Source organism: Lampris incognitus, chromosome 21 (genome assembly GCF_029633865.1).
Source record: "Lampris incognitus isolate fLamInc1 chromosome 21, fLamInc1.hap2, whole genome shotgun sequence".
NCBI classification, from domain to species: Eukaryota; Metazoa; Chordata; class Actinopteri; order Lampriformes; family Lampridae; genus Lampris; species Lampris incognitus.
In genome coordinates, this window is record NC_079231.1 from 7,091,758 (window position 1) to 7,152,705 (window position 60,948).

Genomic DNA, 60,948 nt, shown 5'->3' on the forward strand with positions numbered 1-60,948 from the left:
TGAAAATGTGGAAAAGCGAGAACAAGTTTAATCTATTGATCCTTTTTTTTTTTTTTTTTTGGAAAACAAAATCTCATCTCATCTCATCAGTGCTGGGCTTCACTCACACACTTTCACAGATTCCCAACTGGACGCTGCCCAGTGTAACCACAGTCGTCTTCTGAACCACTGGTGGTTGTCCAGTAAAGCAAGTTGTCTTCTTATTTTTTAACACTTTGTTTGTCATTTTATTTAATGTACTTGTGTACATGAAATGAAACAAAATACCGTTTCCCCCAGCCCACCGCAGTGCAACTCGCAGACAAAAACACCTATCCAGAAACTACAACAACTACAAGAACACATATATCCTGAACAAAAAATCACTGTCCAAGAAAACGAACGCCAGCCGGGATGACTGCCGGTCTGCATGGGCTAGCATTTAGCTTAGCCTGCCCCGCTTCTGTGTCCTGTCAGACCGCCCTCGGTGTTCCCTCTTCGGGTGCAGCTCTGGGCAGGTCCGTGGGCCCACTGGATGCAGCAGACCAGGCTATCCAATGTCAGTTCTCCCAGCCAGACACCTTCGACACACCTCCCTGCACTCCACACGACGACACCAAAAACACAATCGAGGCTAGGCGAAGTCGCCACCAGACCACCCTTGGTGTTATCAGAACTACCGGTCTGCACGGCCTAGCAGTTAGCTTAGCCTGCCCCGCTTCTGTGTCCTGTCAGACCGCCCTCAGTGTTCCCTCTTCGGGTGCAGCTCTGGGCAGGGCCATGGGCCCTGGGCCCACAGAACACAGCAGACCAAGCTCTCTCAGCCGTCAAACAAAGACACAAACTTAGACACAGACGTGGACAAAGACACTGCATGGACGGTGCTGGGTGAGGCCGCTGCAAACGTGAATTCACGCCACCATCTATTCTCATGATGCGAATGTATTGTGTATAAGGGTGTGGATACCTGCAGTCAGCTGAGACTGAAGAGGTCACTTGGATGAGCGATGCAACGTTTCTCTCAGTAAACGTGTCCAGATGAACTGATTCAACTTCCTGTGATTTCCTCACCTGGATTATTGAGCCTGCATCAAGACAAGTCTTCTTCTGTTGACCACTGGGGGCTTCCCAGTACAGCCGCAGCCCTTTGTCAAGGTCTCTGTCTGGCTAAAATGGCCGAAGCAGATCGACTGTTTTGCGCTCATGAGGAAACGGGAATGTTTGGCTCCTAATTGGGCCCAGTGTTTCAGACGTGGTGTTTTATTTACCCCCGTCGACTGATCAGCTCAAATACAACGTGACACTGCACAGACTAACTTTGGTGAAAGAATGTAAAAAACGCTTTACAGTTTTTATCGCTTCCTGATGTGGCTTTTGGTGGAGCAAAAAAAAGAAAAGCATGTGAAAATATGTTTTGTTTTCAGTTCCATTTTGAACGCAGATGGACATAGCATGGACTCCATAGCTCTTTTCGAACTCGCAACGGCGTGTGAAACCGTTTAAACTCCTCGATTTCAAAATATAATCTGGACGCCGATCCGACTGGAATTTGGTACGGAATGCCTTTTAAATTGCAGAAGTCATTTCGTAAACCAAAGACTTGAAATTCTTGCGTCCTTTCAAAAGTTACATCATCGCTATCTTATAATCATTAAGTCCGCAACCGTCTCTTTACGAAAGGCAGACGTTTCCTTCAGGAGCCAAACTTTTGGGTTGATCCTAACTCTTTCTGTCGTCGTGAGCAGAAAATTGCTTATCTCCTAAAGTATTTGGACATGCTTTACTCTGTCTGACAAAAACATTCATCTCCATCGGTCAAAATCTTGCACCACCTGGTGCAATTTTGCATTGTGAAATTCTTCTCGAAAACACGTGTGTGCCAGTGGGGACATGGGCCTGTTTGTCTCAATTTCTGAGAAGTAAAAAAAAAAAAAAGTCATTTTTACTGAAACGTGAGCTTTGTGCGAGACACGGACTCCATACGTTGCTCTGCACGCCACATGGTTCCAATTCGTCCAGCGCTCTCATCACTATCATTAGATGAGAAAATTAGATTAGATTACCCATCCAGCTGTGAAGCAGGAGGAGGGGTGGTACCTCGCTGCTGTCTGTGAGGCCTCCTTCTGAGGCCCTGCACACACACACACATGCAGCCGCTGGGGCTGAGGGGCAGCATGGCATGTATGTGACCAGATTGGCTGTGGCAGAGATGAGGGAGAAATCTGATTGGTTGAGGGTTCACCGCCAGGCCAGCACAGATTAGAGCGAAACGCATGCATGCCCTGGGTACAGTACAGTACAGTCACACACGTGTATGCGGCTTTGCACGGTATTCATCCATCCATTATCCAAACCGCTTATCCTGCTCTCGGGGTCGCAGGAATGCTGGAGCCTATCCCAGCAGTCACTGGGCGGCAGGCGGGGAGACACCCTGGACAGACCGCCAGGCCATCACAGGGCCGACACGCACACATTCATACCTAGGGACAATTTAGTACGGCCGATTCACCTGACCTGCATGTCTTTGGACTGGGAGGAAACCGGAGCACCCGGAGGAAACCCACGCAGACACGGGGAGAACATGCAAACTCCACACAGAGGACGATCTGGGACGACCCCCAAGGTTGGACTACCCTGAGGCTCGAACCCAGGACCTTCTTGCTGTGAGCTGACTGTACTAACCACTGCTCCACCACGCACCTTGTGTTTTTCATATTGTTTTGGACCCCCCCCCCTTTTTGACCCCCAATTGTACCCAGCCAATTATCCCACTCTTCCAAGCCGTCCCAGTCTTCCAAGCTGTCTTCTGAGCCATCACTGCTCCACCCCCTCAGCCAGTCCAGGGAGGCCTGCAGACTACCATGTGCCTCCTCTGATAGAAATGGAGTCTCCAGTCGCTTCTTTTCACCTGACAGTAAGGAGTTTTGCCAGGGGAACGCAGCACGTGGGAGGATCACACTATTCCCCCCAGTCCCCCCCCCCCAAACAGACGCCCCGACCGACCAGAGGAAGCGCTATAGCAGTGACCAGGACGCATAGCCACATCTGGCTTCCCACCCGCAGACACGGCCAATTGTGTCTGTAGGGACGCCTGGCCAAGCCGGAGGTAACGCGGGGATTCGAACCGGTGATCCCCGTGTTGGTAGCCAATGGAATAGACCGCTGCACTACCCGGACGCCCATGGTATTAATATTTACTTACAACGCCACACACAAAACACGTGTTCATGTGCATACAGTTGCTGATGGACACAAACATGCGCCTCACAGTCATGCGTGGATGCAGATTCCCTCATGCGGATGTGCTCACACACTCGAGGGATCGATCATTAGTCAGTGAAATCAATTAAACAGACGGGAAGATGAACTGGGCCTTTTCATAACAACCCCTGCGAGATGTTCTTCCAGGGATGGAAACGAGACTTCAAAGGGCGCGTTCCACCAAACAAAGCCAAACAGGAAATGTTGAGAAGTTGCTAAAAACATTGCGCATCAGTGTGGATTCCCCTTCTGTAAAGGTCATCAGTTCTACGGGTGGCGGCGCGGCTCCGTCAGCCGTTGTTTGTCGTGCTGTTGTGGATGTGAAATACCGGTCACGTCTGCTCTCTCACGAGCAGGATCTGCTAAAAGGTTTATTGTTTTGTAGTAGTTTAGAAGGTGTTTCTTGTAATTTGGCCGCTGGGTAAACGCTTCCCAGTTAGGAGCACTTTCTGCTGTGCGAAGCTGTTGTTCGGTTTATTAAGTTGTGCGACTATCTGCTGTCCACTAGTCGTTGCTATCTAACGTTCCAAATTGGTAGTGTTGTTGTGCAAATCCAGGACAGATACATGAAGGAGGTCTTTTACGTTGATGGCCATTGTATGTGGCAGTAAAGCAGGACAGCTGCATGGAGGGGCCTTCCAACATGACAGCAGTTGCGTTTCTTGTGTGGTTGGCAGCGGCTGCGGGATGTGCCGACGGTAATCACATGCAGGAGTATTGCAGAGATGTGGAGATTTTTTACATGTGTGATCTAAATGCTTAGCGACTGCGATCAGTGTGTAGACGACCACAGAGGACCCCAGTTATGTAACTGCACTCTTTCCAGTGCTTAAGAATCAGCTGCAGGTCTTCTGTGTTTCCATGCCGGCAGGAAAATGTGTCGTAACCTCCTGATATTTATTTATTTTTGTTTGCGTCGCTGGTAAATAGTCAGGTGTTTACTGGATGCTCTGGTAGCAGTTAAATACCCTGGTCAGGGGCACCTCAGTGGAACAAGAAGTGGTGGTGGGGGGCGTCCGGGTGGCATGGCGGTCTGTTCCGTTGCCTACCAACACGGGGATCACTGGTTCGAATCCCCGTGTTACCTCCAGCTTGGTCGGGCGTCCCTACAGACACAATTGGCCGTGTCTGCAGGGGGGGAAGCCGAATGTGGGTATGTTTCCTGGTTGCTCCGCTAACGCCTCCTCTGGTCGGCCAGGGTGCCTGTTCAGGGGGAAGGAGGGGGAACTGGGGGAAATAGCATGATCCTCCCGCGTGCTACGTCAGTCAAGCCAAGTCAGTCAAGCTGCATTTATATAGTACGTCCCCCTGGTGAAACGCCTCACTGTCAGGGGAAAAGAAGCGGCTGGCGACTCCACATGTATCAGGAATCAGGAACACTTTATTTGTCATTTCGTTTTCATGTATTTGCGTAGATGAAAAGAAATGAAATATTGTTCCCCCGGCCCACAGCAGTGCAACACAAAGACAAAAACACAGCCAAAAACTACAAGAGCACTCACATCCAAGCTAACACATATATCCAAACTAAACAAGAATAAAATGACTGTCCAAGGGCAGGAACGCCAGCCAGCATGACTGTTGGAACTGCCGGTCTGCATGGGCTAGCAATGGGCTAGCAGTTAGCTTAGCCCATAGTTAGCTTAGTATCGGAGGAGGCGTGTGGCAGTCTGCAGCCCTCCCCGATTTGGCAGAGGGGGTGAAACAGTGACCGGGACGGCTCGGGAGAGTGGTACAATCGGGAGAAAAGGGGATGGAAAATATATATAAAAAAACAAAAAGTGGTGGTGGCAGGCGGGGCGGGGCGGGGCATGGTGTCAGGTGGGGGCGTGGCCTGATGGTTCAGGCGTCGGTTCGGCGCTTGTTAACGAGCCCCGCATGTGTCTGATCGACCTCTGTCTCTGTAGATGTTTGGTCTGTTGGTGTCGGTGTTGGCAGAAGTCAGCTGGATGATGTAGCATCCTGTTAGCTTTGGCTGAAATGTGAAATGTTTTTATTTGCGCTGAACAAAGACTTGGGATTGTTTCCCAGTTATCTGCATTGAGCTGTAGACTGCAAACTGGTGTTGCGGGTCCAAGAAAAGGATGGACGACTGTGAAAATGAAACCTGCGTATGAGCAGTGAGTATAAAATATAGATTTCAAGTACTTCTAACTAGTCCTTTAAATAAGGGTTTCCTACGCCATGTAGCTCAATGGGTAAAGCAAACCACTCACACTGTCAGGGTCAGGGGTCCTATTCCGAATGTTTTTTTATGATATTAAAATTCCATATTAAAAATGTAAGGCAGTTTGTAATGAGAATGAGCCGGTATGTTGGATGACGTTCCTGGAAACCGCGGCTTGACAAACGACCTGCTGACAATCCAGGATTTGGAGGGTGTGTTGAGAGGCGCTCTGTGTCCAAAACACAAATAAAAACCTGCTCCTCTCTGGCCTGGAAAAAAGCTTTTTCATCTTCTCTGGATCGTCCCTGCTGGTTGGTTCCAGACAGCAGGTGTGCAGAGCTCCGCAGAGGCCCTACATACGGCGAAACGCCGAGAGTGAAACCGCTACTGCGGGATTTGTGGAAAGCAAAGGATGCCGAATACATAAATCTGCGTCTGAGTAATGGAGCAGAGATGAGGAGTGATGTGGGGCACCTGAGACGGACTGGTGGGGTTCCGAAATCCCAACTGGTGAAAGTAAACCATCGCCCCGCAGCCAAAATACGAAACACATGGTTGGAAGCTGCTGTCACTCCCAGAGTGATTGGCCGGTCTGTTAATACAGGGACTAACACTAAACAACAACGACAACATCTGAGTTCTTTTTTTGGGGGGGGGGGGTTCCCCCTTTTTCTCCCCAATTGTATCTTGCCAATTACCCCACTCTTCCGAGCCGTCCTGGTTGGTGCTCCACCCCCCTCTTCTGATCCGGGGAGGGCTGCAGACTACCACGTGCCTCCCCCGATACATGTGGAGTCAGCAGCCGCTTCTTTTCACCTGGCAGTGAGGAGTTTCGCCAGGGGGACGTGGCACGTGGGAGGATCACGCTATTCCCCCCAGTTCCCGCACCCCAACTGACCAGAGGAGGCGCTAGTGCAGTGACCAGGATACATACCCACATGCGGCTTCCCACCCGCAGACATGGCCAGTGATGTCTGTAGGGACGCCAGACCAAGCCGGAGGTAACACGGGGATTCAAACTGGCGATCCCCGTGTTGGTATGCAGCAGAATAGACCGCCACGCTACCCGGACGCCCCAAAATCTGAGTTTCTAACGTTTTCTGATGCTGTAAACTGCTTGTTTCCATCACTACTGGTTGTACACATTGTAGTAAAACAGATCCATATTTTCAATCATGATCTGGTGAGAAAAACACAAAAAAAATAATGCTCATAAAACTCAAATTCATCAATTATGCACGTATATGTTGTTTGATTCCATGTGGTCAAATAAATCCCAGTTTGGGACTTTTACTGTTGACCCCCTGCCAGACTCTACAGATGAACTACAAGATGAAGTGGCTCTCTTTCACTCCCTGCACCGTGGACATATTTATTCTAAGTAGAATAAAATATTGCGCTGTGATAAAAGCTGAATCAGACCCCTGGGAGATGAGCGATTTGAAGCCCAGTTGAATTTGGCCTGAAGAAAGTTGCTGGCCTGGAAAGTTTGGCCGTAGAAAGTTAAAAAGAAACGCTTCCTTTTCCACCGATATCTCCCCTGTGCCTTTAAGCAAGGCACCTCATCTCCCCGTAGACCGTGGCTGTAATCCATTAGGTTGGTCCAAATCGCATGTCAGTCATCTTTTGTTTTTCAGTGCGCTTGCAAGAGGAACTGACTTGGCTTTTGAAAACAGCATCGTGTCAGTAGAGAAGGAATGCATATCATCCTGGAGAGGCTGGGCGAAGCGAACTGCACGAGTCTGAGGAAGCCGAAACCGCAAGTAAAGCTGTACCACTGTTTTAATATCTGACACATTGGTTTGTCTAAGCTTTTCACATTCAATCTAAGTTGTTTTTCGTGAAGGAGTTTTCATCTTCATTGTTTGCGAAACTAGCAGGAATAAACTGGAACTGTTTGCGGATGAGAGCACTTAGTTGGCTTCAGTGAGCGAGCCGCGGTAGAGGGTGCGTGAAATTAAAGGTCATCGTTTGTAAACTTTTATTTTGTTTTCATTGGACGGGGAATTTATTTACGCCGTGATGTGCAACACATTAAGTATTCATCACGGATTCTGAATTGCGAGGAAATGGGATTCGCAAAAACCACAAGACGAATTTGAAGAACATAAAAACACACACACGTGCACTAACGCATACCCGTACATTTACATAATTAAGCTTCCTTTATTAATTCCCTTGGGGAAATTTATCCTACATCAATTATCCAAACCGCTTATCCTGCTCTCAGGATCGTGGGGATGCTGGAGCCTATCCCAGCAGTCATTGGGCGGCAGGCGGGGAGACACTCTGGACAGGCCGCCAGGCCATCACAGCCCCCACACACACACCCCTAGGGACAATTTAGTGTGGCCGATTCACCTGGCCTACATGTTTTTGGACTGTGGGAGGAAACCGGAGCCCCAGGAGGAAACCCACGCAGACACGGGGAGAACATGCAAACTCCACACAGAGAACGACCCGGGACGACCCCCAAGTTTGGGCTACCCTGGGGCTCGAACCCAGGACCTTTTTGCTGTGAGCTGACTGTACTAACCACTGCACCACCGTGCAGCTGGGGAAATTCAGTTCCTGCAAATTCACCCATCCTAGCTGTGGTCTGCGTAGCTAGGAGCAGTGGGCTGCCGCCTTCATGCTGCGCCCGGGGACCAGCTCCAGTTCTTTCCATTGCCTTGCTCAGGGGCACAGATGGGAGTATAAACCCTAACATGCATGTTTGTTTTGATGGTGGGGGAAACTGGAGCACCCGGAGAAAACCGACTGCAGACACGGGGAGAACATGCAAACTCCACACAAAGTATGACCTGGGATGCCCCCCCCCCCCCAAGGTTGGTCAACCCCGAGGTTCGAACCCAGGACCTTTTTGCTGTGAGGCGGCAGCGCTAACCACTGGGCCACCGTGCCGTCCTCAGTGGCATTTCCCGCTCTGTGAACGTTGCTGGGGATGAGGTGCAGATGCAGAGGGTATACATCAGCACGAAGAAGCACAAAGTAGACACACAGACACATAAGGTCTGATATAACAACATACTGTTTGTGTTAACTCTTACTTTTCACCTGCATTTGCGTCTGTTATTTTATAAAGCACTTCTTGACAAACATTTCATATTAAAATACTCCACATAATTTGACTTCACAACTGGACACAAGCATGCTCACTTATACACACACGCACACAACCAGGTTTATTCTGAATGACCTGTTGCGTAATAGAAACGAGCTTCTGTACGGTGTTTAAGCCAAGGACAGAGGAGAAAATCTGACAACAGACGAACTGGAACGAGGTTGTGTTTGCGACGCATCGGTCTGATGTCATGTGACCACGCATTCAACTTACAACGCCGTATCTGCCGCGACATCTGGACCCAATCAACGGCAACCATATCGCGTCTTTAAAGGATCTCTCCAGAGAACTGCAAAACCTGCTCAAGATCCAAAAACCAGGTCTGTTCTGCCCATCAGGTCACGGCAGACTCCCTCAAAACACACACACACACACACACACACACACACATAATCGCAACAGACCCTTAAGTCCTATAAGTTGCGAGGTGGAGCCGCTGTGGATCGGTCTTGTCGGTCCAGCACATCCCACAGATGTTCAGTCGGATTGAGATCTGGAGAATTTGGAGGCCCGGGCAGCACCGTGATCACTTCATCGTGTTCCTCAAACCATTTCGGAACGGTGTGTGCAGTGTGGCGGGGTGCATCGTCCTGCTGAAAGAGGCCACTGCCATCAGGTAATACCATCACCATGAAGGGGCGTACCTAGTTTGCAACGATGTTTAGGTAGGTGGCATGTGTTAGATTGATGACCACATGAATGGCCGGACCCAGGGTTTCCCAGCAGAACATTGCTCAGAGCATCACACTCCACACATACACGCCAATCCAGATGTTCTAAAAGAAAATGGGACTCATCAGACCAGGCAACCTTCGACTACTCTGTGGTCCAGTTACGACGCTTGCGTGCTCATTGTAGGCGCTTTTGACAGGGGACGGGTCATCATGGGCACTTTGACCAGTCTGCAGGTACGCAGCAGGGCGTGATGAACTGTGCTGTGACACATTCCTCCTGTAACCATCATCAAAACTTGCTGTGACCTGTGCCGCAGTAGACCTTCTGTCAGTTTGGACCAGATGGGATATCCTTCATTGCCCTCGCGCGTTGATGAACCTTGGGCACCCAACACCCTGTCACCAGTTTGCGGTTTGTCCCTCCTCGAACCACTGCTGGTAGCAGTAGCCAACCGTGACTCTTAAACCTTGGCCCTCTGAACCCCCTTCCCTCATCAGGAAAAAAAAGCAAACTACCAGCCAGGTTTGCTGTAGCCTCTCCTATAGTACTGCAAAAGTTACCTGTGTCAATTCCAATTTTTGTTTCAGAAGAAAAAGCAAGACACTGGTTGACCCAAGGCCATGCAACGAGCAAACGGCACGGAGAGAGTGAGAATTATCACCCAAACAAAAAACAGCTAATTTCCAAAGCAAAATGCAAATCCTCCTTCAAAATAATGGCATCATCACACAAACTGTCTGTGCACTTAAGCGGAATATGGTGACAATCGGCCGGGGTGCAAAACTGTGTGCAAAACGCATGACAGCCATCCCCTTTTACCACACAAAACCAACAAAATGTCATGTAAGCCTACACATCAAGATAGCGCACACCCAGCCAAGCAACCATTAGCGACAGACACTTCAGAACCACCGACGGTGAACAGCGATCATGGCATTTTGGGAACCCACCACCATCCATCCATTCATTATCCAAACCACTTATCCTACACAGGGTTGCGGGGATGCGGGAGCCTATCCCAGCAGTCATTGGGCAGCAGGCGAGGAGACACCCTGAACAAGGCCGCCAGACCATCACAGGGCCCCCACCACCACAAACAAGAAATATTGTTAATAAATATTATTAGATTGGCACAGCAGCCTATTAAATATGTATGTTATGGTAAATGTGCATCATGACCACTGAGCTGGTAAATTTACAGAATGACCGGTAATTCTGCATAATGAGCGTTTTCCCAAATAAACCTTTGTGGCAGCTGCGGCCAGAATAAAATCAGTTGGAATGGCAGCCTATTAGATTTTAGATAACCAACCAAATTGAGCTCTGGTGTGGGTCTTCCTTTGCTGATTAACTTCAACTTTTCATTAGAAGTTAATCTTGAAAACGACATGGATAATAAATTCGCAACGATATCCTCGTTACTCACGGTAACATCACTCGTGGCTTCCATCGTGAACCAACAGGCTAGCTAGCTAGCTAATTTATCTGTGGGTTTTTTCTTCTTCTTTTCGGTAGCTTGTGATTTGTTTCCCCTCGCAGCGGGTGGAACTTGCCATAAAGTTAGCGATAGCAAAGCCCACCCATCGAGAGAGAAGATATGTTTGGTCAGTTTTACTGTCATTTGAAATTACTCTCATTGAATTACTATTGCTCGGACCTCTGTAAAATGATAGCTGGACCACCAATCACAGAGCTGAAAGCATAGCGTTTTCTTCCTAGCAACTGCAGAGGCAGCAAAACTCTGATAGGCAGACGAAGGAAGGGGCTTCTTTCATTTAACCCTTCACATTCCAATGCAAACTGAAAAGGCAGGTTTGAAGGGTTCATTTCCTCAGAGACATTTTGTCTAGATGTTGATTTTCTAATTATAAATTCATAAAATTAAAGCTGATGACTTGTTAAATATTTTTTAGATGATCTTCGGCTCTCTCTGAGGGCGTAGAGGGCCGGGACGGTTCCCCTCTGGTCGGTCGGTACTCCCCACTGCTGACCGGAAGCAGCCCAAGAGATGCTCTGGCCCGGTCATCTGGCCATAACAGTTTGGCTTTGTCAAAGTCGCTGAGGTCAGTGTGTACACACACACACGCACACACACACACACAAATCTTTGCAGTTCTTCACCATAGAAATTGAGCTCACTGATTTTCAATGGCACAATACTCTTCTTCTTTGATTCTTATGGTTTGTCGAAGTATTTATGTATCCTGAGGCAACCTCTGCTGATAATCCAGGGAGCACGACAAAGACTGAGTGTCAGTCTATCTAAATCTGTGCACACACACACATCTGTGTAATCAACACTCATACAATGTATGATATATACATACACACACACACACACACACATAAGTTCACTCCATCTTCCCATGTTGATGGAGAAGGAGCCAAACCGTGTGCTGTAAACTGACGTTCACCCATGAAGAGGGCTGGTGGAGGGGGGAACCACATGCCACATGAGGTCTTTGTTTCCAGAGGGAAACATCTGAGGGCGGGTGTTTTGTGTATCAGGGTGGATTATGCAACACAGTGACTCTCGTGCCTATGCATTCACATCATAAAGCCCTTGGCTGGTGCCATGATCCAAAACCACACCGAATAACTTCGACAGGAAAATAAGCTTGAATTTTCTGTTCAGCCCGACGTGAGGAGGTCGTGAATATGAATCATCCTGCAAGGGTTTGGTTTTGTTGTTTTTAGCCCGCTTATAAAATGGAGACCTCCGCAGTGTCTTACTGTATGCAGTGTGCATCTTAATTGCCTCTTTGTTTGTATAGCATTGATTGTAAACATGATTACAAAGTGTTTCATGGGACAGAACTGTAAAAAAATACTTGACATATGACAGTATACAACTGTTAAAATAAGAAACCACGCCAGGAGATCAAGGGTAGCAGCAGCATCGTACTAAATCTTAATTTGGCGCCCCCCCCTTTTTTCTCCCCAATTTTACTTGGCCAATTACCCCACTCTTCCGAGCCATCCCGGTCTCTGCTCCAAATGGGCATTTCTCTGATCCTGTTGATGATAGTGTCTTTGTTTGGTAACCCATCAAATATGACCTGCGAACTGCTGTGTTCTGTGAACGAACTTCTCCTGGATCACCACCTTGCCGTGGTGGAGAAGCTTGTGTGTACCAATGATCCCAAGAGCTGTGCCACCCGGAGATGGCTCCTGGTAGGGTCACCCAAGGCGGAGAGGTCAAGGGGGAGGTTCCAGATGAAGCGTGATCCAACAAAGACCTCAGCGGTGGAACTGGTGGACGATGTCTCCAGGTCACAACAGCAGTGAAGGTGGATGAAGGCTGCAGCAGAGGGTGGTCCCCAATCGCCTTGGTCCTCCATGCCATTGGACTCTGGCCACCCCCTGCTAAGCACCGTGTGGTGGCTGCAGGCGCATCAGCCACTCCTTGTGAAAAGCTGTCACGCACAGGCGTCCTCCCGTTATGAGGCTCCGGGATCAGCCTCTACACCCACCTGAGGACCCAGAGGAACTCAGAGGGACCCAGAGGGAGGACGATCATACTCGACCCCGAGTGACTGCCAACACAAACACATATTGTCCCATTCTTCTCCATCCATATGGTTATTACGGTTGCTCAAACAGCAGTAATGAACGTATTTCTTTGAACAGACTCAAACTTGCGCTGTTCTGTCAGGGGTTACATAACTACAGAGCACGTTTTCCATATAGATTATAAACAAAAACTAAGAAGTATTCACATGTCTCTTATTAATGTTCTTTTTTTATTATTTCTTAAACAAAATACAAAAATCTGCATCACAAAATATACATACACCCCACCCCCCCCCAAACCCCACAACTCATCATCTCCACATACACAACTGGCCTATGGTTGTCAACATAAATCCCTTCCATCATAAGCACTAGACATGGAGCAAAACTCAAACCAAACAACCAGCAAACAAACCAGTGAAAAAACAAGGGAGTGCAAAGCAAGTACATGTTTTTGTCCATGTAAAGATTAACACACTAAACACGAAACATACGCCGCCCCACAGAGTATGGCCAACGTCAGGAGCCCTCCAAAAAAAGCATTTGCCCCATTTTCTTGTATATACATCCAGTCTTCCAAACCAATTATAGGACATCTTTTCAAAAGCTGCCACTCTTGCCATCTTGGCAGCCCACTCTTAGACCGAAGGCCCCCCTCAGTCTCCCATCCTCTGAGAAGAATCTGTCTGATGCTAGTTTGGACCCCACTTCGAATGTGTTTGTCTCCTCCCATTAGGACTGATCCATCCCCTAAAACAAATAATCTGGGGCTGAATCAAATTTGGGTCTCTGAAATGTCACAGAGATTGTTATATATCCTGGCCCAAAATTCTTGAACTTCGTCACAGGACCATAAATCACTGCATCGCCAACAGCTTGGCATATCTCTTAACCCAAGTTTAAACAATCTGGAGGGAGTCCAGTGGAAGCGATGCATAATGTTAAATTGAATGAGGCGTACCCTTGTATCCCTCAACATTGTTGTTAATGTTCTTACAAATCCTATCCCCCTCCTCATCATCCAGTATCAGCTTTAGATCCCTTTCCCATCCGCCCATTATCCAAACCGCTTACCCTGCTCTCAGGGTCGTGGGGATGCTGGAGCCTATCCCAGCAGTCATTGGGTGGTAGGCAGGGAGACACTCTGGACAGGCCGCCAGGCCATCACAGCCCCCCCCCCCCACACACACACACACATTCACATCTAGGGACAATTTAGTACGGCCGATTCACCTGACCCACTTCTACATATATGACCCTTTCCAATGCTTCTTTTTTTTTGGAGATTTTTTCTCCCCAACTGCATCCAGCCAACCACCCCACTCCTCCGAGCCGTCCTGGTAGCTGCTCCGTCCCCTCTGCCGAGCCGGGGAGGGCTGCAGACCACCACATACCACATCCGACACATGTGGAGCTGCCATCCGCCTGCTGTCTCCCCCCACTTGAGGGTGAGGAGTCTCACCAGGGGGACGTAGTGTGTGGGAGGATCACGCTATTCCCCCCAGTTCCCCCTCCCCCCTGATCAGGTGCCCCAACTGACCAGCGGAGGCGCTAATACAGTGACCAGGACCGATACCCACATCCGGTCTTTCCACCCGCAGACCTGGCCAATTGTGTCTGTAGGGACGCCCAACCAAGCCGGAGGTAACACGGGGATTCGAACTGGTGATCCCCTTGCTGGTAGGCAACAGAATAGACCATTACGCTACCTGGACTCCCCCTTTCCCATGTCTTCTTGAGAGTTGCTAAGGATCCATTACCTAGATTCTGAATCATCATCAGTGTTCTCCACACATAAACTTTATGTGGGCGGGCCACCCAGGTATGCTGATGGCCGCTAAAGTATATTTGTATTTCTATCACCCATCTTAGCATTTTTTATTTTTATCTTTTTTATCTGTCCGAGAGAACGACGCCATCCGGGATCGATTAACTAGTGGACAATCTCCCCTCGCTCTACCCCTCCCATACCTGTTCGTTTTGCTGTCACAATAAGGGTCTACTGACAACCTCGCACGGTGGTGGCCGGACCCATTCTGTTCACAGAATCCCTTCCTCCGAGTTGGTACGTGTACGCGTGTCGAACCTTTCACGTTTCGATACTTTAAGCAAAGTATGGCGTCAATTTCTCCATGACACTCTGTTATAGTACATGCACGTTCAACAGCTAATGCTGCCCCCCCCCCAAAACTTAATTTCAACGCATTACCAGTCATCATGTATACAGCTACATTAATAAAGATGAAATGTGCATTTTAATGCATTGATTCAGCATCCCACTTGCATGGAGGTAGGCTACGTAAGCTTAGTATGATGTTACAGATATGTTACTGAGCAGTTTGTTCAGTCTCGTTCAGTTTCACGCCATCTGTCTCGACTTGAGTCCAATCCAGTCCCTTCTGGTTCACTCATATGTCCCAGTTTGAGAGAACGGTTCATTTGATCTCGTTTTATGAGTAGCTGCCAGGCTGTCTCGAGTCGCTCAGACATCCTCATTTGAGACAGTGATTCTCACTCATTCATCGTTTGTCCCACTTCCTGTGTTTTGAACAATGGCGCCGCCGTAGCAGGCAACGTGAGCAGCACCCTACAATAAAAGCAAGTGTGCATGGTCAGTGTGAGTGGGAAAAGTCAGGGATTCATGAGCGCTAAGTATGTTCAATACCATACCAAAAACTATAGAGTCGTTCAAAAAGATTTGTTCGTTCATTTTCACCCATCACTGTCCATGCTCTGCAGATGATGTGCTGCGCTGGTAGCTAGAAGACTCAGAGTGTATTCAGCACACGTAACTCGACCATGTCGCAACATGCAGCAAAATGATCCTGGCTTAATGTAAGAGCTTATCATTTGTTTTCTCTTTGGGCTATGGCAGGTAGAAAGACACAGACTAGCTTTATTTAAGGTTAGACTGCTAATTTTTCATGCATTTGCTCGGTGCGGTAAGTGAATTATATCTTTCCTTCAGCACTAAGCATATTTTGCATTTGATTTCTGTATAATTTAAACCCAAGTGTCTGTTTTTCCAGGTCAAACCTGACCTGAGAGCCACCCATCTATTAATATCACACGAGATTTTATGTAATTCAGTCAGGACCACTTTAGCCAAAGAAAACTTTCATTGCCGTCTGCAGTAGTTCTATTTGGTGGTATGGCTCCATTCTGGGGCTTCGCTGCCCTTCCATGTGCATAGATGGAAAGCTTAAGGCAGGGAGAGTAGCAGCGGAGCTCTCCTATAGGGTACAGAACAGAGCAGACATCACTGACAGCAGTAATGACATTGATTAAGTCAGACACGGCATGAACAGGAGGAGCTGGGGAGGAGGCGGTTTGCAAAGCGGCTTGAGAAGAAGCAGGAAGAGTAGGCAGGCTAAATCAGCTTAAATAAGGCGCCCTGTGTGAGATTTGCCAATTGGATGCATAGAAGGGAAATCAGCTGAGCCATCAGTGGATGTGGGCTGGCTTTGAGATCAGCGGCTATCAGCAGATGTAGCTGAGATTGTGGGCCGAGATTGACTTCGTGGCCTGCCTGAACTAATGCTATGCTCAGTGTCTGTCAGGACCACTTTAGCCAAAGAAAACTTATATTACCATCTGCAGTATATGGCTCTGTTCTGGTACCTCCCTGCCCTTCCACATGTATACGTGGAAAGCCCAAGGCAGGGAGAGCACACCTCCCCTGCCCTTCCATATGCATACGTGGAAACCCTAAGGCAGAGCAGCAGCAAGACCCCCAAAATGACCATACCAGGCAAACCTCCCTGGCCTTCCAAGCGCTTACTGGAAGTGCCAGCAGGAGGAACTAGCTGAGCAACTCGAGTAGAAAGCCAATTAGACTAAAATGACATCCAGTGAGGCCAATTGAATCTACACAGATTTGCTAGTTTGAGGTAACACAGCTAGCAAGATAGTAAAGAGAGCCCAATCAGCTATGCTATAGCATGTATTGTATGAGCCAGCAGATCACAGGGCACTCCTAGCTGTTTGAACATCAAGGATGGCTTGAGCCTTGGGCCAGAGCTAATGTTCATAGGCAGATGATGACCGTCGGCCCATCGCTTTGAGCGTTGAGACAGGAACTATGGAAGCTGTAGTTGTTTCTGCTCCTATGCGGAGAGAATGAGGAGTGTACCGCTCTGGCAGGAGCCTGCAGGATTGGCAGATGAGGTGAAGGCAAGAGGCAAACTATGCATGGGTTTTCCCTCATCTGTGACAAAGAGAGGCTCTTGTTGGCTGACTGTGACTGACTGTGCTACTACCAGTGTCTTTATATTGACATTCATAAGTATAAGGGAAAAGGGAAAAAAAAAGAAAAAAAGTAAACTATTCTACATTGAAATGAAGGTTAAGCCCCATAATCACACATCCCCACACCATAGCGTCTGTGAAGACCATAGCCTTCCGAGGGCTTTCGAAAGTCTTAACGCCATCTTTAGTTTCAATTTTCAGTTTAGCAGGATAGAGCAATCTGAAGCTCACCTATTCATGCAGCTTTTTCTTGCACTCCCTGAATTTGTAGCGCTTCATCTGCGGGGCCTTGGAGTAGTCTGGAAAGAGCATTATGTTGTTATTTCCCCAACTCAGCTTGCCTTTGTTCCTTGCTGCCTGCAGCACCAAATCCCTGTCCGATGATCTCAAAAACTTCACCAATATGGGTCTGGGTCTGCCCCCTGACTTGGGCTGCTGGCTCTGTGTGCATGTTCCATCTCACGCTTCCCGTCTATATCAAGCAATTCCACAATCAGATCCTCCAAAAAGATTACCACATCTCACCACATCTCCTTCTGTTTTGCCCTCGGAAATTCCGATAAAATGAAAACTGTTGTATCTCGAGTGGTTCTCCTTGTCTTCTGATTATTCCCAGAGCAGATCAACGTCTGTCTTGCTAGCTGGCAGATGAGCCTGCCGCTCTTTCTCAGCTGTTTCAACATGCTTCACTCGATTCTTGACCTGGTCTATTCTTGTGTGGAGAGTTCAGTCTCCACTGACACGGTGGTTTGATGTATTTCTGCCAGGCCCTACATACCGCTGGAGATCCTTGTAAGCGCTGCATCGATATTACCAATGGCCTGGCTTATATTGTGAAGCTGCTGCTTGCCAGTGCCTCCGGGCACACTGCCTCCATCTTGGTCTTCCATAGCTTCAGGTCCATGTGAGCGTCAGTGTCTTTTCATATCTCCACAGGACGATGACTTCGAATGTTTTGGCATCTTGTAGCACCTGTACTGTTTGCTAATTTCCCTGGTTACATATATTTAGAGGATAATGGTAGCAAAGAGCTCACTTGTCGGCAGCTTTCTCTCACTTTGCGTCACATGACTCTATGCATGTTGCAGTGGGGTGTGGTTTAGCAACGATTGGAAGTGGAGGGAGAGAGAGAGCGAGAGAGAAAGAGAGAATTGAATAAACCCTATGTTAACTACCTAAACCGTGTACTCCTTTCATCCCAAAACTCAAGTGGCAAAAGCGTTGTCAAAGTGGTGACCCGTACGGGTGCACTGAATGGAGGGAAGACAGCAAGTAGAGTCTCTGCTAGGATAAACTCTACATCGGATCACGCCAGGCCAGGATGCAGTACCAGCAACTGCAGGCCCTCCACAACCAAACCCAAGCCCTGCAGGAAATGGTTTCCCAGCAGGCTGAAGCGCTCCTGAGGGAGCTGCTGCGCTCCCCTCTGGCTGCCCACGGGGGTGATCTGGCTGCTTCACCAAGTCATCGGCCTCAGATCACCCTCCCCAAGGTGACAGCCGCTGACGACCCTGAGGCGTTCCTCGACACATTTGAGGGGACGCATCACCGTGGGTGGTCTGAGGAGAAAGTGTGCGCGAACTCTCCCTACTCAACGGGGAGGCACAAACCGCCGCGCACCCACTACCAGAGTTCTCCCATGGGGACTAACACACCATCAGGCGAGCTGTCCTGGACCGGGTGGGGCTCACGTCAGAGGGACATTGCCGCCAGTTCACAGTGCTTGCCCTGGAGGATGTCGGCTGTCCCTTTATTCTGGCTCAGCAGCTCCTCGACGAGGCGAGACAATGGCTGCGTCCAGACCCAGATGACGTCGACGGAGCACAGGACACATGGAAACAGAGAAAGAGGGAGCCTCATGCATGCCCTGAAAGAAGAGAGTGAGGGGGAGAGAGCGAGAGATTATTGAATAAACCCTGTGTTAATCGCCTAAACCATGTCCTCGTTTCATCCCAAAACCCCTCCAGCGGGACCAGCGTTGTCACACTGACATAATTGTGGCTATAAATACCATTGGCATTCTAGACATTGTTATTTCAAACAAAACGTGTAGGTGGTAGACACGAGACTTTTATATGGGCCATACATATGGTCAGTAAATGAGGAAATGAAAGTAAGACATGATGTATTTAATTGCTGGTTTGAGACACAATAAGCAATGATAAACATTATGATGTTTTAACGGTCTTCCCTGTTGTTTAACAGCGGTGTGACACCTTCACAGATGTACCCTTGTCTGTCAGAATGAGCGGGCGAGTCCAGGTGGAAGCTCAGATCCCTGATTGAGTTCGCCTGTTTAAAACCATTTCAGTTATGAAGGGATGAAACCGAAGGAGGCGAGACAGTTAACAGGAAGGAGATTCCCTGAAACATGGAAAATTGATGTTCAGGACAAGATAATCTACATTATTCCCTGTAGGGGAACCGAGTTGTGCAGCTGCAGGCAGATCCAAACCCATGCAACATTTCAGACCTAGGAGAAAGGACATTTGTAAGAAAAAGAGGAGAAATGGCCCTCTGTTATGTGCATGATTCTCATATTTTGTATATTTAGTGATGTTTCTTTGTATGTTTGTTTGGACTGCTTGGTCTTCTTCTAGCAAGCCTAATTTTCTATCCAACCAAAAGAGTGCACAAAAATTATCCTTCGGCCGCAGCATTAGAGAGGAACTAGCTTAGGGTGGCAAGCTGTTCAGTTTTATTTTTGACAACTTTTGAAGCGGAGTGACGGCAACGCCTGCCACCGTCATATTGATGTAGGACGAATGCATGACTGGAGAGTGTTAGCATGGATCAGAATCAGAAACACTGTAATTTCGTTTCATGTACTTGTGTACATGAAATTAAATGAAATATCGTTTCCCCCAGCCCACAGCAGTGCAACACAAAGACAAAAACACACATCCAAAAACTACAACAACTACAAAAATATATGTATCCAGACTAACACATATATCCAAACTAAACAAAACAAAAAAAATCACTGTCCAAGGGAACGAACGCCAGCCAGGATGTCTGTCGGAACTGCCAGTCTGCATGGGCTAGCAGTTAGCCTAGCCTGCCCCGCTTCCGTGTCCTGCCAGAACACCCTCGGTGTTTCCTGTTCGGGTGCAGCTCCGTGCAGGGGCCATGGTCCTTGGGCCCACCAGACGCAGCAGACCAAGCTCCCTCGGCCAGTCCAATGCCAGCTCTTCCAGCCAGACACCTTCGACACACCTCCCCGCACTCCATACAACGGCACGAAAAGCACTACAGTCAACGCTAGGCGAGGCCACCGCCAGACCGCCCTCGGTGTTATCGGAACTGTCGGTCTGCATGGGCTAGCAGTTAGCTTAGCCTGCCCCGCTTCCACGTCCTGTCAGACCGCCCTCGATGTTACCTCCTCGGGCACAGCTCCGGGCAGGGCTGTGGTCCCTGGGCCCACAGGACGCAGCAGACCAAGCTCTCCCAGCCAATCCAGCGCCAGCTCTCCCAGCCATCAAATGAAGACACAAACTTAGACGCAGCTGTGGAGAAAGATACTGCATGGACGGTACTGGGTGAGACCGCTGCAAACATGAATTCGCGCTGCCATCTTCCCACACCGGAAGCGCATTCCACATGAATGACCGACAACATTTTATTAATATACATAACCTCACCTTCTCACCTAGGTCATCTGTCAGGATGTCCCCCCCCAGAAAAAGAAAAAAAATATATATATACAACAGATTTTATTTCAAATATGCCAGATAATTGTCTTTAAAACTGTATAAACCATCGCTATATACCATGGCCTTAGCAAATAAGTTGGTTTTCTCCGCCAGCTACAGGGCATAGACACAAAACCCAAAAACCCTGTTCACATGATGGCTTGCTTCAAAATGGCAACATGTCCAGTAAGTTGTCAAAGGCCAGTCATTTTTTTCCGTTTGATAAGGAAGTGTTGTTTTGGTTTAATTAGACCTTCAGAAGGTTCCACAAACTGTCTTTGGAGGGGGCGAACACTTCCTGGACCTGTAGATGTGGAGACACCCGGTCTGTCCTGTGACATCCAGCATTGTTTTAGAAGAAACAAGTCTGAGAGATGACCTCAACCATTTTTTTCCCCTCTGCGGCTGCTGGACGGCTCCTGGAGTCAGCTCCTCCATTCACAGTTAGCGGACCCAAACCTCCATCACTGTTCACTGACACCCAGGCACAACCGCCGAGACCAGAGAGCCATTTCACCGTTTGTGTTGGACCAGGCGCTAATAATCTCCTCAGGGCGACCCTAGCCCTCCGAGAGCTTTTAAACCAAGTGTTTCATTTCCAAACCGCAAGGAAACGTGTGTCACACCACACCCTGCTGAATGCTGTGTGTACTCGGGGCACAAACATACTGAGAATTGATTTTTCAGGAAAAGCCAACACCAAATTTAATGATTTATGGGTTTTCTTATGTTGATGTTTCCAGGAGGATTTACTGCAGTTTGGTGAAAGAAGGATGCAAGGAGGGAAGACCTGTTTCCTCCATTTTAGATGGAAGAGACATAGGAAGCTCTTTCTATTCATGCAGCCATGTAATGATGGGAACTAAGAGTTGTTTATTCACTGGTTTCATTTTAGTGTCTCATTTTGTTGGTGGTCTAAATTCATCAGGCAAAACCTGATAAACGAGATATGTTAAAGATGTAGTCATTTTTCTTATATTAAAAATGCCATATTTGATACCTTTCCCCATCGACATCTTTGCAGCAACAGCCGTGTAACGTATTAGCGCGCTCCAGTTGCTCCCCTACATGTTGTATTTCATCGCTGCCGGTGGGGTCCGCCGTCCCTGGCAAGTATTCAGATGTAATGGCACCCGCACAGGAAATGTGTCGAGTCTGCCGCCGAAACTAAAGAAGAAGGAGTTTGCACGTCAAATGCCAAAGAGCCAGCGATAGGCGCTGACATGCAACCCTAATAGTTTTCCATCGTTTAATTAGGCTTAGTTAAATGTTGCTCGATGTGTTGCTCAATATTGTTGTGTAGGATGACGTTGTTGGTCAGTCCTCCTGCTCTTCTCGGAATTATATTCCCGGTGTTTCACCAAATTCTGCATCCGCCAAAAAATTGTGACCTGCACATGAACCATTCAGGAATCGGGAACATTTATTTGTTGTTTCCCCCAGCCCACAGCAGTGCAACACAAAGACAAAAACACACATCCAAACTACAAGAACATGTATGTATATTCAAAAAAATATAAAAACACGCATATCCAGCATATCCACACGAAAACAAAAGATTCACTGTCCAACAGTGAACGCCATCCAGGAAGACTGTCGGAACTGCCGGTCTGCATGGGCTAGTGGTTAGCTTAGCCTGCCCCGCATCCACGTCCTGTCAGACCGCCCTCAGTGTTTCCTCTTCAGGCGCAGCCCCAGGCAGGACCGTGGTCCTTGGGTCCACTGGACGCAGCAGACCAGGCTTCCTCAGCCAATCCAACGCCAGCTCTCCCAACCAGACACCTTCGACACACCTCCCCCGCACTCCACATGACGACACTAAAAACACAGTCAACACTAGGCGAGGACGCCGCCAGACCGCACTCGCCCTCGGTGTTATCGGAACTGCCAGGGCCGTGGTCCCTGGTCCCACAGGATGCAGCAGCGCAAGCTCTCCCAGCCATCAAAGACCCTGCATGGACGGTACTGGGTGAGGCCGCCACAAATGTGAATTTGTGCCACCATCTTGCCATACCGGTGCTGGGTGAGGCCGCCGCGAACTCACAAATTCCTGTGCGTTCAGAATCACGATCAGTTTGAGTCACAGACTCTGGGATTTGCGGAATCAAAACGAGCTAACGGGACCCCCAGATGATGCCAAATCCAGTCCAAATGAAGGACAACTACTTCAAGTTGTTCAGTGCTCTGAACCTCCCTGTCTGCCCAGTACGTCTCCAGTTTTACTGGGAATGCTCCTCGATATCTCTTGACGAGTATCGATCGGGAGCTGCGCTGCACAGTGACGGCCTGCCACTTCAGGTCACTGGTATCCACTCCTCTGAAACCCTTCCTGAGGACCATGATCATCCCTCAGATAGGAGAATAATTAAGACGGCTGTGTGGCTGTGGGTCCTGCAGGCAGATGGGTAGTTATATAATGCAGAGGAAAAACTGTCATGGGTCAGGTCCGGTCTGATCTGGACTGGTCTCTTGGTTCTGACTACACGTGAGTCATGAGCCATGAGGGCCCACTTTGGTTCCTGCAGATGTAATGTTGGATGTAAATCACCCGTCCCGTATCCAGTGAACTCGGTGTTGTCCTTGCGGCCGCGGCCGTCTCCAAGGGGTTTGGAAGTGAAACGACGATGTGCGAAGTGATAAACTTTAAAATAGAAGCGCTTCGAAACGGTAGGACTAAAACCCACTAGTTAAATAGACAGCAGTGAAGCGGCAGATCGCTGGTTTCTGTCGCTGTTGTGAAAAAGTCTTGTTTGAGAGAAAGTCTCGAGTGAAAAGAAAGAAAAGGCAAGAGGAAATGGCAGGAATGCGGCAGGAGCGAGGGGCTGAAAGTAAACGACAACAGAACCTATGATGGACGACGCGGGGCAGTAAATAACAAGAAAACATGCTGGATGGATTATAAACCTGACAGGACAGCTGGGGTGTGTGTGTGTGTGTGTGTGTGTGTGTGTGTGTGTGTGTGTGTGTGTGTGTGTGTGTGTGTGTGTGTGTGTGTGTGTGTGTGTGTGTGTGTGTTTTCATGGCTAACACTGGAGGCTTCATTTTATTCATTTTAAATTCTCTGTCGATTGGATATGAAAACCATTTAGTCTGAGTATTTTCCATCTGGGGTTTGAGTGTAGAATTTATGAATTGACCAGTGTGTGTGTGTGTGTGTGTGTGTGTGTGTGTGTGTGTGTGTGTGTGTGTGTGTGTTTGAGAAAGCGCGAGAGACAGAAAAATAGAGGGAGAGATTGTTTATGACCTCTTAATCAAGTTCAAATATCATTCCTTATACATTCTTAGAACATTCTCATATGTTCTTGATCCACAATGGCTCACCCTGAGTGTGTGTGTGTGCGTGTGCGTGTGTGCATACCTGCATATGTGTGTGCGTGCATGTCTGCATATGTGTGTCCATGCATGCACGCATATGTGTGCGCGCCTGCATACGTGTGCCCGCATGCATGCGTGCCTTCATGTGTGCGCATGAATGCATGTGCATGCATGTGTTCGTGCAAGCCTGCCTGCCTGCATGCGTGTGTGTGTGTGTGTGTGTGTGTGCGTGCGTGCGTGCGTGCGTGCGTGTGTGTGTGTGTGTGTGTGTGTGTGTGTGTGTTTTCATGGCTAACACTGGAGGCTTCATTTTATTCATTTTAAATTCTCTGTCGATTGGATATGAAAACCATTTAGTCTGAGTATTTTCCATCTGGGGTTTGAGTGTAGAATTTATGAATTGACCAGTGTGTGTGTGTGTGTGTGTGTGTGTGTGTGTGTGTTTGAGAAAGCGCGAGAGACAGAAAAATAGAGGGAGAGATTGTTTATGACCTCTTAATCAAGTTCAAATATCATTCCTTATACATTCTTACAACATTCTCATATGTTCCTGATCCACAATGGCTCACCCTGAGTGTGTGTGTGTGTGTGTGTGCGTGCATGCATACCTGCATATGTGTGTATTCGTGCATGTGTGCACGCCTGCATGTGTGCGCCTGCGTACGCGCACCCGCATGCATGCGGGCGCACGAGACGCACGCATGTGAGTTCATGTGTGCATGCGTGAAATGCATTCATGTGTGTTCATGCGTGCATGCATGCCTGTGTGTGCGCACCCTTGCATATGTGTGTGTGTGTGTGTGTGTGTGTGTATGTGTGTGTGCAGGATTTAGGGCTCTGCCTTGCACAGACTGACTCAGTCTTCCTCATGCTCCCTGGATTATCAGCAGAGGTTGTCTCAGGATACATAAATACTTCAACACACCATTAGAATCAGAGAAGAAGAGTTTGGCTCCACTGAAAATCAGTGAGCTCCGTTTCTGTGGCGATGAACCACAAAGCCCTGCGTCGACATCGCGTTACAGAGCAGGCCGAGCTGTCGTCTCTCCTCCTGGCACCATCACACACCGTGAGGGACGTCCACCTTGACAGAGGAGATCGGCTGACGTCCCACAGCGGCTTTAAAGCTGCAACCCTGAACCGTCACGTGGCCTGGCTGATGCTCCGTGTGTCGCCCATGCAGTACAGTTATAATATATCATATTTATAGTTAGTCCCCATGTTTACAGTTAATCCTGGAAAATCCAAATCACAACACTTTTGTCATTGCTGATTTTAATGGTCACTGTTAAGTGGGACTTTCCCATGACAAACGCCATGACGCATCGTGTTTGGCGTCGGCACCATAGCAGCCAAATGCAAATGAATAAAGCTTAAGCTGTTGTTTCTAACAGGCGGATATGACAAAACAAGCTGTCGGAAGACTTCCCAACAGCTAGTATGACATAAATGCATTAGATTCAGTACTGCGAACCACAAGCTGGACTCGCATCAGACACCTCAGGCTGCTCAGTATAAGCAGCGTGTTGGTTTGAAAGATGGCCTGAAAGTCCTGCAAAGTTTTCATTACGTTTCCCTCGTCTGTCTGCATGGTGGCGTAATAATGACTTACTTTGTTTATCGCCGAGACTTCATTGAGAAAGAAGGGGAAGGGTTGTTTGTGATGAATTAACAGTGTACTTGGGCAAATATGAGTGTTGGGTGGACATGGATGGGGCTTAATCGACAATATTTTAAGGTCGGTATGAGTCCCAGGTAGATATGAGTACCTGTCTAATATTGTGTGGGTCCCCCTCGTGCTGACAAAACAGCTCTGACCCATCGAGACATGGACTCCAGAAGAGCTCTGACGGTGTCCTGTGGTATCTGGCACCAAGTTGTCAGCAGCAGGTCCTTCTAAGTCCTGTAAGTTGGGAGGTGGAGCTGCTGTGGATCGGACTTGTTTTTCCAGCACATCCCACAGATGCTCCATCGGATTGAGATCTGGAGGCCGAGGCAACACTGTAGCAGTGTGGCGGGGTGCATTATCCTGCTGAAAGAGGCCGCTGCCACAGGCGTCCAGGTAGAGTAGTGGTCTGTTTCGTTGCCTACCAGCACAGGGCTCGCCGGTTCGAATCCCCGTGTTACCTTCAGCTTGGCCGGGCATCTCTACAGACACAATTGGCCATGTCTGCGGGTGGGAAGACGGATGTGGGTATGTGTCCTGGTCGCTGCAGTAGCGCCACCTCTGGTCGGGGAGGGGGAACTGGGGAGGAATAGTGTGAGCCTCCCACGCACTACGTTCCCCTGGTGAAACTCCTCACTGTCAGGTGAAAAGAAGCGGCTGGCGACTCCACATGTATTGGAGGATGCATGTGGTAGTCTGCAGCCCTCCCCAGCTTGGCAGAGGGGGTGGAGCAGCGATCAGGATGGCTCGGAAGAGTGGGGTAATTGGCCAGATACAGTTGGGGAGAAGAGGGAAAAATCCCTGATGGCCTCTGCCATCAGGGATTTACCATGAAATTACCGGTACCATGAAGGGGTCTACTTGACCTTCAGAAATGTTTAGGTAGGTGGCACGTCCCAAAATAACATCCACATGAATGCCAGGACCCAAGGTTTCCCAGCAGAACATTGCCCAGAGCATCACACTGCCTCCGCCAGCTTGCCTTCTTCCCATAATGCATCCTGGTGCCACCGCTTCCCCAGGTAAACGATGCACACGCACCCAGTTGTCCACATGATGCAAACGAAAACATGATTCATCAGACCCGAGCACCTCCCTCCATTGCTCCACGGTCCAGTTCTGACACTCACGTGCCCCTTGTAGGTGTTTTCGGCGGTGGACGGGTTATCGTGGGCACCCTGACCAGTCTGCGGCTACACAGCCCCATACGCAGGAAGCTGTGATGCACTGTGACTTCTGACACCTGTCTGTCATTAACCTTTTTTAGCAGCTTGAGCTACAGTAGCTCTTCTGTGGGGTCGGCCCAGACGTGCTAGCCTTCGCTCCCCGAGTGCATCAGTGAGCCTGGGGCGCTCATGACCCTGTGGCCGGTTCACTGGTTGTCCTTCCTTGGACCACTTTTGGTAGGTGCTGACCACTGCATACCAGGAACGCCCCACAAGACCTGCTTTTTCGGAGATGCTCTGACCCAGTCGTCCAGCCATCACGATTTGGCTCTTGTCAAAGTCACCCGGATCTTTACGCTTGCCCATTTTTCCTGCTTCCAACACTTCAACTTCCAGAACTGACTGTTCACTTGCTGCCCGATATATCCCACCCCTTGACAGGTGCCATTGTAATGAGATTATCAGCGTTCACTTACCTGTCAGTGGTTTTAATGTTTTGGCTGATGTGCGTATATTTAGGTGGATAGGTTTAATGTCATCGTATCGTGGATTTTGAGAAGTTTTATTAGCTTGTGGTCCTTGAACACTCGCACACACAGAAGCTGTGGCCTCGCACCTCTTAACTCCTTCCATCTCTCTCGTTTTGAATGCATTGTGGGACTTTTGTTGCTCTATAAATGCTTTGTGGCTAGGTTCTGAAGGTGAGATGGAGAGTTGGACAAGTTCACATTAACATGTTATCAGCGCTCAAGCCCGTGTCAGATTTAACACTGAGCAGGAGGTGTAATGTTTCTTCAACCTTCCCTCTCGGGGGGGAATCTGGTTTTCCGCCTCCGGGATGCATGGTCCATTCAGCACAGAACCACACATGCCTCTGTCCCACAGAACCACGTGAGCTCACGTGCACTTCCACGTGCCCAGACCAGGTTTCCTGTGAAAACGGGCTAAAAATTGTGGGTTGGAAGGGCTCTGAGAGGTAACCAGATCCAGAAAAGGGAGAGAAGAAAGGGATGGGGCATGTGTGTGCGAGAGAGAGAGAGAGAGAGAGATACAAGAAGAAGAGTAAGAGAGAGAGAGGGAGATGCGAGGGAGAGAAAGTGGGAACGTGGGAATGAGTGTGTGATGGACAGATCATTAGCCGAGGTGTTTTAAGGTGGGTTACGGAGAAGAGCGGGGGCTCGGAGCGTGGGAAGGATGATGAACACATCATGAGGGAATGGGCTCATTCTAATCCAGTCTGTCTTAACTTCGACGGTAAACACCAGACCGGTCCAAGAAAGACACAGATTCTTCCTAATTCACGTGGGAGCCCAGACAGTGTTGCCCCACTCTGGCAGAGGCAGAAAATTTTTAATTTATTTGCTGCAAAAACTAATTCATGCTGTTACTCTGCACGTAAGCGGCGATGTAAAAACAGATGGCCGGCGAGGCACATCGCTGCTGCGGCGGCGGCGGTGGCCCACAGAGGAATTCACTGGAAAATCCTGCAGCACTAGTGCAGGACACATCCCAACCGGTGAGGCTTGTGCTTAGGGGTAGGCTTCAACATCTCAGTCTTAGCGGATCTCAAGTGACTTTTAATGAGACTAGCAGACAATTAAATTCCTCTGCTGCCAGCATTACAAGCAACTAATGACAAAGAGGTCGAAGGTCGGCGCGCCACTGAAGTGTCAAATGAGATCCAGACATCTCTGTTCATGTTTCATTGAACTGATGGATAGACGGATTGATGGATGGATGGATGGGCAGACGGATGGATGATGGATGGAAAGACAAACAGAATCGGTAGATGGGTGATTAGAGAGAGTGATGGGTTGCCGTCAGACTCGACATGTTTATGGTGGAAGAGGTTTTGGCGTTATTAATTCGGTCTCTCCTCATCTGACTGGATGATTTGAGGACTACAGAGGACGAGGAGGCGAAGCAAAGCTATGAGTCAGCAGGAAAACCCCACACAGCTTCCTCTGGGACACACACACACAGACAGGTGTCTGATTTGTCCAGATCCCAGAAAACACCAGGCATTTCTAGAGCGAGCGCTCGGCAGGATCCAAGGCCACTGGTGAGGGAACGCAGAGGGAAGAGTAGGTTTTTCTCCCCGTTGGAGGTCAGTGTTCATCTGACATAAAAACACAAGGGGAAAGACACAGAAAAGCGGCGTTAACTGAGGTGAACACCAACGCTTCACTTCTACATAGATGGGCCACGTTCAGCCATCAGCCGATATTCTGGGATTTGGACCGAGGTGGCGCCAGTATGACGGGGCTGTAATGGACAGACGGGCACAAGAAAAGAAAAATAATACATGAAGGATTGAGATGAAACGTCTCTACTTAGATGAGCTTGTCTTTTATTTTAGTTACCACACCGCCTGTTTGTTTACGTGGTGCATCTTATGTGGTGTGGCTTGACTCAGGGAAGATGCAAGAGCGTGTGTGTGTGTGTGTGTGTGTGTGTGTGTGTGTGTGTGTGTGATGCATGTGTGCGTGCATGCATGCTTGTGTGTGATGTGTGCATGTGTGCAGGTTTGTGTGCGTGTGTGTGTGGTTGTGTGTGATGTGTGCATTCATGTGGCTTTGTGTGTGTGTTTGCGCGCACGGCTGTGAGTGATGTGTGCGTGCATGCATGTGTGTGCGTGCAAGCGTGCAGACATGCGTGTGGGTTTGTGTGTGCATGTGTGGTTGTGTGTGATGCGTGCATGCATGTGGGTTTGTTTGTGCATGTGTGCATGACTTTGGGTTTGTGTGTGTGCGTGCGTGCGTGTGTGCGTGTGCATGAGTGTGGTGTCCAGAGAAAACACGCTGGAAGAAGTGAAGTGTGAAACAGGAGATTTTATCTTCAGAGTTTCCCCATAGAGAAGGGTGGATGAGTGTGTTGATGATGGAGATAAATGGGTAGACGGATGAGGAGATGGGTGGACAGATAGGTCAGTAGATGGATGGATAGGTGGACGGAACGACGGTTGGATGGGTGGGTAGAGGATATTTCACATCGTTATGGCAACAGTCCATCTTCAGGTCTTGAGATAGATCCCCAGCGCCAGCGAGCATCCCTACTGAAGTGCTCATGAGCAAGATACCAGTGAAGCTGCCAGTTCCTAGACTGATCTGCAGGTTACCTTTGACCTCGTCACCAGTAACACAACAACAATGAATATATATATATATATATAAACTTGAAACACATTTTATTTCTCCACTTAAATATCATATTACAAGAAAACAAAGTTTCTTTTAAACGAGATGTTTTGCTTCATAGTTTTTGACTTTGCAGTTTAATGAAAAACATGGAATTCCCGTCACTGAGTCATTTATCCGAATAAACTGCTCTGTGAGCTGGGAAGTGGTGTTGGTGTGCGTTATAGGGGGAGATAGAGGAATCTCCCAGGCTGTGAATTGCAGTGTGTGAGTCACTTGACTGAGATCTGATGGAGGAAACATCTGGCTGTCATCTGCTCGGTAGCAGGCATCTCCATCCCCACAGTTATAAACAAAGCAGAATTTATAAGATTAAAAAACACTGAATCGAAATGCAATATTTCATATTTCATACCTCTTTCCCCGATATCGCAGATGCTTTAAAGGTGTAAGCACGTTGTGCCAAGAAAGGGCTTACACAATAGACACTGATGGAAACACTGCTGAATAAATAATCGTGTTGCATGGGAACTTTGGATTTTTCTGTTGAACGTCATATCTGGCCCCACTTTATCCCATACTCAGGGAGGACGGACGTCTATTTCAGCAAAGCTAACAAAACACATATGGGTCAATAGGTATTTTTTCAACAGGGATTTTATAGATATTTTATTTTTTTATAGGTTTTGTCAATAGGTATTTTATTTTTATAGGTATTTTTCAATGGGTAATTTTTTTCAATAGGTATTTTTCAGTGGGTATTTTATAGGTTTTTTTATAGGGATTTTCAATAGGTATTTTTTCGATAGGTATATTTTTAATATGTATTTTTTTAATAGGTTTTTTGTGATACGTCAGAGGCCCATCTATAAGTAGCGTTGTAGTAGCTGTTTTATGTGTTGTCTGTCTGTCTGAAAAGGTGCTGAGGCAGAAAGCAGTGAGATCTGGACATGAGGGATGAGAAGCTGTCTGGCTGTTGTCTTTCCTGCCCCGATACTGGTGGTAGTTGTGTTTGAGGGTGGGTGTGTTGTCTGTGTTAATGCCTTCATCTGTTATTTTGAATGTACCGTCTGCACTGCTGTGCCCTCAGCATGAAATTAAAACTCTGATGGGTCAACACAAAGTGATATAGAAATGGCAGCTTCATTGTATCTCAGTTATATCTCCTTTTTTACCCGAAATTTGTTTTGATTGACAGCTTATCAGCAGCTATATGGATGTAGAAAAGGATTGGGAAGTGTTGGGTCTTACATGAAGCTCCTTCTTTTCTGGATTTTTTATTTTGTGCATTGTATCACGGTACCAGTCCTACAGCTTGCATTTATCCTGTATTAAAACTGTGTACAGTGGTAGTCATGGTAACATCCATCCTCTATTAGTATTGTGTACGGTGGTAGCCATGGTAATGTCTATCCTCTATTAGTATTGTGTACAGTGGTAGCCATGGTAATATCTATCCTCTATTAGTATTGTGTACAGTGGTAGCCATGGTAACATCCATCCTCTATTAGTATTGTGTACAGTGGTAGTCATGGTAACATCAACCCTCTATTAGTATTGTGTACAGTGGTAGCCATGGTAACATATATCCTCTATTGGTATTGTGTACAGTGGTAGCCATGGTAACATATATCCTCTATTGGTATTGTGTACAGTGGTAGCCATGGTAACATCCATCCTCGATTAGTATTGTGTACAGTGGTAGCCATGGTAACATCCATCCTCTATTGGTATTGTGTACAGTGGTAGTCATGGTAACATCAACCCTCTATTAGTATTGTGTACAGTGGTAGCCATGGTAACATCTATCCTCTACTAGGACTGTGTATCATAATAGTCATTGTCCCTTGAACACCACCTTCATTTGTTCATCCTGCATCTTTTCTTGTTGTGCTACAGCGTGTTTTCCTGTGTGATTGCAATGTGATGTTCTGCTAATTAAACTGTTAACAGGGGCCTTATTCTGCACGGACATCCTTGTCCTCCTCATTTTGAACCTAATCTTCAAAATGTATTATTCCATTTTATGATGTGGCTCGCTCAGCAAAATAAAGCAATAGAACCTCATGTACATAGTAGTTAGTAGTTTTTATCAAGTTCATTGCTACTGACACAGGAGAAAACACTTGCCATCCAAGCTGGTGGATGTCATAGGCAGTTAACTTCTAGTTATATCTTAGTTAAATCTACGATGACTGTGTGAAGCTGTTGAACGTCCCCATGCTTTCCTATAATGATGTCTTTCCTTTGACAAACAAGGTTCATTTAACTTTTGAAAGGTTTTGATGGAGTCTGATCGCATCTCTCTGAGTGTGCCATGCGACTTGACAGGAAGTAGACTAGACCCCTCAGTATGGGTACATCAACATCATCAGAGAAAGATCAAGTTTCTCCTGATAAATTCAAATAAGAGGATTCCAATCCCAATTAAATTAATTGTAAAGAGCAATGATGCCCTCTGCTGGCTTTTTTGTGTCAAGTCATGTAAAGTCAAATTTATTTGTATTTCCCTGAATCACAATTCAGTTCCAGAGGCGTTGTAATCACAATTACATTCTGTGCCATGAAAGACACCCTGTCCTTAGAGCCACATGTTAGTGCTGAGTGGAAATAACGGACAGTAAGCAGTAAGAGATTTACAATAAGCACGAGGCGCCAAGTGAATACACAAGTCTTAGCATCATATAGCAGAATATATACAATTAATACATACGTTACAGCAAAATAAGTGAAACTTAATGACTACACAGGTTATAGGGAAATAGTGCTATATATATAGATTTTGAAATAATGTTTTTAATGGTTTGGGCTAGGCCCATTAGTTCCAGTGAAGGGAAGTCTTAATGCTACAGAATATGACGACATTGTAGAGAATTGTGTGCTTCCAACTTTGTGGCAACAGTTTGGAGAAGGCCCTTAGCTGTTTCAGCATGTCAGTGCCCCCGTGCACAAAGTGAGGTCCATAAAGACACGCTTTGCCGAGTTAGAAAGAAAAGAGACACGTTATTTGTCATTGTAAGCAAGCATACAATGAAATACATCCTCTGCATTTATCCCATCCTATAGTATAGGAGCAGTGGACCGCTGCAGCACCCGGGGACCAACTCCAGTGCTTCTTTCCATTGCCTTGCTCAGGGGCACAGACAGGAGTATTAACCCTAACATGCATGTCTTTTTGATGCTGGGAGGAAACCCACACAGACACAGGGAGAACATGCAAACTCCACATAGAAAGGACCTGGGACAGTCTGGGGTTCAAACCAAGGACCTTCTTGCTGTGAGACAACAGTGCTAACCACCAGGGTTGGGTCAGATTACTGTGAAATGTAGTCAGTTACTGAATATAAATTACATGGCAATTTTTGTAAATAATAATGCAATCCGTTGGATTACAAAAATGTAATCTAATTTGAATATATTTGTATTACTTCAAAATCAAACATTGAAAATTTGCACCTTATACTAAAGAAATTGATGCAGCCACAAAAGTTTGAGTCCCACGGATATTCTTTTTTCTCTTTAAACATCTCAAAACATTTTCAATGCAAATAAAATGCACTTTGCATATTCAACATTTACAGTTGGTCAAATAAAATACCCTTACAAAAACATGTCTGTGAATGTTCTCATTCATCCAGGTCATGGTTATCCAAAGGAGTTGAATCAAGTGCAACTGGATATATATATATACCAAGTCCAGTTGCACTTGATTCAACTCCTTTGGACTTACAAAAACAGTACTGGCACAAACTACAGGTGATATAGACAGTCGCTGGGTTGCTCAAGCCCCGCCGCTCTCCCTCCCTCTCATGTCTTGGAAGTCACGAAGTAGGAAGTACTACCAAATATTTTATTTAACAATGGTGTCATGAAAATATACATGCTGTACATGATAGCCATGTACAGTACATGTACTGCCATATTTTAAAGATGTAATCAAAAATGTATTCAAGTAATCCTGAACAATGTAACTGTAATCTAATTACACTTTTTTTATGTAATCGGGGTTGATTATAGTTACTTATCTTTTCGTAATCTGGTTACACAATCCCACACATGTAATCCGTTACTACCCAACGCTGCTCACCGCTGGGCCACCGTGCTGCCCAGAGTTTGGTGTGGAAGAAATGGACTGGCGCACAGAGCCCTGACCTCAACCAAATCCAACACCTTTGGGATGAATTGGAAGGCCAGCTGTGAGCCAGGCCTTCTCCCCAACATCAGTGCCCGACATCGCTAATGCTCTTGTGGCATAATGGGGGAAAATCCCTTCTGCCATTTTCTCTACTGGGCCTGGTTTTACAATCTGTGAATTTGAACCTGCGGTTTTCATTTCAGCTCAGCTAGGCATGCTGTTATTCTGATTTGAACCATGGTCGGACTACTTACTTCACCAGTTAGACTCTCTTGTCAGAAATACCTGTTGTATAACGTCTGCAGGCACAATGATCACTGTCTACTTTCATGTCGTCATGGCGAGGAAAGATTCTGGAAGACAGAATCTAAATGAGGATCAGGAAGAAAAATTAAAGGCTAACACAACTAGCAGCAACACAGAAGGAGGGAGTTTTTGGGAGGATCTGGAAGAACCATTGAAGGATGACACAACCAGGAGCAAGACGGAAGCAGAGAGTTTGAAGTCCGATGCAGGAGAAACATGAAAGAATGAAGCTGCAAGGGAGAATTCAGGAGGAGAGCATTTTAGAGAGGCCCTTGAAGAAACATTGAGGGATAACACAACCAGAATGTGTAGTATTGAGGAGATATAGGAGAAGTATGGGATGACCCTGCTGAAAGGGAAGATTCTTGAGGAAGGAATTAGATTAATGTTATTGATTGGTAATCGGTATGTCCATAAGGAGGATGAGCAAATTGAAATATATGAAGCTTTCCTTGCTTTCTTTCCCCTGCTCAAACAGGATGTGTCCTCTGGAACTGAAGCCGTCTGAGCTCCACTAGGAAAGTGGGGTCTTGATTTGTCATCGCTGCAGGGGTAGGGATATGATGAAACCACAACTACTAGTGACGAGATCAGTAGTATCAAGAAACGGACAAGAGAAACACCCCCACGGTGATCTATACCCACTGCAGGATTCATGCCCCGGATTTAACAATAGTGCATGGCTGCTCAGACCGTCATGTAGTTAGAAATACTACGTGCACCATTGAGGAAATTTCTGTTTTTCTCAGCCACCTCAACGAGAGGAAGTGCTCTTAAACAGCATCACAATGACGTATTGGAGTGAGAGGGAGACCAGGGAGAGTGAGAACTAGGGAGAAATGAGAGAAACCAGCTGACAATCACAAGTGAGGAAGGCGCAGCACAAGAAAGAGCAGATATAAGATGGGTTTCAATGGGCGACACACTGGGAACTAATGTGGAAAAGCTCAGGGCTGCCCGCTCTGGCCTTGCGACAACGGAGACAGAGGCAACATCTGGCTCAAGTAAAGCAAGCACACTGCGGCATTGTGTGGAGTCATTTGAGACCATTGTCACCACTGTGATAACTGACAAGGTGTTGGACTCTGTGCAGCCCATTACAAAGTACTTCCAGTCAGTTAATGTGTGTGTAGCTGAAGCCCACGAAGAGGCTGGAAAGGTAAGAGATATTGTTGCCAAACAACACAATGACGAGGGCTTTCATAGCTGCTCACTAAAAGCTGCAGAGCTCGCCAGTTCAGTTGGTGTAGTTCCAACCTAGAGGAGGTTCTTGGTGTAATAGTCATGGCAACAACATTCCCTCTCAGTTGGTGGAAGAGCGCTACAGATGATCCTTTTATTGACCGGGTCACCAGTGAGCCGAATATGAGATTTGAAGAGCAAAACGAGCCTGCCATGCCAGCAGTATTAACAAGCGCTCAGGTCTCTGCATAAACTCACCAAGCCGACGGGGCAGGAGCTCGTGGAGCGGTGCTCGGATGACCTTTCTGACCTCACACCATTGAACAGGAAATAGGGAGAAGGAAACACAACAACCAGAAAGGCTGACGTGGCTGCACATATACTTGAGACATGGAAAAAGACTCGTGACCCTCGTTCCAAATATTGGATGCATTTAGAAAATTGCCCTCTTGTGGTCACGTTATGCTGACGTGGAAGGCTATTCTCTGCCCTACGAAGGCTAAAGATGTGGCTCAGAATCGGCACGACAAGTGATTGACAGGTGTCGCAGTGATGGACGATCACTCGAACTTGAACGTGGGTCAAGCGAGGCCACTGTGGTGGTGGGAAGCCTTTTGTTCACAGGAGGATTGTGTTACCATTTAAAGGAAAGTAACTGGGGGCGTCCGGGTGGCGTAGCACTCTACTCCGTTGCCTACCAACATGGGGATCGCTGGTTCGAACCCCTGTGTTACCTCCGGCTTGCTCTGGCATCCCTACAGACTCAATTGGCTGTCTAAAGGTGGGAAGCCAGATCTGGGCATGTGTCCTGATCGCTGCACTAGCGCCTCCTTTGGTCAGTCGGGGTGCCTGTTCGGCACTTGATACCTCATTTGCACAGTGCCCTGATTCAGTTGCGGGTCGTGTGCAGAAGTGGACGTCTTTATGGTTTTGGTCACCCTCATGTTTCATAACCGTCTTGTTACGTAATCAGACCTGCCTTGAAGAAGAGACTCCACTTGACTCAGTGGCTGATTCTGCCAGAGCGGACGGTAACCTGATCCTGCCGGTCTTTCAGAAGACTACCAGAAGGTCTTGGCCCTGAGTTCTTGCTTTTTACGTATCGCTTTCTCAGCCTTTATCCTCGTCCATGTGGGACGTCGCATCCCCAACTGAAGCATTTGTAGAGCGTCTTCCTGAACTTGGAAAAGGAAGTAATGGGTTGGTTTTTCTCTCGGCAGTCACTTTCCCATGCCCTCCTGAGCTTGGAGATGTTACGTGTCGGGGGGTGGGGGGGGGGGTAACTACGCACACTTTTCCCTGCACCACAGCGACTCTCCCAACTCTTGTAACGCTTAATACAAACCACACTGGGGTCGTTCATTCCCCTGTCTTCAGCTGTTTCTGGTGGCCGTCCACGTCGTTCGCACAAGATGATTTACACGCAAGCGACTTAGACCCTGCAGGACGGGCATGAATGTCCTCTTAGTTGACGTGCATGTCAGTAGATGTCGTGTCCAGATGAGCCGATTCAACCTCCTCTGGTTTCGTACCTGGATTATCGAGCCTGCATCGAGACGTGCCATGCCAGTCTTATGCACAAATAAAGTGTCGCCATACTTTTGAATTGGACTGCTGGGATGTGGAAATACATACCATCTTAGCTTGGACACCTGACGTCCCTCTCGCTCGCAGCGGGGAGGTCACACTTCAGGTCACGTCGGCCGTTAAAGGGAGGACACAATGCCGCAGACCTGGGCTGTGCTGCTGCTTTTATAATTGTGCTACCTTGTTCTATTGATTACGGTCCGTTAACTTGTTTTTTGTTCTTTCCTGTGTTGGTAATGGTTAAAAATAATAATAATTGTATTCTCTCCCCCCCCCTTTTTTTTTCTCCCCAGTTGCACCCGACCAATTACCCCGCAGCGTCCGGATCGATAGGGTCAGGAGAACTAGGACAGCATCGGCATTTTTATGGTGGGAGCCGTCCTTGTGAACCGTGACCCAGTCAAACGGGTCTTGCTCCAAAGCTCACCTACTTCTCCATCCCGTGGGGTCATTATCAACGGCCATGCGCCTGAGGCCCAGCAAAGGGTGATGGTCTGTTATGATGGAACATGTAGACAGCCCAACACAGTGTTTGAATTCATGCACAGCCCCTCGCTCTGTCAGATGTGGACCACTGCGTGTGCGTAGGCTACGACTTCTTCAAGTCCCTCGTATGTCAGCCTGACAAGCGGAACTCCGCTCTAATTAATGAGACAGATGCTGCCGAGTCCACTGATATGGAGACTTCGGTGCCTTCCACCACTCCCCTAACATAAGCTGTAGGGTGGTCACCACGGCCCATATCACCAGTGTCCTCAGAAATGCCATCCTGTGTTGGGCATCCGGGTAGCATAGCGGTCTATTCCGTTGCAACGCTGGTTCAGATCCCCGTGTCGCCTCCAGCTTGGTTGGACATCCCTACAGACACAACTGGCCGTGTCTGCAGGCGGGAAGCTGAATGTGGGTATGTATGCAAAACTCCTCACTGTCGGAGGAACAGAAGTGGCTTGCGACTCCACACGTATCGGAGGAGGCATGTGGTAGTCTGCAGCCCTCCCCAGCTCGGCAGAGGGGCAGCGACCGGGACGGCTCAGAGAGAGGGGTGATTGGCGAGGTACAACTAGGGGTAAAAAGGGGGGGCGGGATAAAAAATACATAAATAAAAGAAATGCCATGCTGTAAGGGACCCTTAGTCGGAGGGGCTGGTGTTTGAGTCCTAACACCAGCTTACTGACTGTTTCATGATAAGACAATTTGTCACAAGCTTTATGTCAGAAAAAGTGCAGATAGGACCTTACTCCACCAAACCCCTCTGGATTACAAGCATGCATGAAAAACACCAAACCTTTTGCAAAATGTTTTTTTATTAACAAATAACACAAAATACAGTACTGCAGAACAACAGAATCCTTAACCATTAATGCCTGTAGTTAAACCGAAAGACCCGTGTTGCAGCACTATGCCGTCCATCTCAGCCGAGAACAGAGAAACGTCTGGCTGAGTCCTTCCCGAGTCGTGTTGTGCGTCAGTACGGAGTAGTAGGTGGATGTCCTGCGAAACCAATGGGCTCAAAGAGACTTCGCTGGCCCCACCTTTTCCCCCAGAGGCCTCACCCACTGCAGAACCTTCCAGGTTAACCGTTGACCAGAGTTCAGTTCACATGATGTAATGGACCCTGACCAACTGGTTACAAGCTGTTTGTGTTTCAACAGAAGAACAGTCTGGGTGTTCAGGTCTGGGCTTATAAAAGCACAAAGAAGAACTCCCAATAAAATAAAATAAAATAAGGCAAATGGTGAATCTCTGATGGACACGCCCAGCTGTTGGTTTGTTTCTCCAGGAATTTGTCTTTTGTGAGTCTGAGCATCTGCGCACTCGTGTGCTTGTGTGCATGCACGCACGCATGTGCGAGTGTTGTTTTTGTGTTCTGTGTGGCTATAAATCTATGAGCGTGCATGAATGTTTGCCTACGTTTGGATGCCCTTCAATATGCCTGCATGCAAACATACCTGCATGTGTGTGTCAGACAGAGCGAGACCAAAATAATCGAACCTTATCTTTTTTTTCTTATCTCTCACCAGCAGCCAAAAGTGACAAGATTAAGTGAGGTCACAGGTCACCAGATTGTGTCTCGGAGAGAACCACAGGCTCCTACTGACCAGACCGTGAGGGGGGCGGGGCGCGTATGGATTCTGTTTGTTTAGAAGACCGCTCCTGCTGAGAGTTATCAGCGGGAAACGAGGGAATCATTGCCAAGCCAGCCCCGCGCCGGCCTTTGGAGCCGGTTAATAATTGAACCGACGTTGCAGCTGGGTTCTGCTTCAAGTGGGTGGTTTTGGGGGATGACCGAGACCCTTAAGAGTCTCCGACAGTGAAATGACTTTTGCCTTTCCCTGAACTAGTCCAGGTTCTGTTCGGGAGACGAATACCGGGGCTTTTGATGCCATGGCCAAACTGGTGGAATGCGTGCCAAACTTCTCAGAGGGTCAGAACAAGGAGGTGAGGAGGGAAAGGGGTGGTGTGCGGCCTGCGTAGTTGCACTGAGAGAATGGATTTTCTTTACTTTTTCTAACCACTGAAAGGGGAAACAGATACGAGTGCTTTGCTCAGACACAGATCTGGCTTTGTGAAATGCACTCCAGGTGTTCAAGAGCTCAGAAATCCGATTTGGACTTGATGCTTTTGCATTGCGTTGTATGTTAAATTGTGTTGTTGTTGTTTAATGTTTGCCTCGTTGGTTTTTAAGAGACCGGCTCTCTTGGCAGCATGTTGAAAATGAAAGTCTGACTGCTTCACTAAACGGATATGAATTAAATAAAAGAACAAACTTCATTCTACGTTATTTAAAGTTCAAACTTTGATAACTTGACAATTCACTCAGCTCCTTTTTAGTCGTTTTAGATCGCCGCCACGTTCTTGTTAGATTAACAGTGTTTACAGTTTGCGACACAGTTGAACGTGTCAGAGTTGATATTCTGTAAAAGTCGTTATTCTGAAGCCATTATATTCCAGTTTGCAGTCTTTCCAGTCTATTCTTGTTGCCTAGGTGATAGATGCCATTGCAGGCGCCATCTCCTCCACGGAGGGCTGCAGTCTGCTGGACGTGGACCCGGGCGCGTCCACCAACAGAACCGTCTACACCTTCGTGGGTTCCCCCGAGGCCGTGGTGGAGGGGGCACTGAACGCCGCACGAGCAGCCTTCCCCCTCATAGACATGGCCAAACACTCAGGTCAGTGACAGCAGCTGAAAACTTGGGTGAGGGTTGTCCAAGTTGTAACTCCCCCCCCCCCCCCTTTTCTTCTCAATTGTATCCAGCCAATTACCCCACTCTCCCGAGCCGTCCCGGTCACTGCTCCACCCCCTCTGCCAATCCGGGGAGGGCTGCAGACTACCACACGCCTCCTCCAATACATGTGGAGTCGCCAGCCACTTCTTTTCACCTGACGGTGAGGAGTTTCACCAGGGGGACGTAGCGTGTGGGAGGATCACGCTATTCCCCTCAGTTCCCTCTCCCCCCTGAACAGGCGCCCCAACCGACCAAAGTGCAGCGACCAGGAAACATACCCACATCCGGCTTCCCACCCGCAGACACAGCCAATTGTGTCTGTAGGGAGGCCCGACCAAGCCGGAGGTAACACAGGGATTTGAACCGGCGGTCCCCGTGTTGGGTAGGCAATGGAATAGACCGTCATGCTACCCAGATGCCTTGAATTCAAATCTTTTGAGGCTCTTATTCTAACTACATCTCCCTCAGCCATGAATAGACTCTGCTCAGTCCAGATTGTGATACCCTATCGACCTCCTGGCTGTTACTCACTATTTCTTGAAGAATTTGGAGAATTTGTCTCAGGTCTTGTTACTCATTCTGATGAGATTCTAATTCTTGGTGGTTTCAATATTCATCTGAATGAGGCTGCTGATCCTCTTAGTAAAGCCTTTCTGGCGCTAACGGATACTTTTGGGTTCGCTCAGTTTGTTCAAGAGTCGACTCGTTTTAGTGGTAACACCCTTGATTTGATTTTATCTAAAGCTATCCAGCTGTTTCTGATCTGAGCGTCTTGCCAACCACGTCTGCTGTGTTAGATCATTTTCTCATCAGATCTGAAGCATTATTGGCCTGTCCAGTTAATTTCAGCACAGATGTAATTGCCACTCGCCACATTTATCTCTACTGTAGCTGCATTTGGCCAGCAGCCGCCTGAAGTCTTGGCTCCTTTCACTGTAGTGAATGACTCTGTAGAAAATTTCACCAGTGACTTAAATTTGGCCCTCTCTAGTCTCCTCGATTCAGTTGCACCTCTCACTACCAGAGCTAGACAACTAAGGAGGCCTACACCCTGGTTTAACGACGAGACACGTGCTCTTAAGTGGGCCTGCAGGAGACTGGAACGTAAATGGCAAAAATCAAAACTGGGATTTTTTTTACCTAATTTGCCATGAGTTGTTTTTATTTATTTAGCTAGCTAGCTAGCTAGCCCCTTTTCCTCCCCAGTTGTACTTGGCCAATTACCCCACTCTTCCTAGCCGTCCCGGTCGCTTCTCTCCCCCCGATCCATGGAGGGCCGCAGACTACCGCATGCCTCCTCTGATACATGTGGAGTCGCCAGCCACATCTTTTCACCTGACAGTGAGGAGTTTCACCAGGGGGATGTAGCGCGTGGGAGGATCACACTAATCCCCCCCAGTTCCCCCTTCCCCCTGAACAGGCACCCCAACCAGCCAGAGGAGGTGCTAGTGCAGCGACCAGGACACATACCTACATCCGACTTCCCACCCGCAGACACAGCCAGTTGTGTCTGTAGGGGCGCCCAAGCAAACCGGAGGTAACACGGGGATTTGAACCGCCGATCCCCGTGTTGGTAGGCAACAGAATAGACCACCATGCCACCCGGTCGCCCCATGAGTGTTTATTGAAATACAAGTGTGCTTTATCTGCTGCAAAAGCAGCATATCTCTCTCGCTTAATCAATATTAATAAACATAACCCCAGATTTCTCTTTGACACTGTATCTAAACTTACTAAAAAGCAGCCGTCTATTAACTGCTCACCATTCGCGGCCCATGAGTTTCTAGACTTATTCTGCAATAAGGTTGATGAGATCATAAACAAATTTACCAAATTCACATCTATACAATGAGTCACTGATAGTCTCTGTTATAGTCTCTGTTATTACGGTTTTTGAGTTTTTGTCTCTCTTGATACTTTCACTAAGCTCGTGTCAGCTTCTAAACCAACTGCTTGCCTACTTGACCCCATACCAGCAAAACTTTTAAACTGGGACCTACAAGGCTAGATAGTGTTAAATCTCAAAATACAGGGCTACTGTGTGTACCCCAAGTTAAAAAGAAGCCAGCTGGTGGCAGGGCCTTTTCCTATCGGGCCCTGTTCTTGTGGAATAACCTGCCTGCTGCCATCAGACAGAGTCTGTTGAGTCCTTTGCATCCAAACTTAAAACTCATCTTTTGGCTTTAGCCTACAGTTAGTTGGCTTTGAGTTGAGTGCTTCATGACCTGTACTGCATGGCAGGTTGGTTTCTGTCTCAGTGACTCTACCAAGCACTGTTCTGCCGACGAGATTATAGCATAAAGATTATTGACTATTTCAAACTGTGCTCTTCTCTCACATGTCTTTTCTCTCTCTGAATGATGTCTTTGTCCTTCTCTGTCTCCTGTGTAAACAATGTCTTCTCCTTTCTCTTCTCCTGTGTATGTGAATGGTGTGATGTGAGTCTCCCCTGTGTGCACGTGTAGTCTCTCCTCCTCCCAGGTCTCCATGGTGACGGTAGTCGCCACCTGGACACTGCTTGGCATCCTCCTCATCACATTCTTTACATGTCTCATAAATCCATATATTTTGTTATCCTGTTTCAATGTTGTATCCTTCTCTCTGTCCCATGTGTGACTAATGTCCTCTCTTGTCTCTTCTCCCGTGTGTGTGTGAATGGCCTGATGTGAGTCTCCCCTGTGTGCATGTGTTTTCTGTCCTCCTGTCAGGTCTACATGGTGATGGTGGTTGCATGGCTCGGGCCCTGGGCTGCTCCGGTGGCGTCTGGACACTGCTTGGCATCCTCCTCATCATATTCTTCATATATTTTATAATTCCATTATCTTCTTTCAGTGTTGTGTTCTGTAAATTGTGGTTTATTCTGTAGACACAACATCCATTGCACGTTGTCCGTCTTGGGAGAGAGATCCCTCCTCTGTTGCTCTCCCTGAGCTTTCTTCCTGTTTTTTCTCCCTGTTAAAGGGTTTTTAGGGAGTTGTTCCTTATCTGATGCGAGGGTCTAAGGACAGGATGTTGTGTTGCTGTAAAGCCCCCTGAGGCAAATTTGTGATATTGGGCCATAAAACTGACTTAACTATCAAACATTGCTTTCCAGCCTGTGTGTGTGTGTGTGTGTGTGTGTGTGTGTGTGTGTGTGTGTGTGTGTGTGTGTCACGTGTATTCAGGTCTGTAGCTAATCAGAAATTCCACCTGGTCACAATGAAGAGCGTCTGTATTGTATTACCATGGAGGCATATCTGACCTGCATTATCTTGGAAACGTATCTGTCCTATGTTACCCTGAACAAAAGGAGTATGGTCTGCACACTGAAATTCTCCCAAAAACTAATTTATTCGGCAACGTTTCGGAATAAATTAGCTTGTGGGAGCATTTCAGTGTGCAGACCATACTCCTTTTGTTCTAGTTTTGCAATTTTTGTCTTGCACATTAATAATGTTTTCTGGATGTGCGCATGCTTGGTTGCTCTTCTGAAGGTGCGTTACCGTGGAGACACATCTGATGTGTATTATTGTCACGATGTGTCCGTTGCATTGTTGTCTTTTCAGGGGAGCACCCTCGGACCGGCGCCATGGACGTGTGTCCCTTCATCCCTGTTCAGAACGTCTCCATGGCTGACTGTGTTGGCTGTGCCCAGACCTTCGGCCAGCGGCTGGCAGACATGTTGCACGTGCCAGGTCAGCCTCTTCTTCTTCATCTGCCGAAACACTTCATACTGTTTTATTCTGAGAAGAGATGTTCTCTTCTCCATGACCCTGCCTCAGGAGAAGGGTATAACTGCAGCCTGGAGCAGCTCAAAATGGGGGAGGGGCCTTGCTCCAAATGCGGTGGACCTAGCGCCAAAGGGGCGGAGCTTAGTGCAAAGTCAGAGTGACAAATGCAAAAACTGCCCCATTGGTCCATTTGTAAGAAAGGAAGAGAGCTTTGGAGCAATCATGTGATGTTAGCTATTTCCTGTGGAAATACGCCCCTCCCCTTTGGAGCTAGGCCCCTCCCCTTTGAAGCGGCTCCAGCCTGCAGTAGTATGTTCAAAGGTCACCTCAAGAACAGCACCCCTAAAGCTGGTAGAGATTAAGGGTTCGGGTCAAAGCCTCTTCAGGAGGATGGATTTTAGCCCAAGGGTGCTTGAACCTCGGTCCCGTCTCACCACAGGGCCAGCCCAGTATCCAGCTTTCATTTTTGAAAGATTTTAAAAGCCATGAAGGAAACGAGGGAAGCGTGTCTTGGCTCAACAAACAGGAAAACAGGTGTCCCTGGATGGGGTCAGGTAGTCACGTTTATCAAGCCAAAAGGTCAAGGCACTCTGCTTCCAAAATGAAAGTAAAAAGCCTTTATTCTACAACGACTAAATGATTTAAAAACATGACCATGTTTGTTCATGGTTTTTACAACCATGGGTTTAAATGATCATAAATCATACGGCTTCATAATTCAGCCCTACTGGTTTTAAATTATGTAGCGGTTGTAGAATGACATCTTCATTCTACAGGAGCACCGTTTTCCAAAGTCAAAAACAGGGTGCCTTCATTTTTTGAGACCGCATCTCCTGACTTGTACTTTTGAAAGCCATTTTAAGTTATTTAAGATTAACAAAACAGGGAAGCATGCCTGCCTACATCTGTATAAACACCAGCATGACTTGGTTAGTTATTATTCCGTTTTGAATAAAATATAGAATTAAAAACACTGAAATAAGAAAAAAATCTGTTGGGAAATCTTACCGACTCTGAGCTCCTGTCCTTTTCTGACATTCCCTGTCTAAGTGGTCTTGGGGTTAAACCTCCCTTCCTTAAACTGTCTCCTGCCCCCCATCTTCACCTTTTCCTGATTGACAGGAAAATCAATCAGGGGGTCAGACATTTCACCTGGACTCAACCTGATCACTGTTTCCATGGAGACAGAAGTCTGTAGTAAGTATCTTGTACTCATGATGACGTGTTATTCTACAAATAACATGGAGTCCTCATGAACTTCCATAGTGTATCTGTATGGAGAAGCAGCGCAGAGAGAAAGCAGGAGAAACCTCCCGTCTGTGCGTGCCGGGGAGTACGAGGCTTTACCTGAGAAAGTAAGATGTACACACACACACACACTTTCACGCTCAGAAAGATGCACACATAAACTTGTGTGACTTTCTCTTTTTTCTAAAAGAAGTAGCCATATAGATAAAGAAGAAGAAGCCCCCAAGAAATGTCTCTAGCAAGGGTCCCCGAAAGTCTCGGTCCATCACTGTCTCCTTCAGCTCACCTCAGCACACCTATGTCCCAGTAATCCACCCAGTGGTCAAACATAACTACATACAAAACACCCCATTACATGTAGTAATATAAGACCATAAAATGCTTATGCTCTATAATTTATGGCGGTGCGAATTCACGTTTGCAGCGGCCTCACCCAGTACCGTCCATGCAGTGTCTTTGTCTCACCCAGTACCGTCCATGCAGTGTCTTTGTCCACGTCTGCGTCTAAGTTTTTGTCTTCGTTTGTTGGCTGGGAAAGCTGGCGCTGGATCGGCTGCGTCCTGTGGGCCAAGGGACCACGGCCCTGCCCGGACCTGCGCACGAAGAGGAAGCACCGAGGGCGGTCTGACAGGACGCGGAAGCGGGGCAGGCTAAGCTAACTGCTAGCCCATGCAGACCAGCAGTTTGGATAACAATGAGGGCGGTCTGGCGGCAACCTCGCCTGGCGTTGATTGTGTTTTTAGTGTCGTCGTGTGGAGTGCGGGGAGGTGTGTCGAAGGTGTCTGGCTGGGAGAGCTGGCGTTGGATCGGCTGGAGAAGCCTGGTCTGCTGCGTCAGGTGGGCCCAAGGACCATGGCCCTGCCTGGAGCTGTGCCCGAAGAGGAAACACTCAGGACGATCTGACAGGATGCGGAAACAGGGCAGGCTAAGCTAACTGCTAGCCCATGCAGACCAGCAGTTCTGACAGTCATCCTGGCTGGCATTCGTTTGTTGTTTGGATGTGTGTGTTAGTTTGGTTATACATATGTGTTCTAGTTGTTCTTGGATGTATGTGTTTGTCTTTGTGTCGCAGTGCTGTGGGCTGGGGGAAATTATGTTTCATTTCATTTCATTTCGCCGGTACAGAAAATGAAATGAAGGGTTCCTGATTCCTGATGATGCTCCAGCGCCGATTTAAAGCTGGGTGATCAGATAACTGTCGGGACAACCAGAACTGGATAAGTACTTTCTGTCTCTCCTAGTTAAAGCATGAGGAATGGATCCCGGACTTCGGCCCGCCCACATTCGTCTCTTCCTGGGGCGCCACGGTAACCGGAGCACGCAAGTTTCTCATCGCCTACAACGTGAATCTGATCAGTACCAAGGAACAGGCGCACCGCATCGCCCTGGACATCAGGGAACAGGGCCGAGGGAAAGACCAGGTACACACTACTGTCCCCAAACTGTACTGCACATATTAGTACGTGTAGTAGTACACAGTAGTATTAGTTGAAGTATACAAAGTATTATGTTAAAAGATTAAGAAATAACAAGAGTGAATTCTGCCCCGTGTCTCATTGATGCCTGGGAGCTTCCCAGCACGACCACATTTGTCTGCTGTGGACCACTGACCTGAAGTACAGATTAAGTGCTCACCTAAGACTTTGCTTACAGTACACAAGTTAATAAATACACACATCTCCAAGTTTCAGTGTGTAAGGTCAACCTTGAACATTGTCCGTCTGTCTGTCAGCCTGGTCTGCTGAAGAAGGTGCAGGGGATGGGTTGGTACCTGGAGGAGGAGAACATCGCCCAGGTCTCCACCAACATCCTGGACTTTGAGCTCACCCCCCTTCACACCGTTTACGAGGAGATCTGCCGTGACGCTCAGGTCAGGGGTCACAGACGCATGTATCTGTTGGAGGAATTTAAAGTAGAATATTTAACTGTAGGTAAGCAAAAATTCAAGTAATTCAGGAATTCGTAGGTCTATATTCACACTTGAGGATACTGGACTGGTCAGAAACTGATGGAAATATTTACAAATCATGGCATGTTGTCCTGAGTAAGCGGTTTTAATTGCGGCATACCTGAGACCTGTACTGGCTAATTATGCAGATGCTGCATATACTGTTAGCATTGTGAGGCTATCATGTTAGCATGCCTCTAGAAGCACCAGTTTCTTTTACGGGGGAACATTCACAGTAGTAATGAACCACTTTTCTATAGACTGTCACTGTATGAACTGTTTTCTCTCCTGTCATTTTTCCAGAGGGTGAAATTTTTGACTAATATCACTCTTAGAGGTAGATTTTTGGCCCCTTTCACTTGCACCAACATTGTCCACTCACTGCTTCTAAACAATAATTCTGCTCTCCTTCTAATGTCTCACTGATGAAAATAGTGGCGGGCGGGGACTGATGGTGCTTGATGGAGCAGACAGGAAGTTATAAAGGTTATGATTTGTGAATTCCCCAATAGGGATCGACATTATGATACCTCGACATGTGATACTCCACATCAGCATAGCACTCCCCCCCCCGCCCTTTTTCCCCCCCGTTGTGAAAAACAGACAAGGTATAAACCAGCTATCCTGGTTTATACCTCGTCTGTTGTTCACATGGCTTGTGGGCCTGTACATTCACTGAATGTTGTATTGGACTGTAATGTGCAATGCATCTTGGGATGCTTCATTTATTTATTCTATTCTTTAACTGGTGTGACTTTTTATCCTTTGCCTGGTCCTCGTGTGAGTCTGCATGCATGGCCACACGAGGGCGCCAGTGTTGATCTCTTGCCCATGTACAGATGTGTCTGTTGTCTGTGGCATACTGCTGGTTGCCGCTTGTCTGTGAGTTTGTGTATGGTCTGGGTAGATTGTGGAACTGAATTGCCCTTCTGGGATAAATAACGTCTGAATCTGAATCAGATTGTATCCGGCTAATTACCCAACATTTCCGAGCCGTCCCAGTCGCTGCTCCACCCCCTCTGCTGATCCGGGGAGGGCTGTAGACTACCACATGCCTCCTCCGGTACATGTGGAGTCGCCAGCTGCTGCTTTTCACCTGACAGTGAGGGGTTTCACCAGGGGAACGTAGCATGTGGGGGGACCACAATATTCCCCCCCAGTTCCCCCTCCTCCCTGAGCAGGCACCCTGACTGACCAGAGGAGATGCTAGTGCAGTGACCAGAACACATACCCACATCCAGTTTCCCTCCCGCAGACATGGCTAATTTTGCCTGTAGGGACGCCTGACCAAGCCGAAAGTAAAACGGATTCGAACCAGCGATCCCTGTGTTGTTAGGCCACAGAATACCTACCTGGAGCATAGCGCACTTTATCACTACGGATTTATTTCCTGGTCTCCACAGGACTTGAACCTGCCGGTGGTGGGCTCCCAGATTGTGGGTCTGATCCCTCTGAAAGCGGTGCTGGACTCTGCCGACTTCTACACACAGAGAGACGGACTCTTCATCATGGAGGAGGAGCACAAAGTCCGGCTGGTGAGGAGACGATGGGCTTTATCGGTGTAGTTTCACTTTAGTCTCTTCATTAAAATTGTCCAGGATTAAAAAATACTAATCAGATTAGCAGAAACCATGTCATCTGTGAATGTTATTCATCCTTGGAGCAGGTGGGGCAGCAGTGAGGTTGCTTTGGCTTGTTTAATATCTGGTTGCGTATGTGTGAAATCTGTGCTGCAGGATATTTTATGGTTGTTTCTGTAATATCCAAAGTAGTGCAGTACATCAGTCATGTTTCTTTTTTTGAAGAAGTTTGTTTCACCCCTCATTCCTTTGAGTGATCAATAATAAATCCATTGACGAGTTCATCTGTCTCTCGTTCTCCCCCCTCCCCCCCGTCAGGTCATCAGTAAACTTGGTCTTGACTCACTGGGATCCTTTAACCCAAAGGAGAGGATCATAGAGTGAGTTCCCACAGAGAACACATTATCAGAGTTGACTTATCTCAATTTCACCAATTTATTCTGGCCATGACATTTTTCTCCCCAACTGTACTTGGCCAATTGCCCCACTCTTCCGAGCCGCCCCGGTCGCTGCTCCACCCCCTCTGCCAATCCGGGGAGGGCTGCAGACTACCACATGCCTCCTCCCATACATGTGGAATCGCCGGCCGCTTCTTTTCACCTGACAGTGAGGAGTTTCACCAGGGGGACGTAGCACATGGGAGGATCACGCTATTCCCCCCAGTTCCCCCTCCCCCCCCAAACAGGCGCCCCGACCGACCAGAGGAGGCGCTAGTGCGGCGACCAGGACACATAACCACATCCGGTTTCCCACCCGCAAACACGGCCACTTGTGTCTGTAGGGACGCCCGACCAAGCTGGAGGTAACACGGGGATTTGAACTGGTGATCCCCATGTTGGTAGGCAACGGAAGAGACCGTCATGCGACCCGGAAGCCCCTGGCCATGAAATTGAGTGAACTTTAGATAAGTCAACTTTGCCCTGAAGATCTGTGTGTGCGTGTGTGTGTGTTACCTTTTTACCTTTGGGTATTCAACATTGGCGCTATATGACTTAAGTTCAGCACCACAAATAAATACTGGGAAGGTGCGTCCTCTCAAAGCTCTAGCAGACACATGTCAGGGTACATAGCAGTAAATCAACCGCACAACAATGTGCTTTATGAAATTCATGTTATTGAACCTTCTGGAATTTGGTATGTGGTTTAGAGTTGATTTACCTTTGGTTTTTGTATGCAGCTATTATAAGTTCATTTTTTGTGGCTTTAAAAACACTTATTGGCATTCGACTGGACCACTGCATGGTTACATGCATGCATGTATGTATGCATGCATGCATACATGTGATACACTATCACATGTCCTGTGTTGGCTGTGATATGATTACTAATCAGTACTCCAAGGTGACTGTAGGTATGAAGTGAAGCGTGTCTGAGGATGAAGGACAAACAACACCGGCCAGCTGGCTGGTACACCGTCTACAGTCTGTCGTGACCCTGCCAAAAACACATGGATTAGATAACCCCCTCAGTTCCTCTTGAGTTTTGCTTTTCCTTCAAACAAGTTAAAAGTTTGAGAGATCCACATGTGGTTCCCTGTCTTGAGGAATTTCTTCCCGTCTCAAACCAAAGAACGAGTCTGATCCCTTCCTTCGTCTGAGCTAAATGACACTTGAAACTATAATAAACAAGGGAAGTTATGACTTTCCGCTGGAGGAAGTATATGTTCATTTTCACATTCCAGCCCCAGGCTGAGTATCAGGGCTGGATATGAGAGTGTTACCTGTTCAGATTAATCATAGATTAATAGTAATTACTCGGTAACTGACAGATTAATTATTACTTGATTAGAAATTTCTCATGGCGTGTGTTTGTTGTTGGTGTTTTGCATGTTGTTTATGTGCTGTTTGTTGTTTGTTGACATGTTGTTGGTGTTTGTTTTCCTACAGGTACATGGTACAGAGGGCGGAGGAGGACGGGGGTCTGGTGTCGCTGCCTCTACGGGAGTTTGTCCGCAGTGTCGGGGCGAGGACGGCGGCCCCAGGGGGGGGCTCTGTGTCTGCAGCTGTGGCTGCTCTGGTATCACAACAACGCTCTCTAATCTCTCTTTATTCGCTCTCTACCTCTAATTCTCTCCATCTATCGCTCTACCACTCTTCTCCACCTCTCTTCTCCACCTCTCTCTGTCGCGGTCTTTCTCGCCTTAGCTCTATTTCTGTCGCTTTATCTCAGCATTGCTCTACCTCTTTCCCTCCCTCTCTCTCTACCACTCATCACCTTGTAAATAACACCTTTCTCGCTCTCTCTACCTTTCTTTCTCTTCCTGCCCCCCCCACACTGTCTCTGTTCCTCTCTCTAGATCAGCCGTGTTGTCTAACAATGTGCCATGGAGAGACTTACTGATAAATGTTTACATTCCACACCAATAACCGATTCCCCTCATTACTTCCTCTCTGGTTGATTTTTCATGATGCACTTCCTTCCACTATCATTAGTGCAGCCATATTGGATTTTCTGCCATTCTGGTGGTTTGACTGGTGTTACCACTCGTCCCACAGAAGGATCTTAGAAAGTTGCCATTGTTTTGTCTTAGGGAGCGGCTCTGGGTGCCATGGTTGGTCAGATGACTTATGGGAAGAAACAGTTTGAGAAGCTGGATGCTGTGATGAGGAGGCTGATTCCCCCGTTCCACCAGGCCATGGGTGACCTGCTGACCATGGTGGACAAAGACTCCACGGCCTTCAACAGCTACATGGTGAGGAGGGGGCCGCAGGGCCTTGTCAATTCAAAATCACCATCTCTTCATTCACCAAAGAACGTTATAGGACGGGAAGTTGTCTTCAGTTGCAAGTAAATGTCTGGTAACGCTTTAGTATGGGGAACGTAGTCACCATTAATTAGGTGCTTATTAGCATGCGAATTAGCAACATATTGGCTCTTAATTGGTCAATATTACGTACTCATTAATGCCTTATTCTGCATGGCCTTATTATACAACCAGTAAGCCATTAACTATGAGTTTTCCCTCTATAACCTCAGAATTATTGCTTATTAGTAGTACCATCTCAATATGCTTTGCTTAGTATGGACTTTATAAGGTGGTAGTACCACAAGAACAGTTATTCTCCCTTACTAACACGTAATGAATATGGTCTGTTCTTACATAATAAAACTACAAGTGTTAATAGTGTTAAATTGCTGTAAATTAAGTCTTTTTTTACTTACAATATGTTCCCCATACTAAAGTGTTACCAAATGTCTTAATATGACCAGTAAATATCACAATATGACAAATAGATGTCACAATATGACCAGTAGCCACAACAATATGACCAGTGGCCGTAATAATATGACCAGTGGCACAACAATATGACCAGTAGCCACAACAATATGCCCAGTGTCCGTAATAATATGACCAGTAGCCACAACAATATGACCATTGGCCGTAATAATATGACCAGTGGCCACAACAATATGACCATTGGCCATAATAACATGACCAGTTGCCACAACAATATGACCAGTGGCCGTAATAATATGACCAGTTGCACAACAATATGACCAGTAGCCACAACAATATGACCAGTGGCCAAAACAATATGACCAGTAGCCACAACAATATGACCAGTGGCACAACAATATGACCAGTGGCCATAATAATATGACCAGTTGCACAACAATATGACTAGTAGCCACAACAATATGACCAGTGGCCACAATAATATGACCAGTTGCACAACAATATGACCAGTGGCCATAATAATATGACCAGTTGCACAACAATATGACCAGTAGCCACAACAATATGACCAGTGGCCATAATAATATGACCAGTGGCACAACAATATGACCAGTGGCCGTAATAATATGACCAGTAGCCATAACAATATGACCAGTAGCCACAACAATATGACCAGTGGCCATAATAATATGACCAGCTGCACAACAATATGACTAGTAGCCACAACAATATGACCAGTGGCCGTAATAATATGACCAGTTGCACAACAATATGACCAGTAGCCGTAATAATATGACCAGTTGCACAACAATATGACCAGTAGCCAAAACAATATGACCAGTGGCACAACAATATGACCAGGTGCACAACAATATGACCAGTAGCCACAACAATATGACCAGTGGCCACAACAATATGAGCAGTCGCACAACAATATGACCAGTGGCCACAATAATATGACCAGTTGCACAACAATATGACCAGTGGCCATAATAATATGACCAGTTGCACAACAATATGACCAGTAGCCACAACAATATGACCAGTGGCCATAATAATATGACCAGTGGCCGTAATAATATGACCAGTGGCCATAATAATATGACCAGTAGCCATAACAATATGACCAGTAGCCACAACAATATGACCAGTGGCCATAATAATATGACCAGTTGCACAACAATATGACCAGTAGCCGTAACAATATGACCAGTGGCACAAAAATATCACCAGTGGCACAACAATATGACCAGTGGCACAACAATATGACCAGTAGCCATAACAATATGACCAGTGGCACAATAATATGACCAGTTGCACAACAATATGACCAGTGGCCGTAATAATATGACCAGTTGCACAACAATATGACCAGTGGCCGTAATAATATGACCAGGAGCCACAACAATATGACCAGTGGCACAACAATATGACCAGTTGCACAACAATATGACCAGTAGCCGTAATAATATGACCAGTTGCACAACAATATGACCAGTGGCCATAATAATATGACCAGTTGCACAACAATATGACTAGTAGCCACAACAATATGACCAGTGGCCATAATAATATGACCAGTTGCAAAACAATATGACCAGTGGCACAACAATATGACCAGTGGCCGTAATAATATGACCAGTTGCCATAATAATATGACCAGTAGCCACAACAATATGACCAGTGGCCGTAATAATATGACCAGTTGCCACAACAATATCACCAGTGGCCATAATAATATGACCAGTAGCCACAACAATATGACCAGTGGCCGTAATAATATGACCAGTAGCCACAACAATATCACCAGTAGCCACAACAATATGACCAGTAGCCATAACAATATGACCAGTAGCCACAACAATATGACCAGTGGCCGTAATAATATGACCAGTAGCCACAACAATATCACCAGTGGCCATAATAATATGACCAGTAGCACAACAATATGACCAGTAGCCACAACAATATGACCAGTGGCCGTAATAATATGACCAATTGCACAACAATATGACCAGTGGCCATAATAATATGACCAATTGCACAACAATATCACCAGTGGCCATAATAATATGACCAGTTGCAAAACAATATGACCAGTGGCACAACAATATGACCAGTGGCCGTAATAATATGACCAGTTGCCATAATAATATGACCAGTAGCCACAACAATATGACCAGTGGCCGTAATAATATGACCAGTTGCCACAACAATATCACCAGTGGCCATAATAATATGACCAGTAGCCACAACAATATGACCAGTGGCCGTAATAATATGACCAGTAGCCACAACAATATCACCAGTAGCCACAACAATATGACCAGTAGCCATAACAATATGACCAGTAGCCACAACAATATGACCAGTGGCCGTAATAATATGACCAGTAGCCACAACAATATCACCAGTGGCCATAATAATATGACCAGTAGCACAACAATATGACCAGTAGCCACAACAATATGACCAGTGGCCGTAATAATATGACCAATTGCACAACAATATGACCAGTGGCCATAATAATATGACCAATTGCACAACAATATCACCAGTGGCCATAATAATATGACCAGTTGCACAACAATATGACCAGTGGCAGTAATAATATGACCAGTGGCACAACAATATGACCAGTGGCCACAACAATATGACCAGTTGCACAACAATATGACCAGTGGCCGTAATAACATGACCAGTGGCCGTAATAATATGACCAGTTGCACAACAATATGACTAGTGGCCGTAATAATATGACCAGTTGCACAACAATATGACCAGTGGCACAACAATATGACCAGTGGCCACAACAATATGAGCAGTTGCACAACAATATGACCAGTGGCCATAATAATATGACCAGTTGCACTGCACAACAATATGACCAGTAGCCATAATAATATGACCAGTAGCCACAACAATATGACCAGTGGCACAACAATATGACCAGTGGCCGTAATAATATGACCAGTGGCCACAACAATATGACCAGTAGCCATAATAATATGACCAGTGGCCACAACAATATGACCAGTGGCCACAACAATATGACCAGTTGCACAACAATATGGCCAGTAGCATAACAATTTGACCGGTAGCCGTAATAATATGACCAGTTGCACAACAATATGACCACTGGCATAACAGTATGACCAGTAGCCGTAATAATATGACCAGTAGCCATAGTAATTTGACCATTAGCATAACAATATGACCATTAGCCATAATAATGTGACCAGTAGCCATAATGACTAGAAATTTCACAATATAACCAGCAAGGAAAACAATATGACCATTAGCCATAATAATATGACCAGTAGCTATAATATGACTCGTAAATTTCTCAATATGAACAGTAGATTTGACAATATGACCAGTAGCCAAGTAGCCGTAATATGTCTAGTATAATATGACCAGTAGCTATAATATATGACCAGTAGATATGACAATTTGATAAGTAGCAATAATAATATGACTAGTAAATGTAACAATATGACTAGTAAACTTCATAATATGAGAAGTAAATACTGCAGTGGTTGTTGCTACTGGTCATGTAGTGATTGAAAGACTATCCAGACTTCTAGTCAGCTGATTGGTTTTACTGTTGTTCTGTATCCACATTTCGACTTGGTGTTATTATACATATCACTGAATGATGGAGGACAGCAGTCAGATAGAACTTACATGTGGCCAGAAATCGTCCTCTGACATTTATAATGAAGTATATTTTTCGTAAAGATGAACGTGTAAAAGTATTACTTCCTACCATTATTTAAAATGTAGGCCTAATTTTTTCGACAATGTGTTAATCATTTGTAATAGAAAAGGCAGGGCATGTCGAGTTAAAACCTCAGACTGCTGTTTTGATTTCCCTCCCTCTCTCTCTCCCCCTCTCCCTCCCTCTCTCTCTCTCTCTCTTTCAGGCTGCGTTGAAAATGCCAAAGACCACAGCAGATGAAATCAAAAAGTAATTGTCTACCTTGGAAACCACTTGCTGTAATCACAGCTAGTTAAATCCCAAGGCTCGTAAACATGGATCAGCAGTTTGCTCAGGCGTAGCGTTAAAACACACTATGGATGGGCGTTTGGGTAGCGTAGCGGTCTATTCCGTTGCCTGTCAACACGGGGATCGCTGGTTCGAATCCCCTCCGGCTTGGTCGGGCGTCCCTACAGACACAATTGGCCGTGTCTGCGGGTGGGAAGCTGGATGTGGCTATGTGTCCTGGTCGCTGCACTAGCGCCTCCTCTGCTCCTCTGGTCAGTCAGGACGCCTTTTCAGGGGGGAGGGGTAAGTGGAGGGAATAGCGTGATCCTCCCACGCGCTCAGTCCTCCTGGTGAAACTCCTCACTGTCAGGTGAAAAGAAGCGGCTGGCGACTCCACATGTATGGGAGGAGGCATGTGGTAGTCTGCAGCCCTCCCCGGATCGGCAGAGGGGGTGGAGCAGCAACCGGGACGGCTCAGAAGAGTAGGGTAATTGGCCAAGTACAATTAGGGAGTAAAGAGGGGGGGGGGTCTAAAAAAAAGACACTATGGATATTTATAAATCCACAGGATATGATGTCACACAAAAAAAAAAACTTGGCATTCACACTGAAGACCAGTTCTGTTCATGTCGGCAGTCATGTGGTCAGCGTGGAGGACATCAGCCTGCACTGTTTGGAACCCAGCGGTCCGTCTGACGGGCAGCACCACTCGCGTACTAAACCTGCTATTAAACGGTGGCAGTGACGTGTGTGTTTGAAACAGGAGGCGTCAGTTCAGTCTGGTAAACGATAAGTATCAGCAGCGTGACCAGTTAAACCTGATTTCCTTTTTATCCGTTTTAAACAACACAGACAGACGAGAGGCTCCGAGAGGTTTTTGCTGTTGTCCTGATACGACCTGCACTGCAAACACGGGACGCCGTCAGCATGTCTGCAGCAGAGGCAAAGAAGACTGGAAGACTTTTTTTTTATTCCATTTCAAAACTTAACTGCCTACATTTGCAACCAAAAGTGGAAATTTGCCTTTGCCATACATGCACTGGACCTGCCACCCCACATGAAATATTATATATCCGTAAAACAATAAAAATGCTCATTCAGAACATTTAAAGGCCAGTTAAGGATGCCTGAGGACACAGTGCTGTGTGTTGAGGAACAGTTGGCAGGCCAGTTGGGATCTATGGAGGTCCTTACTGGCTGGCTGAGCTGGTTTAGGAATCAGGAACACTTTATTTGTCGTTTCATTTCATGCACTTACACACACGAAAGGAAACGAAACATCGTTTCCCCCACCCCGCAGCAGTGCAACACCGACAAAAACACATATCCAGAAACTACAAGAACACATCTATCTATACTGAACAAAAACAAAATCACTCTGCGGGAGAACGGACACCAGCCAGGAGGACTGTCCCAACTGCCGGTCTGCATGGGCTAGCAGTTAGCTTAGCCTGCCCCGCTTCCACATCCTGTCAGACCGCCCTCGGTTTCACTTCCTCGGGCACAGCTCCGGGCGGGGCCGTGGTCCCTGGGCCCACAGGACGCGGCAGACCAAGCTCTCCCAGCCAGACACCTTCGACACACCTCGCCACACGACCACACTAAAACACAGTCAAGGCTAGGCGAGGCCGCCGCCAGACTGCCTTCAGTGTTATCGGAACTGCCGGTCTGCATGGGCTAGCAGTTAGCTTGGCCTGCCCCGCCTCTACGTCCTGTCACGCCACACGACCACACTAAAACACAGTCAAGGCTAGGCGAGGCCGCTGCCAGACCGCCTTCAGTGTTATCGGAACTGCCGGTCTGGATGGGCTAGCAGTTAGCTTAGCCTGCCCCGCCTCTACGTCCTGTCACACCGCCCTTGGTTTTACTTCCTCGGGCGCAGCTCCGGGCAGGGCCGTGGTCCCTGGGCCCACAGGACGCACCGGGCCAAGCTCTCCCAGCCGATCCAGCGCCAGCTCTCAAAGCCGGACACCTTCGACACACCTTCCCGCACGCCACACGACCTCACTAAAACACAATCAAGGCTAGGCGAGGCCGCCGCCAGACCGCCTTCAGTGTTATCGGAACTGCCGGTCTGCATGGGCTAACAGTTAGCTTAGCCTGCCCCGCCTCTACGTCCTGTCAGACCGTTCTCGGTTTTACTTCCTCGGGCGCAGCTCCGGGCAGGGCCGTGGTCCCTGGGCCCACAGGACGCACCGGGCCAAGCTCTCCCAGCCGATCCAGCGCCAGCTCTCAAAGCCAGACACCTTCGACACACCTCCCCGCATGCCACACGACCTCACTAAAACACAGTCAAGGCTAGGCGAGGCCGCCGCCAGACCGCCTTCAGTGTTATCGGAACTGCCGGTCTGCATGGGCTAACAGTTAGCTTAGCCTGCCCCGCCTCTACAGGACACACCAGGCCAAGCTCTCCCAGCCATCAAACGAAGACAAACTTAGACACTGACACGGACAAAGACGCTGCATGGACAGTGCTGGGTGAGGCCGCCGCAAATGTGAATTCGCGCCGCCGTCTTCCCACAGCGGAAGCGGAAATAGAAATGATCAGGAGATTTTTTATTTTTAAATTTGTTTTGAAATCGAATGCATTTGTTGAAAAAGTGACATTGGAGACGTAGCGGCAGTTTCCACACAGAGCAGTGAGATGATTGGCCGCTGTGACTTCCTCTGAGAGGAGCTGTGTCCAGCGGCGTCCACGGAGACGACGCGGGAGAGTAAGTTGTGTCATCGTTCTCTGACATGTGCGTGTGTCTGTCTTGACTAAGGAGGAACACGGCCATGCAGGAGGGACTGAAGAAAGCTGTGGCCGTCCCTCTGTCTCTGGCTGAGAGGGTCAACGTTCTGTGGCCTTTTCTGAAAGAAATCGCTCTCTATGGAAACGTCGCCTGCAAGTCTGATGCACAGGTAGGAGCTGTCAGATGGATGCAGGGGGGCGGATAAGAGCAGAGGTCGGTGGACGAATGGATAGATGGACACGTGAATGAGTTTTTGACTTGATAGATTGCTGGACTGACTGAGAAATATGTGAAAAAATGAGTTAACGCCTTAATCAGTCACAGATCGGTTATGTGTGCTCCGGATGAGCAGCGGGATCGGTCCGATGTTGTTTGCAAACCTTTGTATGTTTAATCCCTTTCATGGTGTCCGTCTCTCTTATAAGCTTGGGTTGATTCATTTTTCCGTGAGTGGTCTCGGCCTGGCGGTTTAACCTGCACTCATTCTAGTCATCTTTCATTTTGACACGTGGTCTTTTTTTTATCCTTTTCATGAAATGATTCACTATTTTTACGTTTGCTACGAGGGGAAAAAACCAGACACCTCTGACCTCGGAGGAAGCTGAGGGTGGTCCTTCTAATCCTGGGTTCTTGCTCTGTGGTGTCATCTTCAGGTGGCAGCCAAGGCCTTGGAGACGGCGGTTTATGGTGCATACTACAACGTCGTCATAAACCTCAAAGACGTCTCCGACTCCGCCTTCAAAACCACCGTAAGCAGAACAGTCCTGCGGATGAGTGGGCCAAGTCAGAACCCGTGTGCTTTATAGCTACCGCCCTTAAGACGCGCAACTGGACTTGGTAAATATCCGTGAAGACGTTTCGCCTCTCATCCAAGAGGCTAGCTTGGTCTAGTCAGAAAGGCACGAAGTGAGGAAGCCTCTGGGATGAGAGGCGAAACGTCTTCACGGATAAATACCAAGTCCAGTTGCACTTGATTCAACTCCTTTGGATAAATGTCCTCCATTGTGATGAGCAGTAGGACCAGAGGTCTCCTGGTCCTACTGCTCATCACAATGGCGTTTCTATCCAAAATGAAACCGAATCAAACCGGTGCTGTTGTGTCGGCGTCCCCCCCCCCCCTCCAAGCAGGACGCATGGCTTAACCTGAGTTTTAGCAGCTGCATGTGAAGCTGTGGGTTCAAATCCACCTCATGCCCCTTTGTTGAGCGACTGTCTCCGTGTCTCTCGTTGTTTCCTCCCCTCCCCTAAACGTCACCTGTGTTGCCACAGTGGAGGATTTAGATTAACACATTCAGCACCGCAGCACATAACACCAAACACATCATAATGCTAAACCAATAACTAATCAATAACTCTTCCGGCATGCTCAATAATCCAGGAAAGGAAAAAAATCACAGGAAGTTGAATCAGTTCATCTGGACACAACATTGATTAAGCGAAACGTTTCATCACACAGACGAGAGATAATCACTCGTTCAAAACACCAAGCTAGCTGCTACTTGATGGCTAAGCGAGTAAGCCTGACGCTGTCGTTCTCACATCCAGGACACGACAGCAGTCAACATAAACCAAACCCGACCCATAAGCTGGACTAATAAACACGGTTCTGTGTGTCGTGTTGTGTTGTGTTGTCTGCGGTTGTGGTTTTAGACCCAGAAAAGGGCGCTGGCTTTGCTGCAGGAGGCCCAGCAGAGCTGTGCTGTGGTTCTGGATGCTGCAGACCAGAGAGGCTGAGGCCCTGGACCGGACCTGTCCGCCCACTGCCGACCCGTTAATGGAAACTAAGACACCAACTAAATAACCCCGGTCGGTTGCAACGGTTGAAACCTCTCATTGCATTTGTGTTGCCATGTTGTTATTCTGAGTGTGTCAGTGATGCGTCCAGATTACAGCAAACTTGACCATACAGGTGTTTCCACCCTGCTGTCTGTCAAAACTGTCCACACGTTGGGCTAAAATAAAATTTTTTTTTTAAAAAGGTAAAGAAACTAGTATGTCAGTGCACCCAACATTAACACACATCAACAACAATAATCCCATAATGTCAATAACGAGGGTTATGATAAGTAGCTAAAGGGCAGTGTCTGGAGAGGATCTACATTCTTGCTCCTGAAGTCAGGACAGAATGACCTCCGACCTCTGAGGTAGGAGTGTGAGGTGCAGTAAACCCAGAGCGCAAAT

General features: G+C 47.4%; 1 protein-coding gene across 1 annotated transcript; it reads left to right on the forward strand.

The window, feature by feature from the left end:
* Positions 1–39,239: 39,239 nt before the first annotated feature.
* Positions 39,240–60,745, forward strand: ftcd (formimidoyltransferase cyclodeaminase). Its single transcript, XM_056301336.1, has 14 exons — positions 39,240–39,592; positions 40,140–40,323; positions 43,926–44,054; positions 45,357–45,445; positions 46,580–46,759; positions 47,071–47,208; positions 48,690–48,821; positions 49,185–49,246; positions 50,753–50,882; positions 51,397–51,558; positions 55,971–56,014; positions 58,798–58,936; positions 59,421–59,516; positions 60,418–60,745. Exons 1-14 carry the CDS (start codon positions 39,539–39,541, stop codon positions 60,499–60,501), a joined length of 1,623 nt encoding a protein of 540 aa, XP_056157311.1. The 5' UTR covers positions 39,240–39,538; the 3' UTR covers positions 60,502–60,745.
* Positions 60,746–60,948: the final 203 nt, after the last annotated feature.

Coding starts and splice junctions, on each gene's coding strand:
- ftcd (XM_056301336.1), top strand. CDS start 39,539: ATGGCCAAACTGGTGGAATGCGTGCCAAACTTCTCAGAGGGTCAGAAC. Junction 45,446..46,579: donor ACGAGGCTTTACCTGAGAAA/GTAAGATGTACA, acceptor TGTCTCTCCTAG/TTAAAGCATGAGGAATGGAT. Junction 59,517..60,417: donor ACTCCGCCTTCAAAACCACC/GTAAGCAGAACA, acceptor TTGTGGTTTTAG/ACCCAGAAAAGGGCGCTGGC.